The sequence below is a fragment of the Curcuma longa genome, chromosome 17 (genome assembly GCF_044706935.1).
Source record: "Curcuma longa cultivar G26 ecotype Majalengka, Jawa Barat chromosome 17, ITB_CL_G26_1.1, whole genome shotgun sequence".
Taxonomy (NCBI): Eukaryota; Viridiplantae; Streptophyta; class Magnoliopsida; order Zingiberales; family Zingiberaceae; genus Curcuma; species Curcuma longa.
In genome coordinates, this window is record NC_133877.1 from 7999226 (window position 1) to 8071314 (window position 72089).

Consider the following 72089-nt stretch of genomic DNA (forward strand, 5'->3'; position numbering starts at 1 on the left):
TTTATATTTATTTTAGGCTTAGTCGTAAATAGCCCCAAAGGCTATTTATATGCCTCTGCGTAGCAGAGGTACTTATCTTATATTATATACAGTTAGTCTACGCCTTTGGGGCTATTTCTCTCCTTTAGTCGTAAATAGCCCCTTTGGCTATTTCTTCTACTCAGCATAGCTGAGGTCTTTATATTATAGTAAGAGGGATTAGAACTTAATTATAGTAAGTAGGGCCTTTGGGGCTATTTATCTCCTTTCGTAAATAGCCCCTTTGGCTATTTATCTGCCCAATATATATACAGGGGTAGCAGAGGAACTTATATTATATACAGGCGGATTAGAACTTATATTATGAATGCAGGGCCAAAGGGGCTATTTATCTCCTTTGGGAATTTATTATAGCTAGAGGATTAGTCGTAAATAGCCCCAAAGGCTATTTATCTGCCTCTGCGTAGCAGAGGTACTTATCTTATAGTAAGGCGGATTAGTCTACGCCTTTTGGGCTATTTATCTCCTTTACAGTAAATTCGGCCCTGTATATATATTTGAACTTATATTATAGTATGGCGGCCCTTACTATATATTTGAACTTATATTATAGTATGGCGGCCCTTACTATATATTTGAACTTATATTATAGTAAGGCTTAGTCGTAAATAGCCCCAAAGGCTATTTATCTGCCCAATATATATACAGGGGTAGCAGAGGAACTTATATTATATACAGGCGGATTAGAACTTAATATTATGAATGTAGGGCCAAAGGGGCTATTTATCTCCTTTATATTGATTTTAGGCTTAGTCGTAAATAGCCCCTTTGGCTATTTATATGCCTCTGCGTAGCAGAGGTACTTATCTTATATTATATACAGTTAGTCTACGCCAAAGGGGCTATTTCTCTCCTTTAGTCGTAAAGACTTTGGCTATTAACTTACTTTTATATTGGGCCCCAAAAATATAGTAAGTTGTAGCAGAGGTACTTATCTTATCTTATATACAGTTAGTCTACGCCAAAGGGGCTATTTCTCTCCTTTCGTAAATAGCCCCAAAGGCTATTTATCTGCCCAATATATATACAGGGTAGCAGAGGAACTTATATTATATACAGGCGGATTAGAACTTATATTATGAATGCAGGGCCAAAGGGGCTATTTATCTCCTTTGGCGTAAATTGCGTAGCAGAGGAGATAAATAGCCCCAAAGGGGCTATTTACGACTAATCCGCCATACTATATAAGTTCTCAATTGTATATATTAGGGCCCTGTATATATATTGGGGAGATAAATAGCCCCAAAGGCTATTGTAGACTAATCCAATCGCCAAATATATATACAGGGGCGTAGCAGAGGAGATAAATAGCCCCAAAGGCTATTTACGACTAAACTATAATATAAGTTCCTCCCCAAAAATCTAGTAAATTATGCAGAGGAGATAAATAGCCCCAAAGGCCCTGCATTCATAATATAAGTTCTAATCCTTATGTATATAATATAAGTACCTCTGCTACAATTTACTAGTTTGGGGCCTAATATAAAAGTCAATTATAGCCTTTGGGGCTATTTACGACTAATCCAAATCTCCTCAATTTACTACTATATTAGGGCAATTTCACTCCCCAAAAATATAGTAAATGTAGCAATTTAACTCCTCTGCTACGCAGAGGAGATAAATAGCCCCAAAGGCTATTTACGACTAATCCAATCGACTCTGCTACGCAATTTCACTCCTCTGCTACGCAATTGTAGCAATTTAACTTAATATGAATGCCCTAAAAGAAAGTCAATTCCGCCATACTATAATATAAATTCCCAATATATGTTAGGTACTACAATATAAGTTCGCTATTCAAAACTACGAAAGATCTAGTGAATGGTATTTCCTTCTTTTCCTTCTTAACGATTGTCATATTCTTCCAATTGATCTTGGCTGAGGTTCTGATCACTTTGGTTGAGGAACGATCGGCTAATACCTGATCGAACCATTCCTTTGTCACAAACCTTTTCCCTGCCCCCTTGTATTTGATGACATCGTCATCGTCTTCGATCTCTATAAGGTAGCTCTTCGGGGCGAGGAAGAGACCGCGCCATACTATATAAGTTCCAAGTTTAAACTCCGTCGATGAGACCGGGAAGAGGACTAGTCAATACAACGGAGTCCGTGTCGGTATAGAGACAGTGATCGCTGGAAATAGAAAAGGATACATGAATATTCGAGCGCACGCGGCCGCTGAGATCTGAACCGCTGTCAAACCAGGCGCTTTCCACTCCTCCTCACTCACACTATGTCTCTTGCTCAAGTATTTCACTAAGTCAGACTCTTGGCTCAGCTTTTCCGCCGACACAAAACAATCTAACCCAATCACATCATTGTATTGGGTCGCAGACCTAATAAATGGTACTGTCGGGGCGTCAATACAGTGCATTGGATATTCATTTATATAAATATGCCAAAGCCTCATTCCCAGAAGCCCTAGCTTATTGTCGGCACTGGTAGAGGTCAGAAATGAAGTCCATCCTTTGCCCCGGAGTGGTTTCATGACGTATCCGAGGCGCATATTTCAGCTCTTCGCTGTAGTATGTCCCGATCCACTTTCCCGTAGGAAAGAGCAAAATGCCTTGTTCGTTCTTGTATGGCAAGAATGGGCGGCTGATGTGACTATATAAGCCTCAAATAATCCGAAGAGGCTGTCTAATTCTACCCCATCCAACTTCTTCCTCCACACCGGAAGACCACCTGGCATTGGATTCGACTTAATAATATATTCATAGAGGCCGTCGAAAAGTAGGAGGTCCTTCCCGACTGGCTTATAACCGTCTGTGTGACCCTGGGCTCGCCTGACGTTGGTTCCGATTCGGAATGTAGATTGGCGTACGAGTATCGTCGTCATACTCCGTTCGGAAGATTATGATTGCAAGCGAAGAGACCATCGATACGGATCCAATAAAGATCTTTCGCCCTCTGCAGAATACCGGCTAGCAGAAGGATATCTTGTCGTCCATAAGTTCTGTCCTTTGGCTCGTCAAGTTAGAGACAGTCACTTCATCATGCTTGACCGATCCTTTCGAACCCAGATGCGGACAAAATGTAAGGGCCAAGGAAGCGATAGAGCCGGGCACCAACATACATGAGTCGCGAAGTCTATACCGCAGGATTAGCTTCCCCCATGCTTTTCTCACCCTTAGCTCGTAAAGTTGATCATTCCGAATAATCGTTTTCACCCGACCCGCTTCCGTGAAGTATCGAAGAAGAAGAATCCCATCGAACCCGCGGTTCAAATGGTTCTAACAAATCTTCCCAATCAAATCGGATAAGATCTGAGAGCTCCGCTCCTGAATGGTGGGGAGGCTCTTGTCCTCACTCAAATCTCGATGTATCGAACGGTAATGGATCTTTGTCTCCCGGCTTTACCACAAAGAAACCGGAACATTAACATCTGAGTTATAATTAGAGTTTGGCCTTTCTGAGACTCTTCTACAAGCATGTGTCTCACATACCACTGTTCCAATCTTTTCTCTTCCTTACGGTTGAGACTATAAATCCGAGAATATGAGTCTCTCTCCCTCTCCCTTAGGGTCGAGCCTATCCTTACTTATTATAGTCTGCCCTTATGGTCGAGCCCTAGTCGTGCCCAAAAATATAAGCCAATATATAGTAAGGGGGGATTAGAACTTATATGTATGGCGGCCCTGTATATATATTGAACTTATATTATATACAGAACTTAACTATATGTTGACTTTCTTTTAGGGCCTTAGTCGTAAATAGCCCCAAAGGCTATTTATCTGCTCTGCATAGCAGAGGAACTTATATTATATACAGGCGGATTAGTCTACGCCTTTGGGGCTATTTATCTCCTTCGGGAACTTATATTATATACAGCCCTTACTATAATTTATTTAGATTGATTTTAGGGCCGCCATACTATATAAGTTTTAGTCGTAAATAGCCCCAAAGGAGATAAATAGCCCCAAGAAGATAAATAGCCCCAAAGGCGTAGACTAACTGTATATAATATAAGAGTTGTACCTCTGCTATGCAGAGGTACTTATCTTATATTATATACAGTTAGTCTACTTAGTCGTAAATAGCCCCTTTGGCTATTTATATGCCTCTGCGTAGCCGAGGTACTTATCTTATATTATATACAGGCTGATTAGAACTTATATTATATACAGGTAGGGCCAAAGGGGCTATTTATCTTCTTGGGGCTATTTATCTTCTTGGGGCTATTTATCTCCTTTGGGGCTATTTACGACTAATCTGAATCCCAATATATATACAGGGTTGAATAGAATTATAGTAAGCACGACTAGGAATATTCCATAAAGTATATAATGAAAAGCATCTTCAGATAAAGTATCTTCATACAATAGATGTATCGGGAACCGGATTCGGAGAGCTAGATATTCAATTACCACCATTGTATGAGGAAGCTCGAGCTCGCTCCACCATTGTAGCCAGAGAGAATATGAGTAGCATCCTTTTTGAACTCGGATAGTATTACCAACTTAGAACTGGTCCAGGAGAGAGTATTACCAAAGGCTATTTGAATATGAATACCAATGGCTAGACCAGATTTGTTAGATTCAAAAGAATAGGACCGGTACATCTGAGCAAGAAACGATGACAGGGAAGGAGTGACAGTGACTCACTCCGGCTAGCCCCTAGCACCAGGTCTGCAGGCATTTACTCTTTGGTCGTAAATGTGACCACCGCACCAAGTCGTAAATATATTGACTCCTAGCTCCAAGTCGTGAATGATTCACTTCCTTCCTTTCCAGGTCGTTATGAACTCCTTTGGTGCTAGAGTAGGAGTAGATTCTAAAGTGAGAAACCGGGCTATTGATATACGAAAAAAGGAGTCCAGCTTGGCCAAAATAAATATAAATTAAGCCGTCCACCTGGTGCAAAACCAATTCAATCTATGACTGAGAATCTCAGCCCAAAAATATAAGTAAATAGAGAAGAGTGAACACTATGAATATTCATCTGACTGGGACTCTTCATACTAATAGCATAAGGAATATTAATCCAAATAGCAATAGGAATTGCGAATACCAATGGTGTCTGTGCTATTTAGCTCCTCTTAAGAAGACTTCCTACGCGAGCTAATAAAGTCAACACTTATATCTTCTCTCACCACTAGAAGTAGCACCCGAAAGTGTTAGCTACCCCCCTCTTGAAATAGCGAATGCATTACGAGGTATGATCAACAACAGATGGGAAGGCGCAGAGGGCTAAAGCAACTTATAAAGATAATGAAATTGGTGCGTATCTGAGATAGAACTATATTGAAGTTCAGAAGCTCTATTAACTGAAGTTCTTTATCTAGACCTTACTTGAATATTTGTTAGATCTAGGACTCTGCAAAGCGGAGCCTTCTATACGTGTTAAAGTTGACGAAACCCTGGTGAAAAAACACTCAGTATACCAATGTGGGAATATTCATACCAAGGGCAATTAAGTATAAGAAAGAAGTTCTGTTTAAGAAGTTATGTTAAGAAGTTATGTTTGGTCCACAAAGAAAGTCTATGAATAGAAAGTCTATGAATGAATGGTATATTAAAGTCTCTTCATACAAAGTGTATTCGATAGCAGGAGTTAATGAACCTCTGGTGCCAGAGTCTCATAAAGGAGGACACCATTTACGACTTTCAAGCTAGTAAATTCAATCTGGTGATAGGTACCTGTTAGGAATATGAAGTATCTTAATTTTGGGTAGATGAATATCTTCGATAGCCGGAAGCCAGAGTTAACGACTGGTGCCGAAAAAAAGAGTGAATTAACAAAAAGATGAAAGACTTGGTGCTGGCTAGTAAATTCAATCTGGTGCTATGTCCCAGGTACCAGCTAGAATAAAGTCTCTTCATAGAAAGTATATGAACATCAGAGCACGATGACAGGGAGTTATGACCTATAGGTATAGGAGTCGACTCAAAAGTTGGCTCATCAAATTAACCTGTATATAATATAAGTTCCTGACTCAACTCACTTTCTATACGTAAAAGTACGCTTGGACTCCACCCTAGTGCAAAACCAGTCATTTTGACTGCACCCATGGGGACTCTGACTTTTCGAATTCATCTAACCCCAAGCTGATACTGCACCTCGTCTACCCACTCAGCCCTGTTCTCATTATTCCTAGCACCAAAGGAGTTCATAAGCACTTGGTGCCGGAGTGAATACATGAACTCCTTCCTATGCTCATTTCCAACCACTTTCTTCATTATTCCTACTAGGCAGTTCATACAAATCTCATTCTTTCTCCTAGGCAAGATTCAATACACTTTCTTCATTCTTCCTCTCCTTAAATAGTCGAGCTATTTCATATCCTCAGCTAGCTGGGAGTGAATGGATACATCTTAGACTGGTTCTGGGAGCGACCGGAAGCAAAGAAACACGAGGAGAGAGGGACGGAAGTTGCTCGACCATTAGGGTCAGAGTTCATTCCTTGAATTCACGACTGTTGCTAAAGACCCTGATAGGGCTCGAAATACCATAAGGGAATTTGAGGGACGTAAAAGAAAGAGTGCTCAAAAAAGAAGGGGAGAGGGACGACTGTTTAGATTTATATACTTATATCTTTATATAGTTCAGTGAATATGTGTATTTATCTTTCTAGAGCTCTTATGGTGAATAAGTAATACAATTGTTAAGATTGATATAGACTTTCAGTTATAATATTCTTTTTTAATAAAAAACTACGAAAGAGCTTCCCTCCTTGTAATGGGCTCTCCCCTTAATTAGAAGTTCTCTTAGATACAATTTAAATTATAGTTCTAACTCGTACCTCAGTCGTGAATGAAAAACGTAGACAGATCCACCCTTATCAGTCTCACCATTTGGGACTCTCCCCCTTTAGGTCGAACCCCTTGGAAAAGAAGAACTAGGAAGACTCATATATTAAATTATCATTCGCCCTTCTTTTGATTGAAATTTTATCACTCGAAGAATGAAAATGATTTTGGGAGGATGAATTAGTGAGGGAGGAAGATTAGTAATCTTAGCCTAGAGTAGAGTTTCAATTATCTGTATATTCAAATTTAGCCGCGATGTACTATAAGTGCAACGTACACGTACGCCTCATACACTTTATTTCACTCTGGATTCTTTCACTCTGGAGTCTGGAGTATACGAGTGCAATATAAAATCAGTCTTATCTCTATGCTTTACACATTCAAAACGAGAGCATTTTTATTCTATCTAATTTCGTGATTAGTAATCCCATTTGTAAGATAAGAGAGGTAAGGACGCCAATCATTCTAATGATAAGGAGATGGGAAGATAATGAGGAATGTAATAAGTTACGAGCAGATCTAAAGTAGTGTTTCAATTCATATATTAGAAGCCGGTCAATTTAACTTAGCCTAAGATAGGAAAGCTCTGCAGTAGACTGGGTGATCCTTCATAGAGATAATCTTATACGTTATGTGCGTAAGAGATGCTACTCGGACTGGATAGAATGATTTTTTAATGGGTGATAATGATAATTAGGGGATCCAATTACATTAGTAAGAAGTTACTAGGGTAAGTTGGGGCCAACTATAGAAAGGGGTCTACCATAAGCCGATAGTATGAAGTATGTAAGAGCTCGTAAGCGAGCGGATACGCGCCAGAGGAAGGGTAGAGTGAATGGCCGATAGCCATTCACGTAATACCAGTAATTTGCTGGGATAGCGACGTGTGTGTTCTTAGCGTTGATTCCATTCACTACTCTTGCTGAGGGTAGAAAGAAAGTTAGGGATCTTGTATCTGACGATAGCTCCCTTTAAAGTTGGGGAAGGGAGAGGGTTAAAGAGCTCGACCTATGGGGGGAGGGCCGCAATCTAACTATAATTTGCCTACTCATCTTATATAATATGCGGAAGTCAAAACTAGCCTGGACCAAGCTCACTCTCAGAGTGAATATAACCGAATCCTCGATTTCGAGAGTCGTGATCTCCAGATTCGGGAGAAGAAACATTTTGTTTTCGTGATTTATCAGCACATGCTGATGGAGCACCCTGCCTTAGCCGAAAGGGTCCATTATAATCCCTTAGAAGCCTTAACATCTTTCTTTGATGAGAGACGGAACGCACTCGATAGCAACCGAGGGTTGAGCCCGGCGGAAAGGGACATAAGGGAAATCCTATTTTTGGAAGATGTGGAGAAAGATTTGAGAGAGCGAGGGCCCAACTCTCAATATATAAAGAAAATTCTGGGCTAGACATTGCTCTACATGGTACTTATTATGTGGTTGCACATTTCCATTATTACGGGACGTCCAAGTTCATTTTCGAACTCTACGGGGGTCATTGACTCCTTTTTTGTTTAGGATCCCCTTTTTACATTCAATTCTTTATTGAGCCCAGTGTGGAATCACCATCATTACACATTAATTCTTGGTCTGGCTGTTGGTCTAGCGAGCCTTCCTAGCCGCCTAGAGTGCAGCCTACCTGCTGAAGACCGTTTAGTAAGTAACTCCGTGCTCCATACAGGGGAAATGAAAGCAGAATTCGTTCGGAATTTATATTCATTTTAGGCCACATGTTCAATCTTTTTTTAGCGCCAGAGATTTTTATCATTAATGCAACCTTCATTTTGCTCATTCATGGAGTTGTATTTAGTACCTCTAAGAAAGATTCTTATCCGCCGTTAGTCAGTAATGTGGGTTGGCTTGGATTACTTAGTGTTGCGCGCCTAGGAGGGCAGCGCGCTTTGGGATGCGGAGGAGCTATTATCGTCCAGCTCCCTAACCTAATGCGGCACCGGGTTTGGACCGCAGGGAACCATAGCATGGGGGGACGTCTAATCCTTTTGCCTTAGCAAGGCTGGCTAATCGTACGCAGCAGGCTCGAAGACCCCTGGTTCTGGAAGGCACATGAGTCCGAACGCTATGTTGAATGTGCGACCGACACTACACTACGTAGGTACCTGTGCTGGTGAGGCGTCGGTCGGTCCTAGAAAGGGCGGCAGCGGCGCGAGGAGTTAACGACCGGACGTGCTGCAACCTAGGGATCACCAGGCAGCTCTTTCGCTCTATAGGGATCGGGGGGGCATAGCACAATGATTCTTGGAGGAGGGTTGTTTGCCCGGGTGACTGATCCTGCCATAATGTACTCCTACCTATACACCGGCAACCGAAGTCGAGCATACATACGACAATCTTCATGCGTGAATAGCCGGGAGGAAGGCGGTAGATGATAATGAGAAAAGGCACCGCATCTGGCCGGGCGGGCGGAATGGATGAGCGAAAGGTGTCATGCCATGTAGTGGGGAATATCCCGAGTCTCATGTAAGACAACTAAATACACCTCGAGGTGCTGCCGAGGAACTGAGGGACCTTCTCGAGCACAGGATAGGTAATTGAAAGATAGAGGTAGCCCGGGGAATCAATGCTCCGGACCGAATAGAGCTTACCTACGGCACCTGGCTTTGCTTGATCCGGTGCATATGAGTTTTGCTGCGCTTACGCGGCCGGTTTGGCTTCCTCTCTGGCACTTTCCTTACCTTACCTTACCCCCGCTACACTCTCACTCCAAGCTACGTCTGCTGAGCAAGATGCATTGCTCTTTCCTCAATTTACTATATTAGGGGGACGCACCGGAGTATGACCCGGGACGGGAAGAGAAAGACCTCCGGCGAGCTTTCTCTCGTAAAGCCAAAGACGCCCCAAGACAAGGTCAAACTGTTGGGAAGAGGACATGGTCAATAGAACCTGGCTGGATCCGGGCTGGGATAGTGGCGCCCATTCAACATCAGTTCCGAAAGGGTTCGCTCATGCTGGAGGGAGCATCCCCACTTAGTGATCGGTCCGCTAGTTCACGCAAATCCGAAGAAGTTATCACGGACGAGCCACATGCAGGGAAACTTGCACGTGTGGTTCTGGCCTTGCAAAAAAACAAGGAAGTGTGTTCAATGAACGAGCAGAGCGACGTGGAGAGATCCGATGCTTTCAATCAGTCGAAGTAAAGTTGCTCGCCGCTGGATCAGACTCTTGCTCCTTGGGTCTAACATGGCATAACGCTGTGAACTCCCATCCGAGTCCAGAGATAGGGATTATGAAGGCACTAATGACATTACAAAGCTGCCTCTTATGTGACATTAATTATTAATTTCTTTCCCCTCTTATGAACGCTGGTGCCTGTCTTAAGTAGCTACTAATCTTTCTGAGTTTATGCATGTGTTAAGCATATAGCAGATACGGATCTTTTCCCGGAACAAAAAAAACTTTATCATTCAAAATGACAAAAGGTCGTTTCAGTGGTTTGTAATTTGCCCCTCATTATGATTCTATTCAACTCTCGTTCGCTCTTGTTGATGCATTATAAAGAGGGCATGTGTTACGCATATTGCAGATAATGATCTTTTCCCGGACTTGAGTTAACGCCCCTATAATAAGTCGCTTGAATTCCAGATCTTAGGCTGCCGGTGACCGGCTAGGCAGGGACCGCAGTCCACAGCGAAGCTTTATTGGGCGGAGCTTTCTCGTTGCAATTCAAGAACCTCGTCTTCTCATCTAGAGGATTGATCTATTCATTATATACCATCTCAAAATGGAAGATTTTACCCAATATAATGGTAGGGCCGATGGTAGATCTTTCGTAGTTTTGAATAGCGTCGGCCCTAGAGGTTCGGATTAGTCGTAAATAGCCCCAAAGGCTACTTATTTCCTCTGCGTAGCAGAGGTACTTATCTTATATTATATACAGTTAGAACTTAACTTAATATTATAGGGGGCCTTTGGGGCTATTTATCTCCTTGGGAATTTATTATAGCCCAATATAAAAGTAAATTCGGAATTTATATTTATTTTAGGCCATATATTTGAACTTATATTATAGTATGGCGGCCCTACCTTATATTGGGAATTTATTATAGAAGATTAGTCGTAAATAGCCCCAAAGGCTATTTCTCTCCCCAAACTAGTAAATTGTAGCAGAGGTACTTATATTATATACAGGCGGATTAGTCTACTTAGTCGTAAATAGCCCCTTTGGCTATTTATATGCCTCTGCGTAGCAGAGGTACTTATCTTATATTATATACAGTTAGTCTACGCCAAAGGGGCTATTTATCTTCTTGGGGCTATTTATCTCCTTTGGCGGAATTTATATTTATTTTAGGCCATATATTTGAACTTATATTATAGTATGGCGGCCCTACCATATATTGGGAATTTATTGTAGTATGGCGGCCCCACCATATATTTGGCGGTCGGCCCTTACTATATATTTGGCGTAAATTGCGTAGCAGAGTCGATCGGATTAGTCTACAATAGCCTTTGGGGCTATTTATCTCCTCTGCTACGCAATTTACGCCAATATATAGTAAGGGCCGCCTTACTATAATATAAGTTCCTCTGCGTAGCAATTTCACTCCTCAATTTACTATATATTAGGGGCAATTTCACTCCTATGCGTAGCAATTTCACTCCTCAATTTACTATATATTAGGGGCAATTTCACTCCTATGCGTAGCAATTTCACTCCCCAAAAATCTAGTAAAGGAGATAAATAGCCCCAAAGGCGTAGACTAATCCTTATGTATATAATATAAGTACCTCTGCTATGCAGAGCAGATAAATAGCCTTTGGGGCTATTTACGACTAATCAGGGGTCGCAGAGGAGATAAATAGCCCCTTTGGCCCTGCATTCATAATATAAGTTCTAATCCGCCTGTATATAATATAACTCTGCTACCCCTGTATATATATTGGGGAGAGAAATAGCCTTTGGGGCTATTTACGACTAATCCAAATCTCCCCAAAATATAGTCAATTACGCAGAGGAGATAAATAGCCCCAAAGGCTATTTACGACTAATCCGATCGCCAAATATATAGTAAGGGGCTACGCAATTGTAGACTAATCCCCCTTACTATATATTGGCTTATATTTTTGGGCCTAATATAAAAGTAAGTTTCCTGCGGTAGCGACGTGAAGATCTATTCTCTATATACCCAACTCACTCGGCCCTCGTCCCTCTCCAGAACTCTACCACTCAGCTGCTTTCCGAACCTCTCTCAACAACTGAGCGTCAGAGGGCTTTCCCGTACGATAACTCAAAGGACAGCGTTCCTATCACACACAAGAGGTGCTACGCCTCGAACAACTAGAACTCTTACTTCTTTATGTGGGGGCGGCACCAGCTTTAATATGAGATTAGTTTAGTGCCGAGTCCGAACCTGTTGTTTTAGTCTGTTAGTTTTTGAGATATTCTGCCTTAGTGCTCGAGCGACAGCGAGAGAGACTTTGACAAAACACTTAAATGAAGCTGAGGGCTCGACCAGTGGGTACGGAGAGGGACTCAGTATAACGAGTGTAGCTATCGGTACAGAATAACACCAAACATATGCAGGCTCCTGTTGATTAAGAGAGTCTGTCATAGGGTGAGAGTTATGAGTAGCACGGCTGCTGTTGAGTTGAATCTTTCTTCCCGGTAGAGGTAGGAGCTAAGGAAAAAGCTGCACCTAATCAAAAGGAGAGCTTACCAACAGCAGCTAACATTAATAACGCTCCGAACAGCAGCTGTGCATATTATATCTGATTACTCCAGAATTTATATTGAAGGAGATAAATAGCCCCAAGAAGATAAATAGCCCCTTTGGCCCTACCTGTATATAATATAAGTTCTAATCAGCCTGTATATAATATAAGATAAGTACCTCGGCTACGCAGAGGCATATAAATAGCCAAAGGGGCTATTTACGACTAAGTAGACTAATCCGCCTGTATATAATATAAGTACCTCTGCTATGCAGAGTAGAGAAATAGCCTTTGGGGCTATTTACGACTAATCCGGCGGAAAAAGCAGCTACGGAGATGCCTGGACAGCTAACATTTGAATGGGAACGAAGACTCTTTGATAAAGAGCTGACTTCCCACTGTCTGTGTCGATACCAGAAAACTACGACTGAAACCTAGACCGCTAACGGAGGGAAGGAAAGTGATTGCCTACTTTCTATGTCCGGAGACACTTACTGCACTCTTTCTTCTCTTCCTTTTTTGTTATTGGCTTCAGCTTACTCTCCTTCATGACTGCCACTTTCTTCGACCGAGATGCCTTTATGTCGAGCATCGGATCTGACTAGCCTTCCCTTCGTTAGCGCTTTCTCGGTCTCCTTCCTGTGATCCGCTATCGATCGCTTAGAGGAGCTGTTAGAGTAACTGCTGCAATTGAATCTGTTGTCGGAAGGGCTCATCGATCCCACACCCGGTCTGCTTATATTAGCAGTATTCAAAAAATGTGAATATGACGGAGTAGGTAAGAGCTTAAGTGAGAGAAAAGGATTGAATGCGAGATTCGAAGAGCATATTTTTTCCCTTTTGTACGATCCGGAGATCTCAGCAAGGTTGCCTTAGAGAGTAGCAAAGAAGGACTTTTTTTTCAATTTACCAGATTGCCAGAACTTATTATATTTGAGCCCAAAAGCGCTTACTCATCAAATCTATAACCCATTCGCCACCCCGCCGGAAAGTCCCATGCGTCCGGGCACGAGTACGTTCGATCTTTTCTTGCCATGATACACGAACAACAGCTTTGTTGCCAGTCAAAGTAGCGAAAACTTTGTTCATTGAACTAATATTAAAAACTCTGATCACGGCGGTGATACTAAGGGGAACAGCACAAGGGGCAAATAGGGTTTACCACAAAAATACATGGGATTAGATAGCGAGAGAAGGGAATAATATCACATTATCTCAAGATAAGCAAATGAAAGGAAAGAGAAGAGTCGGCATTAGTCCCGTTGGTGGAGGAAGAAGCCCTTCTATTGAATCTCTGTGATGACGACACTACCGAAGTTACGTAAGTAGTAGTGAGTCTTCTTAGTCTTCGTCTGCTTTCAATGAGTAAATGCCCGGACCAGGCTCAAAGTAAATTAATTCTGTTAAAAAAACGTGACCGAACCCGGTATTCATAAGGAAGTGTCAAACCTAGGGCGCCTGTGCTATGAACTCATGCGTTCGAAGAGAGCGCTTTTCCGGGAAAGCAACCGAGTGACGGCATGCCAGATTTTTTTTTTATGTGTTCCGTATAAGTCTCAATTTAGAATAGGGATTAAGTCCCGGGAGGAAACCATTTTCATCAAACAGTATAAGTATAGATTAGAGTGGCGGGCCCTGTGCAAGCATCTTACTTAGGCTATGAGATAAGTGGTTGGAATAAAGCCCGACGTGCATTCTCTACGGAACACCCGGCTCTTAGTCATCGCTCCGTGAAAGAGTAGGCGAATAAGCACACGGCCAGGCTCTCGGCGATCCCGGTTAACGCCTGCGTATTGTACCTGGATTAGATCTTCCGACTCTCGCTTAAATATGGACCGCAAGCTTTTATTCTTGTTTGATCCATAGCATAGAACGTAAACTTTGACTCTGGGAAGCCCAATATATATAGTAAGGGCCGCATAAGAGAGAAATTGGGGAGGACACGCTTTTAGGATGCCTAAGAAGGACCTTTCCGGAGAACGACGCAGTCTGATCAGCGCGCATCGCTTTTTGGTACCTATCAGTCTAAGGTTGGCTCGCTCGTCGCTCGCTGGGTTCGAATCCTAACCATGGAGGAATTAAGAAACTCGAGCTTTACTCTTTTCGCTTTACTGTTCTAGTTATAGGGCGATCTAAAGTAGCCGAACCTCCTACACTGCACTGTTCTAGCGACCGGCATCTCTCGCTAAGCTATACTATTGGTCATCGTCTCATAGTGGGAAGCGCCGCAAGCCAGTCAGCAAACCATAAGCCACGCTTGCAGAAATAGGTAGTTATAGGACTAATAAAGTAATCCATCCCAATTTTCTTTCTCTTTCTTCTATACATACGAATCAGAAGTCATATTTCAATCCTTATTCTTCCGTCGATAGTCACTATCCCCTTCGATAACTATCACCTCCGTGAAGGAGGGAGTCCGACCTGGCCTATATTCGGATGACTAGAAAGAGTCTTCGTTGTAACTTGTCTTATGTCCATTGGCTGTCCTACGGAATGCGGAATGAAAGACTTCGGGCCTTCCATTGTTACTGCCCTTTCCCGGCCAGCCAAGTTATATAGTTAAAGTCCTAGTTCGCAGTCATTCATTTCTAGTGCTAAGTCAAGGAGAAATGCAGTAATCTATCCAGTGAGCACGACAGTGAAAAAGCCAGCTGAAGTAACGGATTCTTAGGCACAAAAGAAATAGCCTAGCCTAGACCAGCAAGTGAGTTTTCAATCCAGATAGCAAGTATAGCAAGTCAGCCAGTAGGGTAAGCTCTTTGAGTTGCATTTGAAAGCTAAGCTCATAGAGTGGATGTGCTAGTTTATACCATTGATCCAGTTTCAGTCCCAGTGGTGTAAGAGAGTAAACAAACCGGGCCAAAAGCAAGAGCAAGAATACCAAAGTTTTCTTTCCCCTGGTGGGAATAGGATAGTCGATAATAGCCTTTTCCTTTATATGCTTCTTCATATAATATCAGAAAGATGATACGCCAAATGGGGTGAATAAAGAAAGTCTAAAGGAATCGTCGACCCTGTTTATCCGTAGTCGCCAATATAGAAGTAATTTATCAGCAGTATTATTATCAGCCAATATATAAGTCATTTTCGTCGACTTACTAGAAGTAGTATGTGTGGCATGAAGCTGGAGACCTGTGAGTGGCGTGTTATCTGATTGATAGTGGGGCAATCAGTCAACTTGCTCTGCACCTGCTGAACCGAGTGGAGCTGGCCCATACATAGTTAAATTCTCGGTCGAGCGCTTCAGTCGCCACTCCTTCTTACCATTGGTATGAATGGACTCCGCGGATATAACTTGAAGGCTTCGCGGAATTTACTTGATTTTTAGGGCCTCTACTCTACCTGTACGAGTCCCGATGAAGTAAGTGCTCTAGCTCTATCTAATTGAACCGGCCCTATCCACTTTAAGTTCTGAATGCCCGAGAGTCGCTCTCTCTTTCCATTCTTTACTCAATCTTTATATAAGATGACACTATGACCTTGGCCCATAGTCGAAGTCGAAGAAGAACTTAATGAACTCGGACGTAGGTTAGGTCTACTTCCTGGCTCTGGTTCTGATGTCCAAACCTAGCTAGCTACCGAAGCCCTTTGAACATTTGCCCCTACTAGATTAACTTTTCTCTCGTCTACCTCTGAACTATATAACTTGGCCCCTCTGAACTACCTATATTCTTTAATGCCCTTGAGCCCTCTTCCCCCACGAACTTCTAGTAGGCAAGTAGGCAGTTGCCAACCTTTAGGGGAAAAAGCAAAAAGGAAGGCCACTTCCCAAGATGGCGGATAGGCTTTATGCTTCGGCGCAGCTAAACTATATGAATAGCGGGGACCACCAGGGTTCTATAGCACTCTTTTAATATATCCTTACTCCTGAGCCCCTCACTTGAAACTTGGAAGGGCACACCGCTAGGCTATTGAGGATCCGCATACATAGTCTCTTTCATACTTCATTTTAAATGTTTTCAAGAGATATTCAATATCACTCTTTCTTTCGAATGATAAAGATTAGGGAAGCCCTCTGATAATGATTATGCTTACCGTCCAGTACACGAATCCTTTTCCGTCTAGTTCCTTGCGCCTTACTGGTGGTTGAGAGACTCAATGCTCTGCTTCCATTATTCTTTCTCACTGGCTTTTAGGCATAACTTAGAAGGCATCTGCTCTGCTTCGGTATCGTAACCTTTATCTCTGCTATCTGCTACTTTGCTTTGGGACCTTGACTACATAGTTCACAAGTAATGTTTTCAAAATCAAAGGAAGAGTCGACTAAGTGAACGATCTGCTCGAACGAGACTCATTCTATATAGCTGCGCTTTCCTCCCATCAATATGATGACCTTGAGGGTGAAACCGATCTCTCCTCTCTATTTGTGCTTGCCCTCCTCCTTCTCTTTGCTCGCCCTGTTGGCAGCCTTTCTCTTTCCAGTGCACTAGATCTGATTCTTGCCGAATGAAGTGAAGATAGCATGAGCTGGAGAGGATTCTTGTGTCGGTATCAAATAGCATGCTTTCTTTGAAGATACTCTGGGTGGCCAGACTGCTGGGACTTGACAATGAGACGGACTAGCTCTTACTGGACCTTGGTCTTGCTATGGATATGGATCGAACCTCGCGTCAAGTGGCTAAACTCTTATTCTCAATCTGCAGCTTCGTGAGAAGGCCTCTCCGGGCGATCTGCTGTCAAGCTACTCCCTCGATCTGACTGACTTCTCTTACCTGTCTAGCGTGCGCCTTATATCAAACTCTTTATAGACAGAACCCTCCAGAGCTAAAGAAGAATGAAGCACAAAGATCAGACGGAATATCATGCATGATGACTCCGCACCAAGTAACCATAGAGAGATGGGATCCGCGTCTAATATAGCTGGGAATCCAGAAGGGGGGATGGAAGAATGCGAAGATCCCTATTCATAACACCCTCATAAGTTCTATGGCGCTTGGGTCGCTAAGCTTGATTTAAGAGGTGCAATCGCTATCGCTAATCTATCTTCAATTCGGCAGGATAGGAGGGCTTAGAAGTGGAAGGGTATTTATAACTTCCTAAAGAAATGGGAGTGTGAGAAGCCTATAAAGTCAAGTTGACAGAGCGAAGGGCAGTGACTCGGTTCACTGCGTTCCTAAATTGATCTAAAAAACGAAATGAGACTCATATAGAAGACAGAAATCCTACTCATCTACTTTTGATACGACTTATGAACTTGATCAAAGCTCAGTGGACCGGTCTCTCAAATAGTTCACTTTTGCTCTGACTTCGGCGTCTTTCTTTCTTACCTAGACCTGTGGGCTCCTCTGCCTAAGCCTTTCTTTAGCAGGAGCCTGACCGTAGGCGTCGTTTCACTCGCTCCTTCTCCTTTTTTATATAGTTAACATTCTCAGCTAGCTGCCAACTAGGGCACTTTTATTATTTCATAGTTCGAGACCTAGTAAAGTGAGAGAAAGAGTATGCACTGCTCAATTTCTTATTAGATGGGCTGGAGCAACTTCTATGCATGCATGTGGTAAGAACTATCGGATTAGCACATCCTCTGCTGCGCCTAATTCTGATGATCGATTCAATCTCTGCCAGCGGACCAAAACCTATCGATGCTGCCCTCTGTGGGGATCCTCAACTAGGAAGTTTGACTACCTGCCCCCCTTTCTCAAATAGAACTCTTCGCTCTGGGAGTAGTCTTATAAAAAAGAATGCCATCTCCCGTACCGAAATTGACTATATTAGGGCCCCAACTACTGATTCGTTAGAGCTATAATATAAGGCAATCAATAGAAAGTAATATAGCCGCCCATGGAGCGGGTTGCGATAATCTTTTCTTTTCTTTGACTCTTTCTGTCTTTTCATTCGCTCTTGGAATTTGTTTATTGAAAAGAGTGGTCCTACTTTCTCTAGTCTCGCACCTCGGTCATTCAATCTTTCTTTCTGGGCGTCCCATGGAATCTTTCTTTTTCTTTGAATTGCGTTGTGATTGGTCGATCGGAACTGATCTGGTCCAAGCGCTCCTTGCAGTCGCAACTCCTCACTTATCTTATATATATATATATAAGTAGTTGAACGAGCCCCTACTGACTGCTTGAACTCTGATCGTACAGCTTTCCTTCCTTTTGGATTCTTACATGTGGATTCGTCCTCGTCCCCGACTACTTCGCACCTAATTAACTGCGATCTGTTCTTTTATTCGTTCATTGGCTTATAAACCATGAACTTTGCATAGGACCTAAGGAAGATCGAAGCGATTTCGACTTTCGAATTCTTCATTTGACACTACTTGATCATTCTGAATGCGGCTTCGTTTCATTCCTGCTTCTCATCCTACTCCTTTTAGCCATGTCTCTTCCGCTACGCGCCTAATTAATTGAGAGAAAGCGCTTCTCTATTCGGATGCTTTGGATGCTCTACTCAACTCTGACACGGGACATACAAATAAAGGCGGTGGTCTCACACCAGGGCAGCATTTGTAACCGGGTTGCTTAGAAAGCCGCACTTGAAGTTTATTCAGCCCCAACAGGCAAGAAGAGCTAGAAGAGAGGTCTAGCCCGAAGCCCAGATACTCATATAAAGAGTAGAATGACTAAGGAGGAGGAGGTCCCGTCTCTTTCACCGGCTACGAGGTAATCTTCATATTGAGGATTCTGCTACGAGTTAGACTGAAAGGCATGCATCATCCCCAGTCGCATGAGATTAGGTCGAGCAGAATGTGGATCTGATCTACAATTTACTATATTTTAGGCAACTCATCTTATAATACTTAATAAAGCATCCGACTCAGAAGAAGATTCAATGATCAAGCTGGGCGTGTCTGCTTTCAAAAGCGATTATATATCAATTAGGTTCGTGCATCCGGTTGGAGTCTTGCCCAATTGCATTCGCAGGAGAAAGGATAAGAAAGAGGCTTTAGCGGGGCTTGGAGGCAAGTCTCAGCCAGGATCCGTGAGAGAAGCCCAAAGCTAAGGTCGGGTAAAATCAACTATATAGCCAGCAGATAGGAGCCTCACTAGATTAAATCAGCAAGAGGAGCTTCGACATCAGATTCCAGAGTGATTGAAAGGGAAGATAATAAGAAAGAGGTGGAGTGCATGACTCTTCTTACTAAGAGCCTCTATCTCCTTATCTTAAAGATGGGGACTTCTTGATGAGCCCAATATATCATATCAGACAGGAGCCAATGCGAAAGTGCACTAGAGGCCTTAGCTCAAGAGCTGCTTCGAGGTCTGACCCAGTACATTAACTAGTCCCAGATCTAACTTTAGCTAGTTCCTGTAAGCTAGAATCTTCTTACGTCAACCCGGGCAAGGGGCATTTGTCGAGCCTCTCTTTCTCCCCAAGACAAGACCATCAGTCGAGGGCTAGCAGGGCTCCATGTAGTGCTTATGCTCTTATAGCACCTATCGAGAAGGCAGATATTGGCAGTGGACACTGAGCTATGCAGTCAGCATATCCCCTTTATAAGTTGGAGTCGCACTCATTTCCCAGGGAGCTTCACTAAGAGCCTTCCAGAGCACCGTACTAGCAGTTATCCGTGAAGTCTACTTCTATCGTGTCAACTTTCAGTAGTCACCCTCCTTGATCCGCTATTTCAGTAGCAAGGGCAGGAATCCTCTTCCCCGCTCCACCCCTACCCCTCTCGCTCAGGCTTAGCACTATGCTTCCTATTCAAGATAAGAAAACTATGGTAGTCTAAGCTCACATTAGTAAATTGGCCTGCTTTCAGACTCTGTGGATGAGGAACTCTCTTTCTTTCTATTTCTGCTCTACCAACCTTTGAGTCTTATATAGATATGGAGGCGATCGGGACGGCAGGATAAATATGCTCCGGGATTTCAGCTCTGGCCAGGTTCTGATCCGGATGAATGGAAAGGCTCAGGCTCAGTTGAGGAATCTGACCTCGCCCCCCATCATACCTAGGATGATCCCTCCCCGGCTGATGAGATTTAAAATCCTGTCTATACACCTGGAAAGAGTGTTTTTTCCATATATACGTAGTGAGAAGCCTGCCAAGAAGACCGCTTGCTCTCAAGGAAGTTCTGCCCCGCACGCCCGGACCTACTTCTGACGAGTGACACTTTCTGCTTGGTTCAGTTGAAAGAATGGCTCCTTATGCAAAAGCAAAAGAGACCACATCTACGGAAGAATTTCGAATTATGAGGTCCCAATCCACTAGCCGCTCAGTGTATCAGCAAGAGAGGAGCAGGTTCCTTATCTTCTCCATCGCCAGAGCATGAATCTTTGTACTGAATCATCTGCTGATTCATTTCATTCCAATTGGAGCTCTAAAAAAAGCTCAAGCTTTGAGAGATTTGCCTTTCCTGTACAGAACCAAAGACAACTTGAATTGCTACGTGGTGGGTAAAGGTGACACTCATTTAGGTACCTTTGGTACTAGGGGAGGGTGCGATGGTTCTTGCTTTTGAGTTACGATTCCCCCTTTTCCCTTTCTTATGCCATTTATCACACAGCGTCTGGAACGTAGTGAATCGATCCTTGCTTCATAGCTCTGGTTGAAGAGAGAGAACCTAGGAAAGAACTAAGGAAGGAGCGAACGGGTGAGGTCGTGGGGTGGGTATAGAGATACGCGGAGCCTTCTCATTATATAAATGACTTTCCAAAGGCAGCGTGGTGTGCCAGCCCCCTTAGATATGGAAGACGTCCCATAGTTTATTATAAGTCGACTTCTTTCTCCTCTACTGCCCAATCAATAAAACCTAGTTGGTCCATCAGATAGAGAATCGAATATAGGGTACGAATGGCTTTACATCAGGATGGCACTCTTTCTTTAAGGAGTGCCCTGGTTCTGAGCAGGGAAGTTCCCTACCGTAGCGTGAGATTATGAATGTCGGTGCCAGGGATACTTGAATAAGCAAATGCTCCACTTCAAGGAATAGTTGCTGGCGAAGCAGAATCCTTAGAGAGTGAGTTCTGAGCTCCGCTCTTATGTGTCCGAGAGGAATCTATAATAATTTACCTAGCTCTGCCTTTGAGATCCTCGGAATCAACTGATTCGGTTTGCAATATACTTGGTTGAAGGATACTCTAATGAGCCGCTCTCTCCAGCCTACCTCGCGGGATAAAACATTACTTGCCTTCGATCCAGAGAAGTCAGAGCTGAAAGCAGACAGTAGTAGTTATATATGTTGTTGAACAAGCTCTCCCATATCAGAGGGGGACCCCTTTAGGAAGTAGATTGAAAAGAACTCTTTGCTACCGCCGCTTATTGAAGCATTCTTTATCTATGATCAAACTCTAACATAGCGGCCAGGGAGTCTTGACCCGCTTTTACCCAATTGCATTCGGGATCGGAATCCCCTTTCAAAGAGGACAGGTATGAGCTAGAGCGGTCAAACACTACTACTGAGTTCGCCCTTTTCTGACTTTGATTAAGATGAGAAACAAAATCAGTAGGTAGGCGCTCTCTTCTGTGTGCGAGCCGGTGGAATCTTCCTCTCATTAGGAGCTCCACTTAATCATAACCATCTCCTTAGCCATCACTAACAATCGGAACCCTGAACGAAAGCCTTTCCACGGGCCGTTCTCATTGGCGGATTGGCACCCGTGTCTTTCCTCTTAAGAGAAGATGGGATTGAAATCGGTTTGACTCTGAAGTCCAAGCTCTATCTCGATCGTAAGCACTTCTGAGCCTAAATAAGAAAGTCAGTCCAGGCTTCAGTCTCCCCCATTCTATCTTATCCACCTCGAGTCTACTTTCGCATGAGAGAGGTGGGCCAGGAAAAGGGCATGCCTTCTTATTCAGGATCTGAGTACTTCAACCTAACATATATAAAGAAAGGGGCCTTTGATTAACAGTCTCGACGTGCACCACGAATATCTAGACAGAGCAATCAATTGCTTGCTCAATTGCACTATAGGAGTCTTGCATGAGATACATTCCTAAAGAGCAGCATTTATGAGACTGATCCTACTACCCCAAAAAGCTCACACGTAACTCGGTAGAAAGGTAGAAGCCAGCTAGGAGAAAATAGCCAACACATCCCTATATGCTAGAGAGGCAAGTGACAATAAGGATAACTTGTACTCTACCCATGGCTGGCAAAAACACTGATTCTTCTTTCAAGGTCTCTGCCCCAGCTTCTTCTACAGTAGGGGAGTGGTCAAGTTCCTCCACTGGGAAAGGAGTACGAGTACGAGCTTCAATCTCCTTGCATGCCCCAGCTAGCTTGTTCGACTTGAATGATGCTCTTTCATTTAGTAGATGGCAAAGAGAAAGGATTGACTTATACTAGTTAGGCAGATAGATCAGTGGCACTAATCCAGAAGGGGGCTCAACAGATTGAGGCAGTCTATACACCAGTAGTCCTTTACTTTTGAGTTCGAGATGCCTGGACGTCGTTCGGACTCTAAGGATCGGGAGCAGGGCAAGTCTTAAACAGAATGGGCCAAACCTATATGGCAGGAGGGCTCCAGTTTATATTGGTAAGACCCTTGAAGGGCGGCTCCCTTAAAGGGAATTTACTATATTTTTTGGCCCACAGGAAGATCTATCGTCCCTATTCAAAACTACGAAAGATCCTCTCTTATCCGACTGACGACCACTTGAATGGCCTTCTCCGCACGCCTTTGACTTTGACTTAAACCATTGGACTTACGAGTGCTCAAAATAGGGAGCTGAAGACCATTTTTCATTTCAATAGTCTTGGCTACTTCTCATAAGTAGACCAGTACGCTATGCTCCTCTACTCGGAGTCTTCACGTCACTTTTCCTTTACGTCACTAGCGTCGATAAAATGCCTTTACGTCGCTATCGCTCTTCCTTAATTGCTCTGCGACACGGCACGGGTCAAAATCAAGATCCTCCAACATGTCGGCTTTTGGAACGAAGTTCATCGGCTTTCCTATCACCATAGCAGTGAGATCATATCCCGGCTCATGCTGCTCATTCCGTCGGGTCCACGCTCCTTGTTACGAGAACAGAAATTGATCGTTATTGAAGTTCTTTCTCATCCAAGAGAACACTTATAAGAAAGAGTATTTGCCCCACCCATAGCAGATCCGCTTCCACAAGTAGCCATGAAGGATCCGATATCACTATCTTATCTTATTAGCTCTCTTCGGTCGTCCCCGTCCCGTCTCTGCCAGTGTCCGCTTGCTCTCTTTCTTTAGCGCTCCCTACCGGTCTTTACGTCGTTATCACTCGTACCTTGGTCAAGCCTTTCTTTCGTTGAACTACTAGGGCCCTTCTTTCGTTGAACTACTTATGTCCGGGTAGTGGGGAAAGGTGTTAGAGGCATTTCATGAGGCGCCCATTCTTTGAAAGATCTTCTTCCAAGAGGTAGGTATTACTGAACTGCTGAAGTGCTTAGCCATTCTCCAGCCCTCAGATTATTGAAGGTAGTAGGGACGTGACAGAAGCACTAGTTAATTAGCCAGCCCTAAGGCCGTGTACGTGGAAGAGTGCGAGTTATAGGAAGGAGGCGACCAACGGGAGGAGAAGCGAAGATGCGGAACTTTATTTAGGAGCTTGATTATTGGAACGAGGAACGAGTGCAGCCGATTCACTCGCTCCAGCAGTTGGAGTATCCGAGTTTTTTTTCACTTTATTGGCTTTTTTAAGCTAAGTCCACTTTCGAATTTACGAACTTTTTTTGAAGCCAAGTCCACTTTATCTACAACTTGATTTTGGAGCCCATACGAGGTAAGACCCGACCAGTAGGAGGGTGGGTCAAGGTCAGTGAGCTAAGAATTGAAGAACTACGTTAAAGCAGAAAGGGGCCCAAATTGAGTAACTGCGTGAGCGAGAGCTCCCGGCTTGGCTTACTTGACATTCCATCGCTTCACTCGTAACAAAAGAAAGTTCTTCGTTCCAAGGAAAGGTGCGCAGCGAACTGAGATTGATTATATAAAAATATAAGGTAAGGAAGAGAAGGAAGAGAGACCAGAAGCTGAGGACAAGTGGAACCAGATTCATTCAAGAACAGAGTCCGAGAAGACTGAAAGGACATAATCATACGCAAGAGAAGTTCAGAGTTGCGACTGTATACTGTATGAGTGAAGAGTTCTCGGCAAGATCAGTTCCTAGAAATATATAGTAAGGGCCGATTCTCATACCTCTTTATACTCGATTCATTCTCGGAGTTCAGCATGAGGGAGATCACATACTGCTGCTTCCTATACTGTCAAGTGCTTCTCAGTTTCTTTCATTGTTCATGTGATGCTTTCAAGCACTGTCAGGCTACTATTTCTTTCTGTGACTGCAGTTGCTATGGTTCTTTCTTCGTGGGTGAAATTCCTAGGTGGGATCCATCCTTTGTGGGATGAGGGCTACGTCCAGGGTTGGACCGAGCCAGCATCAGAGACGGAGCTAGGGCTTTGATGAGTCTAAGGTTCTTTATTAGGTGGGTTAGGACCCGGTTTAGCTGAGGTCCATTATCTTCGGGAGTCTCAGGCAAGCTACCAACAAAAGAGAGGAATGAAAAGGGGGGAACAGAGAAAGGAGATGGCGCTTTGAACGGGACCGTACTCCACTTTCGTATCCAGGTCCTCTTATAAGCACAGATGGTGTGCTGGAGTAGGCGATGCAATTGTGCTATGCCCCACCTAAGCCTAAGTGGGCAGGAAGGATATATGGGAAGGAGCTTAAGCTTAGATGGCAGCACTCTCAGTCAGAAGCGGAATATGGTATGGATAGAGTAGTTCAAGGTAGGGTTATGGATGCTACGCGTACGGGATTCCACTTGCAGAAAGTATATATATATACTATATTCGAGAAGTAGGGCCAGGTGTACATATTCGCGAAGTCGGGCCAAAGAAGGGGACAGGGGCCCATGACAAGCTAACTAAGCTAAGGGACAGGGGCGTGTGACAAGACTAGGATCTCTGTCAGGTGTACGTGAGCTAGGCGCATAGTGTGAGGACCAAGCCAGTCTCCGCTCCGTCAAGGAATCTATTTATAGCTCAGCCTACCATGGCACTCAGAATGGTGCGGTGCTATTATTTCTCAGCACGAAATCTAAACCGCGTCACTGTCGTTCGCTCCTCCACTATGAAGAAGGAAACTGAGTTCGGTAATAAGGGGTGCGATCTCTTAGTCAATATAGGCTTGAAAGCACGGACAGTACATTCTAGCAGAGTTTGGGACTACGCAAAAATCTTTGAGGCATATCAGCACATACCAATGCAGATATGTAGAGCACTATGCGCCCCTTTAGGGTAAAACGTTTACTCAAAATGCATCATATAGAACGCAGACCCAATATATATACAGGGCCGTACGCTCGTAGGTATAGAGCTAGTACTTCTAAGAAACTTACTTTTATATTAGGCCCAAAAATATAGTCAATTCTTTCCTATAGAAATAAGATACGAATGAATAGGAAGAGAAAGAGATTAACGAAACATAGCTATTCTTCGCACCGAGAAAACATTTAGGTAATCTCGTTATCTCCACGGGCGCTGGGTTAAGGGCCTGGAACCAGAATCACACCTTGGGGAACCGGTACGAAAGATCGTCTGTAGGTTTCTTCCTCCCGCACCCATACTCTAGTCAGGTAAGATTACGCTTTCTTAAGAGGAAGAGCACAGATAAGCCAACCTTTTCTTCATCAGCCGATGATTTCCCGTCAGGATAGCCATTTAAGAGCGACAGCTGCTTTGTAGTCAAGAGGAGGACGAGTTATGTTGAGTTGTCTTGCTTGTCTAAGTCATGTCTGTTATGCTAGTTCCTCTATAGAGCGGCAAGAGCAATCCTTGGTCCAGGCTTTTTCCGTAAGCTAGATACCAAAAAGAGCCGAGCTGGTAGAAAGCGGTTAGCACCTGTCGTAAATTTAGGTTCTGAAAGAAGAAACTCTTGGAGGAAATGCCTTCTTAGCAATTGAATCAACTCCTGGTGATGAAGAAGTTGGAAGGGTATGATTGCACTAGTTCCACACCCACGGACCGAAGGAATGAGTCACAAGGTTAATTTTGATCCCCAACGACAAAGGAATGAGCTTTTTCGGGGACTAGCTCACACTAATATGTGGCTCAGTAACTAAAGCTATAGGAATAAATTCTTATTCTCTATCGCTTTCATTACTCAAAGATATGGAATCGAGGCGCGCGTCCCATAGAGATCTATACTTTTGACATGATCAAAGTACGTATTATGGGACAGAACAGTCCCCCTTGGAAAAAAAGCCCCGGACTTTGTGCCGGTTCTCCAAAAGCGAATTGGGATGGAACCCATCCGCTACTAAAGGATTTTGTAGTTCCGGAATGAGGGGAATTACAGGATCACCCCCGGGTGCAGGTGCATCTGGATTCATTTGGAGAATGACGGGATAATCTGTTTCCAAACAGATCTGTACTCAGATGTATTCTACAAAGGCGCTCCTCCGTTTCCATAATGGAGAGGTTCCTCCACACTTTCGGAACTGGTGAAGGGCAGGCTGTGGAGGTGAGAGGGACCCGCTCCCCCCGAGCAAGGGAAGGACTGATTTGATGGCGCTTTGCCTTACGCAGAAGGGTTCTCAACGAGAGAAGGCTTCTTAGTTGAGAAGGGTACAGTAGCTCGTATCGAATAGTATTCACGAGATGTGAATCTCACTAAAGCATTTCGAATCAAGATCTTCATCAACTCGTGGTCTTGCTAATTTTCGTAGAAAACCCTGGAACTAGAACTGATTCCGTCTCGTTCCGCCTACCCTTCTTTCATGAGTTTAGGAGTGAATGAGCTAAGCCAGATCCTTCTCTCCCACAGGGATAGGAAGATTAATAAGGCTATTTGTTGCCCTAAAGCTACCTCTTATGCCTTGTTGTTCCTTTTATCTGCGTAACATCTTCCTTCAGCTAGCCCTCCTGATCTAATAAGAAGATGTCTGATCGCTTACCCTCTCCTCTTCTTCTGCTAGACATCATTGAGCACTCCCGGATGTAACACATATGCCTTCTCGTAGAGCACTCCCAGAAGCTACACGATCAGACTTCAGGGTAGCATCAGGGTAACGAAGTAGCTCGACTCTCTGAGTAGAAGGCTAAAATGGCTCGCAACTATACTGGTAATAATTTAAGGAGAGGAAAGGAAAAAAGGAAGCATATTCATATTAAATGAAATAATAAAGACGCAAAGACGAAGACGATAGTTGATCTTGCAGCTGCGTTTTCGTCTGCTAACCCTTGAGAAAACGAACTCTCCACTCCCTATTATGGGGACTTTTTAAGAGGCCTTCGGGTTACATAAAAATAGTCATATAATGAGCTCATGGGATATATGCTTAATGCCAGTCGATGGTTGTTTTCGGCGATGTTATGACTATAGCTTCCGTCCCGTCTGGGTGGTGCCTTTTCTCACGAAGAAAGGAGAATGAAATTTCTTACCACCCCTCGATCAGCTACATAGGGGGCACGGATCGTTAGCTCCTGCACACACACGTGGTACTGACTTGGCCTAACCCGAAAAACCGAGAAAAAATTCTATTTAAAGAAATTTAAAATTTTTTTTCTGATAGTCGAATAAAATGTATGGTGCCTTTGGGGCAATTTATACAATTTACTATATTTTAGGAACTACTACTTTTGCAGGCACGCAACTATACTGGTAATAATCCGCCCCCTAAAATAAATATAAATTCAGCACTTACTATAATATACGTTTTTCATAGTTTCGGATTAGTCGTAAATAGCCCCAAAGGCTATTTATCTGCTCTGCATAGCAGAGGTACTTATATTATATACAGGCGGATTAGTCTACTTAGTCGTAAATAGCCCCTTTGGCTATTTATATGCCTCTGCGTAGCAGAGGTACTTATCTTATATTATATACAGTTAGTCTACGCCAAAGGGGCTATTTATCTTCTTGGGGCTATTTATCTCCTTTTGCAGGCACGCAATTATACTGGTAATAATCTGCTGCGGTACGAGCATTATTCTCATTCACGCGACGTGATAACGACGGCTTTCAAATCCCACTTAGAGATCGCAACTATAGTCAGAGTAGGAGTTCCCATCGGTCCAGAACTAGAAGAGGCCTCATTTTACCTGCAAATTACGGTTGATCCGTCGGATTGAAACCTCCATTAGATTCGGCAACTAAGGACGAGATTACCATAGGCTTTGATGTCCGTTCTCTTTCTTTAAGAAGGTCGCCGGGCTCTTCACCGTATAACCTTTACCCGAAAAACTGGAGCACAGCTATACTTTCATCGCTTTCACTAGAACCAGGGTCATAGGGGCAAGGTTCGTTTTGCCTTAATCGGCGAGAGTATATAAAATCTATGCCACTGGCAAGAGCATGATTGAGGGCTTGAGACTTGAGTCTGTAACTCTTCAATTGGTCATTGGTCCTACCTCCAGCCCCTTCTCAACCGAGTTGAGTTGACCGCTTTTTTGTGACTTCTTTTTATCGACAGCAAGCTGCCTGTGCTTAGCAAAGAGGTAGTAGCATTTGGGGAATTGAATCATTTTCGGGATAAGCCGGAACCTGAAAAGGTTTCCAATGAACCACAATTTACTGTATATTAGGCACCAGAAAGATAGCCTGGGGTTGCTGCTTACAGTGATGTGGCCTACTTGTATACTAGTGTTCTATGGGGTTACCCAGAATCTATAGTGGCATGTGATATATGGCATCACAGTCGCAGCAGTGGCATTGAGGATGCTGAAGCTCTGCCACTTGTTCACACAGGGCGATTGCGGGGGCCTTTGCTTCGCAAGGGGCGTAGCGGAAAGAAGTTAAGGTCCGAGTGAGAACGACGGGGCGACTTGCCACACACCAGGTGACTTGTCGCTTAGGCGGATCTCACTCTTTTGACAAATGCCCCGTCTGTCTACTAGTGAAGTTGAGAACAAGGTGTCGAACTAGACTGATAACTGAAAGTCTATCGAATCGCCTCGGCTGGAAGGACGGACTCTCTCTATCTACGAAGAGCAGGCATGTGTGGCACTTTAGGACAAGGCTCTGCAAGACCTTTCGTTTAATATAATATGCCTTCTGTATAACCGGTCTTGGCAAGAACGCCTTCTTCTATTCTATAAGAAGCTGCGATGAGAAGTAAGATAGCTATGGCTCGCAATACCGTAATTTAGGGGTAGAGTGAATGGCGAACTTACTTAAGGAGGGCACGCAACTATACTGGTAATAATCTGCTGCGATAGCGAACTTACTATAAGAATATAAGAAGCAATCCCTTGGGTTTAAGCCTTTAGGATTGGGAGCTCTCCGAGTGTAACGACGGGATCGTTTTATAGTAAGGGCCGACTAGTTGGAGGGATCGTTTTATAGTAAGGGAGATAGTAGACCTGATAGGCTCGAGCGCATGCGAGAGGGTATCTAAGATAGCTCGTTTTAAAGTAAGGGTATACAAGATAGGCTCGCAATACCGTAATTTAGGGAGCCTAATATAGTAAAGTAAATTTATTCTTTTGCAGACGTGTTGTTAAGGATGGCTCGCAATACCGTAATTCAGGGAGAGGGTATAATAGATAGGCTCGCTTTACTTGAATTTAGGGAGAGGGCAGACTGTTTTAGCACATTGATGTGATTAAAGAAAGTATATCCAAGTGTAAAGTATCTTCATATAATAAGTTCATGTGGCAGTTGTACCACTGTAGAGGGGCAGGCTAGACCTTATGAGATGATCCGAGAGGGTCGGTAAGTGAAGTGCGTGACTATGACTACCGCATCCTTAACGGATAGCCGTGCACATCCAATTTCAGCAAATTTCTCCCCAAAATGTTAATTTCGATTTTGAGATAAAAATGAAGAGCAAAATGGACGAAGGCCAATCTAATTAATCAAATTCAAATTCAAGTAAGATCAAATGCAATTTTAACTTAAATTACGCAGACATTGAAAATGAAAATATCACAATCTGTTTGAGGCAATTTATACCATTTGAACTGGAAAACGAAGTTTAAATGCAATTTTATTAAAGAACAAGGACCTGTGTGAACCCGACATGGATCAATTTTAAGCCCAGGCAGCCCAGCAAATGGGAAGAGAATCTTCAAAGCCAATGGCTAGCCCGATCATTTAGTCTATTCAGTGAGTATATTGATTTGACGTCATTTTTGTTTGGGATCTTTTTCTACCTAAGGATCAAATTACAATCCTAGTCGTGAACTTCCTTCCCGCTAATGTATTTCGAAATATCTTAGTAGAAGATCTTTCTACGTTTTTAATAGAGATGAAACCAGTTTACTCATTTTATAATTTGCCTCAGCAGTTCATGCAATTAGAGTAGAGTTAGTTGTACGCTTTCTCGTCCCTCTGAAAGAGCCAATTGAACCGTGAAGTTGCAGATAGAATTTGCTTAACACATGCAACTATTCCACTCTCGGATAGTTCGCTCATCACTATGTTCGGGAATCCCCAGGACTCTCGATATCCGCTGCTCCAATTACTCTTTTCACTCTCCTGAACTCCGGCTCATTTGGGTAAGGTCACTCTTAAGATCTTTCCCGGCTGCTCTTGTGGACTACTTTATTATTATAGTCCATTCAGTACAGCAGCTTGGGCCAAGTGATAACGATGCGCGAAGACAAAGAAGTTCGTTCCTCTCACGTCGCGATGCAGCAACAGGTCGTGCCTGCAAAAGTAGTAGTTCCTAAAATATATACAATTGTATAAATTGCGTAATTTACTATATTTTTGGGGAGATAAATAGCCCCAAGGGCTATTTACGACTAATCCGATCGCCAAATATATATACAGGGCCGCCAAAGGAGATAAATAGCCCCTTTGGCCCTGCATTCATAATATAAGTTCTAATCCGCCTGTATATAATATAACTCTGCTACCCCTGATTAGTCGTAAATAGCCCCAAAGGAGATAAATAGCCCCAAGAAGATAAATAGCCCCAAAGGCGTAGACTAACTGTATATAATATAAGATAAGTACCTCTGCTACGCCTCTTTGAGTCGAAAATAGACCCTTTGGCTAAGGAGATAAATAGCCCCAAAGGCGTAGACTAACTGTATATAATATAAGATAAGTACCTCTGCCACGCAGAGGCATATAAATAGCCTTTGGGTCTATTTTCGACTCACAAAGAGGCATAGCAGAGATATTTCTATTTTAGTAAGATGGTTTATTCTACTTAGTCGTAAATAGCCCCAAAGGCTATTTCTTCTACTCAGCATAGCTGAGGTCTTTATATTATATACAGGCAGATTAGTCTACGCCTTTGGGGCTATTTATCTTCTCGGGGCTATTTATCTCCTTAGCCAAAGGGGCTATTTACGACTAAGTAGACTAATCCGCCTGTATATAATATAAGTTCCTCTGCTATAACTTACTATATTTTTGGGCTGGAGTCGAAAATAGACCCAAAGGCTATGCAGAGCAGATAAATAGCCTTTGGGGCTATTTACGACTAAAGGAGAGAAATAGCCCCTTTGGCGTAGACTAACTGTATATAATATAAGATAAGTACCTCTGCTATGCAGAGCATATAAATAGCCAAAGGGGCTATTTACGAAAGGAGATAAATAGCCCCAAAGGCCCTACTTACTATAATTAAGTTCTAATCCCTCTTACTATAATATAAAGACCTCAGCTATGCTGAGTAGAAGAAATAGCCTTTGGGGCTATTTACGACTAAAGGAGAGAAATTGCCCCAAAGGCGTAGACTAACTGTATATAATATAAGATAAGTACCTCTGCTACGCAGAGGCATATAAATAGCCTTTGGGGCTATTTACGACTAAGCCTAAAATCAATATAAAGGAGATATTTACCTAAAATCAATATAAAGGAGATATTGACCTAAAATAAATATAAAGAAATTGCCCAAAAATCTAGTAAAGGAGATAAATAGCCCCAAGAAGATAAATAGCCCCAAGAAGATAAATAGCCCCTTTGGCGTAGACTAACTGTATATAATATAAGATAAGTACCTCTGCTACAACTTACTATATTTTTGGGGCATATAAATAGCCAAAGGGGCTATTTATCTTCTTGGGGCTATTTATCTTCTTGGGGCTATTTATCTCCTTTGGGGCTATTTACGACTAATCAGGGGTAGCAGAGTTATATTATATACAGGCGGATTAGAACTTAATTATAGTAAGTAGGGCCTTTGGGGCTATTTATCTCCTTTACTAGATTTTTGGGGCCTAATATAAAAGTCAATTATAGCCTTTGGGGCTATTTACGACTAATCCGAATTATCCGAATTTATTTTATATTGGGCTATAATAAATTCCCAAGGAGATAAATTGCCCCAAAGGCCCTACATTCATAATATTAAGTTCTAATCCGCCTGTATATAATATAAGATATAAGTTCCTCTGCTACCCTGTATATATATTGGGGAGAGAAATAGCCTTTGGGGCTATTTACGACTAATCCGAACCTCCCTAAAATCAAGTAAATTCCGCCATACTATATAAGTTCAAATATATAGTAAGGGCCGCCAAAGGAGATAAATAGCCCCAAAGGCCCTACTTACTATAATTAAGTTCTAATCCGCCTGTATATAATATAAGTACCTCTGCTACCCCTGTATATATATTGGGGAGAGAAATAGCCTTTGGGGCTATTTACGACTAAAGGAGATAAATAGCCCCTTTGGCGTAGACTAATCCGCCTTACTATAATATAAGTTCCTCTGCTATGCAGAGTAGAGAAATAGCCTTTGGGGCTATTTACGACTAAGCCTAAAATAAATAGAAATTCCGCCCTAAAGAAAGATAAATTCTATAATAAATTCCCAATATATAGTAAGGGCCGCCATACTATATAAGTTCAAATATATAGTAAGGGCCGACCGCCAAATATATGGTGGGGCCGCCATACTACAATAAATTCCCAATATATGGTAAGGGCCGACCGCCAAATATATGGTAGGGCCGCCATACATATAAGTTCTAATCCGACGTACTTATATTTTTGGGCACGACTGGTGCTAGGGCGGTGATAACGACGGGGCAGAGACACATTCACAAGAGAGGAATGAAAGGGCTAAACGACCGAACGATAGGTTGGGCATATCGCATGGGATCGCCTGACAGAACTGAACGAAGAAAGGTTAGAGGCAGCCATCCGACTTCATTACTCGAAGCCACCGGGCAATCCAATGGATAGAGAAAAGGGAAGCGATAGGCAGCGGAGTGAAAGTAGCACTTAACTAAACTAGGATAGGGGGACTGAGGCTTGTACGTGAGCTAAGTCTCAATCAGCCGTGCGGGATACCAAAGGAATTCCGCTCGAGGAGCGAAGGAAGCGGCCATCTTACTTTCTATATAGTCAGTCAGGAATAAATTAGCCAGCCCTTCCTTCTGTGTACTCAAAGAAATGAAGAAATAGGTTTAGGTTCGCTAGTTTATGCTATTCGGGCTTTGGTAATCGAACCCCTTAGCTAGCGATAAGAAGAAGATTAGGCCGGGCCCTTGAGCTGGATTCAACGAGCCTAGACCGACTATAGTGAATTGAATGATCTACCACGGAGAATGAGGAAATGACAAGTATAAGCCCGGACCCCTTGATTGAACTGTACTGACTTATCGCCCGTGAGACCTATACCGTTCTACCTTAGACCTTTGACGAGAGACACTATGCTATCAATTCTACGATGTAGAAGTGCTTACATTCAGTCATCTATGCATTTGACTATATAGTGCTCCTCGCTACGCACCTTGAATCTGTCCTTTCTGTGCATTCCCCATTATGCAAGAAGTTCTGAGACAATCAGTGGTGGAGCCCGAAAGAATGCCGCCGGGTTCCTGGAGGTTCAAACACAGGGTAGATGCTTAACACATCCATGCATGGGCAAGTCTTCAAGGACAGTGAAAGGAAGGCGCATAAGAGTGGAAGTGAGAGCCAGTCAAGGAGTGTGAGGAAAGGACCTCGGCATGTCCCATCCACAGTAGAAAGCAGAACAGGCTGAGAGAGAAAGATAGCATCAAGCTAGCTCAGAAGTAGGGGCATGCGCATCAACTAAACTCTTTTTAGATTAGATAAGTCAGAGTGGGGCCTAGATGCTATGGCCAGGAATGAGTGTCATAGGCTCTACTGCGCTAAGTCATAATCAAACTGCTACTTTGGGTAGAGGGCCGAATGAGGAGCAGCTAAGCAACTATTATGCAGGAGGCATACGTGAGAGAAAGAAGGGAAGGCACTCTCTTGCTTGGTCTAATGTATGGGATTCTATCCTCAACTTTCAGCACGGCATTCATTCGCGGAATTTCTATTCCCAACGGCTCTTACTATAATAAGAGAAAAAAAGCGGTCTCTTTATCATCTTTGTAGCTCTTCTACCTACACTCACTGCTGCGGGGGCGGGGGATGATTCTTGCCTTCTAACAAGGGAGAAAGGGCCTCTTTGATTCAATAGTGAATAGGTGTCCTTATTCCTCGTAAGCGGGCTTCTTGGTCTCGGCGTCACTGTTCCGCGTCACTTGAGTTCGCTCCTGATAAATTGCTTTGCTGAGACATATTTTTCTTCCACACAGCTGATCTCTCTTATTAAGATATTCTACTCTCCCAACCCTACATTATATGTAATGAGAAAGAGAGATGAGAAAGCCACTTTAAAGCGGATCTCTCAGATAATTTGATTATCCTCTCCCAACCGAAAGTTAGGTTTTCTCTCAAGCGTCAATAGCAGTTAGAGACTCCAGCATTCCCAAGCATGAGAAGACGGTAGAGTCAAGAACTTCCAGAGGTCTCGCGTCACTCTCGCGACACTACTTTGATTTCTGCCGCATTCTTCCTTGCCTGCCTGCTGGCTCCGCTCAAGTCACTGGTGTCAGGTCGTTCCTGGCCTCCCACTTATTTGACCTCTCTCTCCGCTCCACTTGTCCGCTTTGCTTCATCCTCTTTTCTTTTCTAGAACTGAAACAGAGAAGAGAGACTATTGAGAAGAGAAGAGAGATTCTATCTTTATTCGACTTCGCTTAGATCACGCTTACGAAGACACCAAGAAAGAGATCAGTCCAAGAGGAAGAGCGAAGGAGACGACGTCTCACTCAACTAAAGAAAGATCATTCATCCGATCGGTATAGGCGGTTCCATGCCTACTTCGGATAGAACGAAAGTTTAAAAATACATTAAACAAAGATGACACACTTTAGGGGTCCTTTTTTTATTGGGTGCTCAAACTCTACCATAATTAGTTCGCTACCGCTCGGACTTGAGCCCGCCGGGAGATGCCTCGCCGACTAGGCTCACAGGATAGAAAGGAGCCTTACCGGACCTACCCTACCGGTGCCTCTTGGAGAACTCTTCAAAAGGAAAGTGTAGGAGACACCTCTTGAAAGCGAAGAGACTTCCTTCCTAGCGTCTCCTTTCCCGAACCCACTCACGGGAATTGAGTTCTTCCTATCCTTCTGGCTCCGTACTTGATGAGTGAATGTAAAGAAAGCCGAACTCCTTCTCGCACCATAAGTTCATGACTATAGGCCTCAAAGAACATTTCAAGCAATGAAGAGGCAAATTCATTGTTATTGGCACAAGCGTTCATTCCTTCTTATTTTCATGGTTTTTCCTGGTTTCGCCACTGGGACTCTATTCAAATCCTAAATAAATGTCAACCGAACCGATGGAGGAATCCAATTCTGCGGTCAACCGTTCCGATGCTACCTGCCAAGCAATGTGATCTGCGCCCTTATGTGATCTGCCCAATGTGATCTACCGAAGCTCATCCCTTGTTGTAAGCACTGACCTGACGTGTGGAAGAGTAATTGAGCGATTCACAGCGTTCCAAGGAAGCGGTACGAATCGTTCTGAGAATCGTTCTGTGAGAGTCTTTTCTTTATAGAAAAATGGAATCACATCTCTTTCTCTCTAAGTGATAAGTGGAGTAATCACAATTGTATTCGAGGTGTGGTGCGAGGCGACCAACGGGAGGAGGACTGAGTAGTAGCAAGGCAAAGCGCGCCTAAAGGTCCGGAGTGAAGATTGCCACGGGAGCGGTATGTGGAGGAGCGACTAAGAGGTATTGGTATGCGACTGCTAAGTAGCGATAGTAAGCGGAACTGTACTGTAGTGGCTTGACGTAGGTGGGAAGTATATATTCAATTCAAGAGTCTAGCTTGACTTTGACTTCTGCCATTGTGATGTCCGGGATGCCCTGGATACTTGCTATGAAAGAGGAGTGAGATGTATATGGGAGTGTGATCTCCCGATTGCGGAGCTCTACTCTAGCCTCACTTGCCCCTTTTGTTCCTAACTGAGAGGAGATGGAATTCAATCAGCGCTGTACAATAGTACTTTAGCAAGGGACAGCACGACCCGTGTGTGTGGTTCGAAGCTCTTAACTTAACCAGATGTGTTAACCAGAGACATGGAAGAGGGCAAGCAGAAGGCATTTATAATAATAAAATAATAGTGATAACTTTTTAGAGCAGTACTTGTTCGTCGCTGCCTTGGAACGCTGTGAATCGCTCCATTCCTAATCTAGTCATATTGGTCCTTGCTATGGCTCGTACCTATTTGTTCGTACCTATCTGTTTTGTCGAGCTTGGGATCATGAACTGAATTCTTTTGTTTGCCTGTGAAAGCAAAGTAAGGAGGTGGAATTGGACCTAAGCCCTTACCGAAGGGATGGAGAGTGTCGAGCAGTGGCCGTAGCTGCGTATCCTTCCTTCTCACTTGTGTGTGAATCTTTGCTGATGCCATTGAAGTCAGGTGTGTGAACTACGGGGGTGTGTGATTGCTTAATGGTACTTCTGCCTGGAGTGGCTCTCTCTCTTCCTTTAGTTTGTTTTGTAGATAGGCTTTGTCCGGGATGCTGGGCTGGTAAAGGTAGCTAGGCCAGAACAGAGCTAAGGTGGTGCTATCCTGGGGTGTGGGGTACGGAACTGACAATTCGAAGAAAATGCGATGCGAGGGAATTGTATGAATGGCTTGACTTCACTTTTTTTCATAGTAGAGGGAAAGAGATGAGAGTTCGGTTTTGGTCCCTTTACTTGAGAGTAGGCCTACTTGTACTTGCAATCTCTCTCTCTTCTCTGCCTAGGTGCCTTATTTTCTTTCGTGGGTACCGTACGAAAGCGGTAGAAAGCGAAAGCTCGGAGGTCTCAAGTTCTCAAGTGTCTCAATCTCTCTTTCACGGTCGGACAGTTTTTGCTACGTGTGCGAACCGAAGGTGCGGAGCGAAGGAGCGAAGCGAAAGTGGGCCAATCCCGGAGCATTGGTGGGTCATGCGATTGACGTCTGAAGTTATGCAGCGCTCAGTATTCAGTGCGAGTTATAAAGATAGGATCGAAGGCACGAAGGCGGTGAGGAGCAATGTACCCTGATGGATTATCTCCTAGTATTGAAGCAAAGACTAGACCGAGAAGGCATGGTAGGCAGGATGTGGAATAAGAATAAGGGTCGGAAGTCTCAGCTTGGAAGTCAAGGAGCCCCGTAGTGTTTTTGGAAGTTTGCTATCTCCTTTAGCAGATCTAAATAGGTGGGAGTAGTGGGGGTATAAGTGTTCTTTATAGCTTCTGTCTGCGGGTCTTCAGTTTAGGTCTATGTCCAGCGAGTGGAACTTGCTATTTATTCTGTGGTGTGCGATGCTGATTATTCATTGGCTTGAAGTTCTTCCTATTGGTTTAGTTCTGGCATTCCCTACCTATGCTAAGCGGAAGATGTCGAAGTTACGACCTGACCTCTACTATGTTCTTGTTCAGTCCTTCTTTTTCTGAATGGTAGAAGGTCTGAAGCTAGGGGAAGTAGCGAGAAGTGCGTGCCTAGGATTGTATGTGGAGCTCAGCTTTCTCGGCCTTGATTTTTCCTATGAGTTGGCAAGACAGACGACGATAGAGTGCGTGCTCTTTCTATACTATGTATGTCTGTTCTTGGTGACTATAGGGATAAGGAAGTGAAAGCAGCGTACATGTCAGAATCTGAGTTGTGATTGGATCTTAGACCTCTTATTATTTCTACCATTGATTCTTGTCAGTCGAAGCAAGCAAGGGGTAATGATGCGAGCTGCAGTTCTTTATCAGAAAGCGGAGAGAGAAGGGCTTAGGAGCAGCATCTACCTAGCTGTCTATGCCTTCCTACCGAAGTGAAGAGTGCAAGTATATGAGATGGGAATGAGTAGTAGTGGCAATTATGATAAATGTTTTGAACGATGTTGCGGTAGTGGAATGAGGCTCGCTGAAGAGAGGACAGTTTCAGTAGTGGAATAAGGAAGAGGATGCTATGCTAGTGTAGTCTAAAAGGAAGGTGCCATAGCTATGCGGGATTATAGGTACGAGTGCGTGCTTATACGAAGTTGGAGCATCTTAAGCTTTTTCAGGGCGGCTACCCCCTTGCGGGTGACCCAGGGCGGGGGGTCTCTAAGATAAAGCGCCCGACCAGATTGAATTTTTGGGCTAAGTAAAGAGGGCGGTCAGGCCCTGTATATATATTTGGCACAGCGACGTAAAGGCAGCGTCGTAAGCAAGATCCTAGGGGGTAGGGCGGTGGAGGTCAACGGGGGTAATAAGAAGGTGAACCGACAAGATATAGTCTAGTGGGCTCAGAACGATAGCACGCTACGGTGAGAGGGGATCCGGGAACTCAGTCCGGGCGGAGAGTCTGGATTCAACATCAGGAGATAGCAGTCTGATCTCGGGATATGAGCTTGGGGTGTGGGGTACGAGCCTCTGGTCTGAGTCTGAGCTCGGGAATTTATCCGGCAAGGAAATCCAATTGCATAGCATTCAAATAGCACATGAGAATAGCAGGCACATAGGACGGACTCAGTGAATTAACCGAACCGGCAACTCCTCTGATTGGCTGATTGAGCCTTCAAATAGTCACTTCTCCTCTGGCTCCTTTTAGTCGCTCCTCCGATCTCGTATTTGTGCGACAATAACTTTCGCTCCGATTCCGATCTCACTCTTCCACCGGAGGAAAGGGCTCTAGACCAATAAGCGGGAAGGACTGGGCAGAGAAGCTTGATTATTAATTAAGATCCGGAATGAAGTGACAAGTTGAGAAGAGAAGGGGCGAAGTGAGCCCGGGAGCCGAGCGGTTAGTCGAAAGGTCTAGAGATGTTAGAAGGCAACGAGCGAGTTATAATTAGAAAGTAACTACTTAGTCTCTTTTATGCTTTTGCTGTGTAAAGAAATGAAGTGAAAGGAGCATTGTCAGTGTGAGTGCGGTGCGAATCATCAGTTCTTTTATAATAAGCTCACGAACCCGCAAGAGAAGCACAGCTAGAATCTGACCTCTTAGCTTGCCTAACTCCTACAAGAATCAGAGGAATGATTCCGCCAGCCTACCCTGCACGCACTGTTCTTGAGCTTGAAAGGGGGGAGATCTCCCTCGTACTCTAGATCTTCAAGTGCCCGGACACCTTTTTGTACGCTTTCCTCTCCCGTATCGGAGAACGACTGATCCTTCCCTACCTCCTTCAGATGCTAATCGTATCTTATAGTACGCTCCTGTATCTCCGCAGGAATGGTCGACGCAATTCTACTCTTATAGTACGCTAAATAGTCTCTTATAGTACGCTCATCTTATAGTAATCCCTATTCGTATCTTATAGTACGCTCCTGTATCTCCGCAGGTCTTACTATATATTTGGCGACGCTATTCTAGTATGGCTTAGTCGTAAATAGCCCCAAAGGCTATTTCTCTGCCCAATATATATACAGGGGTAGCAGAGGAACTTATATTATATACAGGCGGATTAGAACTTATATTATGAATGCAGGGCCAAAGGGGCTATTTATCTCCTTTCTATTTATTTTAGGTAAATTCGGATTAGTCGTAAATAGCCCCAAAGGCTATTTTTCTACTCAGCATAGCTGAGGCCTTTATATTATAGTAAGGCGGATTAGTCTACGCCAAAGGGGCTATTTATCTCCTTTCGTAAATAGCCCCTTTGGCTATTTATATGCCTCTGCGTAGCAGAGGTACTTATCTTATATTATATACAGTTAGTCTACGCCTTTGGGGCTATTTCTCTCCTTTAGTCGTAAATAGCCCCAAAGGCTATTTCTCTACTCTGCATAGCAGAGGTACTTATATTATAGTAAGGCGGATTAGTTTACTTAGTCGTAAATAGCCCCTTTGGCTAAGGAGATAAATAGCCCCGAGAAGATAAATAGCCCCAAAGGCGTAGACTAATCTGCCTTACTATAATATAAAGACCTCAGCTATGCTGAGTAGAAGAAATAGCCTTTGGGGCTATTTACGACTAAGTAGAATAAACCATCTTACTAAAATAGAAATATCTCTGCTATGCCTCTTTGTGAGTCGAAAATAGACCCTTTGGCTATTTATATGCCTCTGCGTGGCAGAGGTACTTATCTTATATTATATACAGTTAGTCTACGCCTTTGGGGCTATTTATCTCCTTAGCCTTTGGGTCTATTTTCGACTCAAAGAGGCGTAGCAGAGGTACTTATCTTATATTATATACAGTTAGTCTACGCCAAAGGGGCTATTTATCTTCTTGGGGCTATTTATCTCCTTTCGTAAATAGCCCCAAAGGCTATAATTTACTTTTATATTAGGCCCCAAAAAATCTAGTAAGTTGTAGCAGAGGTACTTATATTATATACAGGCGGATTAGAACTTAATATTATGAATGCAGGGCCAAAGGGGCTATTTATCTCCTTTGATTTTAGGTCGACGCAATTCGTATCTTATAGTACGCTCCTGTATATCCGCAGGTCTTACTATATATTTGGCGACGCTATTCGTATCTTATAGTACGCTCCTGTATCTCCGCAGGTATGGTCGACTATTGCTAATAGCTGTATCCGCAGGTCTGACTATATATTTGGCGACTATTGCTAATAGCTGTATCCGCAGGTCTGACTATATATTTGGCGACGCTAAAAGTAGATTATAGATCCCTAAAAGTAGATTATAGTACGCTCATCTATATTAGACTCTTATAGTACGCAATTCTACTCTATTAGTCTTATAGTACGCAAAATAGTCTCTTATAGTACGCTCATCTATATTAGACGTATTATAGGTAAGGCTCCACTATTAACTGGCAAGGGTCCAAGTCCAATAGCACTTCCTGTTTTTTTTAAATAGGTTGCTAGGGGCCATTCACTCTAACCCTAGGGCAAATGAACTTTAGGCGAAACGGGAAGTGAAACTTGAAAGTTGAAAAACCCGTCTTTTTCGCCTAAACGGACTTTCCCCTAGGTATGCAATGCAATAATATATTCGAAATACATTTGCGGAAGTGAACGACTGCAGCTTCTAGGCGCAAGTCCATTCACGCAATACTATAATTCCATTCAAAAATAACTATGAAAGATCTGCCCCTCTTGAACCGGAATTGAAGCAGCAGCAGCTGTTCCAGTTCGCAGTTTAAACAGGATCGGCACTTCAAACAAATATGTGAGGGTTCTTAAGAGGTTGCGACTTCACACTCAGCCAATCTATCAAATGAACATGAACATATAATCTTTCCTATATCACTTGTACTGTAAATTATTGCTTAGATAGAAGTTTCATGTCATCTCTGACGTTCTTCCTCCTTTACACGGAGACAGAAGACGGATACCATTCTCACCGCATACCGTTAACAGCTGCTTACTGACTATTCCTTGTACTCACTAACTACCGACTACTAGACCGATAAAGAAAGAGAGACTGGAACCACTTATGATAGTACAGCCCGCTTCCTGCTTAAGATTGACTGCTTGACTTCTTCACATCAACTGACCTCAAACTATCTACCCGAACAGATGAACATGAACTGAAGGAATGAACGCTATGCTATGGGCCTACGTGTGCGTTAAGTTCAGAATTCCGGTTAGGTACATTAACCTAAAGTACGCGAAAGGCACTTAAGACTTTTTCTTGAAAGCTTGAGGAAGATTTGATCCTCGTACGCCACTATCGCATTGTAAATATGATAAGTGAATCACAGCAGCTATCCAGTACGACTCATGAGTTAAGTGAAACGAAAGCAGTGAAATTCTTTCAGTCTTGCTCGTCGGTTCGAATCCTGCCTCTCCCTAGGGCTAGGAGGGAGGGCTCTCCGTTCTGATGCCCATCCCTTACTCTCTCACTGGCCGTCCCGCATCCAGACCAGCGGAAGAATCCAATCCGCGAAGGACAAGTGGATCATTCGGTTAAGGAAGCATGGGCATGAATCAGAGGGCGACGAAGCGAAGTCGAATCTGCGAGCGAATGAGCGAGCCAGCCGACCGTCTCATTGATCATTGAGAGAATCTATTATTAGATAAGCGTAGAAGACACATGTAATTATAATTACTCTCACTTGAATCTCGTAAAGGAAGAGCGAGCGCAAAGAAGGAACAGACGCGAAGAGCAAAGAGTGAATGTTTGTTGCGTAGTCGACTGAAGTAGATCAATACAATAGTTGTCAAAAAGGTAGAGGAGCGAAGGATAGTTTAGCGTACTCGACCGGGAACCACTGACTCGACCTGGAACCACTGTCACACATTAAGATGGGAAGACAGGTTAGGCCAGCTAAGGAAAGGTGCTACGCGTTGGGCTAACGGATGGATATGTGATAGCACAAAAAAAAAGGAAAAGTACACGACGGAGAGCCATCCCATTCCGGATATCAAGTGTTGTAATCTACTCCACGAATGAAGTGGTTCAATGAGTATAGTAGATGCGAGGGCGAGGCGGGAAAGACAAGACCAATACAAAAAATAGAGTCCCACTACGCGGTGTGGGAGTGCTAAAAACTCCAACCAAGGCCGCTAGAATGATCGGCGCCGCTCTCGACTGAGAGAGACTTGAAGGCATGCGGGGGGCTCAATCTGCTTTTCCACAAGAATTTATATTTATTTTAGGGATCCGCTCTCTTCGGTCGGTGCAAAACTCCCTCTCCTTTGACTACTTGTCAATCGAACCCTTCTTATCACTGCGCTCTCGTTCGCTCCTTACATGAACCTTATCGAGATCACTGGTGAGACGCTACACTTCTCCTCGTCGGTTCCGCTAAACTATAGTTTGCTCCTCGACTTCGCTTCTTCAGTCATCTTTCTTGGATCGAATTGGATCGAATGTATAGAGGACTTGGCAGTAGTAGTTGAATGAGTGGAAACGATCAAAGTAGCCACTCGACATCAGAGGGCAAAGGAACATGAAAGAAGAGGGATGGTAGATCTTTCGGACTTACTAATATCTTGCCATGTTAGACTGTTGCTGCGATAGCGACGTGGCGATTCAAGAAGGTTCGGTGAGGAATAGGCCGAAGTAGAGAGGCAGAAGCTCCCGTCAGGGGCTTAGTCGATTCAAGAAGGTTCGGTGAGGCAGAGGAACTTATATTATATACAGGCGGATATTCAAGTAGTCTGAGCAGATCGCCTGTATATAATATAAGTTCCGCATTCCCTATTGCAGTGGCATGGAAAGACCGATAGTGGAGTGGGCTGCCCGAGCTCTCTTCCAACCAGTGCTTGGGTCCTGTCCTTATAATGGCAGTGCTTGGATTAGGGACTCGGACTAGGTAGGACCCGGACTTGCCCTACTTTTAGATAAGAGAAGAGCCGGATATCTATATCAGATTCTAAAATAGTCAGATCCTATGCCAATCAGAAGTCGGGAATAGTCAGATCCTATGCCAATCATCTTATATATTTTGAGTAAGATCCTATCCCCACATAGTCCGAGATTCTTCGCGGAAATTCTTTATTCGTTCTATGTGGGAGATGAACACGAAGTAGTCTTTTCTACTCAACGATTAGATGCTTTGTCGAAGAACCAAGAACCAACCGACTCAACGATTAGATGAAATGCTTTGTCGAAGAACCAGATCGGCTTCACTCCCACTCCCGATCACTGTCCAGGGCTTCGGCTGCTCGGGAGACCTCCTCTTCTTATCACTGCGCTTCAGGTGTCGCTCAGCTTATTAAATATTATAATATCTCCGCACAGTTCTTGATCATGGGCTGCTGGCTCGCTCATTCCAGTAGGAGCCGGCTCGCTTTCTTAGTTCATTTACTGGCTGGCTATCTTATAAACTGACTACTTCCTAGTGAAAGTAGTGCAAGGGGACCGGAGTCAGGGGTCTCGCACCTTGAATTAAAATATGGTTCACTCCTCCCAGCAGATTACAGTATATAGTGAATGGCGCCATGAAAAACTATGAAAGATCTTCTGGTTCTGGTCGCCTTGACCTCTTTCAGACCTGCTACTTATCCATCCCTGATCCTACTCTTGCTGGGATGTTTTCTTCTCTGCTAAACTTCTCGTTCGGTACTCGGCACCATTCGACATCTCTGAGATTTTCATGTTTTGGTTTTTTGCGTGTTGACCTATGCTATATAAACATTTATTCAATTCTCTTTGCTTTGCATCGCGACCATTCCTTTCTCTTTTCGACTTCGCTGTTGCATCGCTTGCCCTCTCATACCCTCCAATCTCGAGATCCCACACGTACTTTACTCCTGCTGCTGATGCAGCTCCAGACTTATCACTATCACTCCTTGCACCGAAGCCACGGACCACCGACCGTATTTTCTTTCGCACATCCATCTTTCTCTGAGCATTATTGCTGAATTCTTCTCGACTTCTTGTTCTTCACTTGCTGCTTCACACGGGACAGACACTTCATTACTATTAGATGAAGGAAGAGGGGGATCAGATGCATGGTTCAGTTCAGCAGATGCCGGGGATGATGAGGATGATATGGCCCCATCATCATTCGTTTGAACTGAACCCGAATCGGGATATATTTCAGATCTTTCGACTTCGCTTCGCTTGATAACTGTTCGAGGATTTCTTACTTCGCTTGCTGCTCGCTCGTATGAGATGAGTCTTGTGCTCATAATAGGACTCTAGCTTAGCTGAGTGCCGTTGCTAAGTCGTCCCATTCCATGCCACTATTATAATAGTCCTCATAGGAGGGTGAGCGAGTACCGAAGCTTCTTTGCCATTCATGCCCTCACTCTATATTCATGAGTCTTGTGCTCTTATGAGTCCTCGACAAAGCTAGCTGAGTGCATTTGCTAATTTGCCATTCATGCCAGAACCAGGCCTCTGAACTTCGGTTGCGTATCTATGTCAGTGCTCTCGACTTCGCGACTTCGCTGTTTCGTTATAATGAGTCGATCTTCTCCAACTTAAGTAGGAATGGCTGCTGAGATAGAGTAGCTACGGGAGCCAATGTGCTGGGCAACTATGGGTCACGGAGCTTAGCGCTCGACCCGCCAAGCCGGTCATCCAACGGGCGAATCACAGCGAAAGAATTTGATTGGCGAAGGTCTGCACTAAAGGTGGGGGAGATAGCTAAATAGTTCAAAAGTCAAGATTCTAGTGGTCTATTGCTAGATGCTTAACACTCCCTAGTCTAACGCATTTCTCTTGCCTCGTGATCGCTCCTCTGCTCTAATAAATCATATTAATGATTCCTTACTGAAAGCACTTCAAAAGAGCCTTCAAATCGAGCTTGAAATCGGGCTTGAAAAGCCCTAGCTTTCACTAGCGAAGCAAGATTAATGAAGAGGTGCGAACGAGAAAAGAATGAAGTCGTGAATGGCCAGTATATATATCTGGGTCAATGGCGCCAATAAGAAACTTATACTGATGTAATCTTCAAATTTAGACTGATGTTTTTTTGGGGTGCTGCCATTCAAAACTACGAAAGAGCTTACGTTCGGGTCGCCGAATTAGGGGTCTTTCTGTGCAAGTCAGCTGAACACCTGATGAGTGGGTAGGTGGCTTAGGTGCACCTCATAAGTTAAAATATATAGTAAGGGCCGCCATACATATAAGTCTTAGTCGATCGGATTAGTCGTAAATAGCCCCTTTGGGGCTATTTATCTCCTCTGCTACGCAGAGGAGTATAAATTGCCCATATATAGTGTAGTGCATTGAAGAGTATACTCTTCAAATCAATCTAAATTCCGCCTGTATATAATATAAGTTCCCGAAGGAGATAAATAGCCCCGCGGATTAGTCTACGCCAAAGGGGCTATTTATCTCCTTTACTAGATTTTTGGGGCCTAATATAAAAGTAAATTATAGCCTTTGGGGCTATTTACGACTAAAACTTATATAGAATTTATCTTTCTTTGAGGGCTTACAGTAAATTCGGCCCTAAAGAAACTATAAGAAATTATCTATGGAATTTACTTTTTTTTTAGGCCTTATCAGCAATCAGCACATCAGTAGGATCCACTACAAATCTTTATCAGCGCATCAGTAGGATCCACTACAAATTAAAGATATGCTTGAACCAAGTGTGGTACTAGAGGCATTCGTGAGCTCTTAAGCAAAGCAGGAACACGTACTTTGAGTGAATCGTCGGGCAGTTTGAATTCAGGAATTGGTCGTGCCAGGGCGGTGCGAAGTGGATGTGGGGGAAAGGAAGAGAGGAAAGTGGGTAGGGCAGGGTGCTAGCTCCTAATTCTTGGCTAAGCGAGGAGACATGTGATCTGCTGATTCAAGTGCTCAAGTAAGAGAATGAATGATGACCAGGGCTCAGAGATCAGAGAAAGCAAAGAGAAAGAAGGGCCTCACATTAGATATTAGAAAGATTCTCGGCGAACTCCAAAGTTCAATGTTTGCTCACTTCGGAACTCAAGACAAGAATAGAATACCGGGATTCACAACCCTTTACCCATCGACTGGCACTACTTGAATGAGCTTGATTGGCAGGCACGCCTCACGGCTCCTGTCTTAGTCGCTCCTGGACGTCTTTCGTTATCCCCTTCTTCGGGTAAGGGCTGAAAGGGGGGCGGAGTTAGCCTTTCAAGCATGTGGTGGACGGTCGAGTACGCTAAACTTGAGTTTGCTTCGGTGCTTCGCTTCGGTCCGAGGCTATCTACCAACTACTCTACTCTCACTCTGCTCTACCAACTCTTGCCCATGGACTCACTCTTGTCAAGATAGAGATTTAATGATCACACACTTCCTTCTTTCTTTCTTAAATTCACGTCTCTTCTTTATTAAATAATAAGTGGCATGCTTGCTTGTAAATTCTATTCTCTATATATAAGATAAGATAATTCCCGAAGTGAGGACCTACTTAACTCAGTGGTGAGAGTACTGCTTTCATACGGCAGTAGTCATTGGTTCAAATCCAATAGTAGGTATGTTCGACCCGGGGTGTGGGGACGCAAGCAAGGGAGGACAGCTGCACGCTACCACGGGAGTTCAGTTCTAGTTCTAAGTTCAGTTAAACTAAGCTAGAGTTCGGGGCCGATAGAAAGAAAGAGGAATGAAAGAAGCCGCAGTGAATTCCAAAGTCTCTTCAACCCGTGACGCGTGTGAATCTTCTATAGCTAATAGCGCGGGTTCAATTCCCGCTCGTCAAGGCGTCGTTTCACTCGCTCGTCACTGTTCTATCTTCTTTCCACGCGCAACTTTGCAAATTAAAGATTGATTGATGGGACGGGATGAGTGCGGGAAGGAAAGCAACTTGGATTGGACTCCACGGAATGGGAATATAACAGGGGAGACTGAGGATAACTTCGGACGGGGGAGACAACTATCTACACTACAGCGGAAGCAGATAGAGAGAGGTCAGGAGAGGACTTTACACGACTTTGTTTGTTATTGAGGAGCGGAGACGCAGATTGCCAAGAATAGCAGATGTCAAGAATAGCAGAGGCGAGCTACCATCTACCATACCAGATCGGAACCAGGACGATGAGTATAATTGTAGGAATTACCCAGACGATGAGTGAGATATAAGCCGGAATGCCAGAACCCTTGTTGGAATGCCATTAAATGTGGAGCTCTGGACATATAGTTAGTTAAATAAAAGAGAGTAGGAGCTGGTTCAGGTTCACTTTAGGACAGTATAGTAGTGAAATGAAGTGAGGAGTAAGCAGCGAGGAAACGACGCATTTGAGCGAAGACAGTTTAGCAAAGGGAAGGTGGACTTCAGTGCCAAGCCCAAGCCAAGACATTGTGGTAGACTTTCGGTGCCAAGACTTTGATTGTGGGATAGCATTTACACTTGTTGCTTGTTGGTGTAGGAAGCTCCTTATAGGGTTGTGTTGTATTTGACAGGTCGTGCGTGGTGATACTTGGCAGGGATTAGACTCACTTGTCGAATAGCCCGGGTCAGCGCTGGTCTTTCCCATGCCTTTTGTCGTGTCAGTCTCTCATGCCGGCCTTGTCAGTCGGGATCTCATGCCATTCAATCAGTTGGGAGCTAGCGCGTGGTAGTGCATTCGGCTCGGGTAAAAGGAATAGAATAAGAAAGAAAGGAAAGAGGGAAGGCAGATTCATGGGATCAAAGCAAAGGAACTGGAAAGAAGACTCGAGCTCAAAGCAAAAAGTCTAAGTGAAAGAGATGCGCTCATACTTAGAAGCAAGTAAACCAATGAGATGGAGAGCAAGAGCAGTAGAGTCCGCTAACGAAGACTACTTCACGGTTGGAGAGCCCACTGAGCGGTAGATCCAGTTGGGAAAGTAAGGACAGCGGGCGCAGACAGACGGTGCGCCAGTAGGTAGAGCCTGGTCAATCTCGATGTCGATGTGGCGGTGCACCGGTAGAAGGAGGTGCTTTAGTAAAACAAGACGTGGCGGCGGTGAACGATCAAAACGAAACGACTGGGATGGCATTTTCCACCTACTATGGGAGTTCAGTATAATGGATGGGATGTGGGGACGATTGCTTATGCTTGCTTGCTGACAATACTCTTATATAGATACGATACGCTATCAAAGAAAGGGCAGCAGAGGCCTGTATATATATTTCCTGCCCGAGCATCGAGCTTAGATGCAAGGCAAATGAGATCAGTTCGACCTACCTCCCCATAGTTAATCCACTTCCTATCTAACCTATGGATTAATCTCTTGAATGGGTTTCATGGGATAGGTTTTGTGGCTGTACTGTAGGGGCCCCAATCACTGAACTTGGGACGAGGAATCAGAGATGAGCACCCACAATTAAGTAGGTGACTCTGGCACCCTTCTTAAGGTAAAGAGCAGAGCAGAAGTCAAGACACATTCTTAGGAATGCGCTTAGGAGCCCCCCACTTCTTCCTCTCTAGGATTAGGGTAGGGTAGGGAAGCATCACACGGGTTCGACTGATTCTTGTTCTGCTAGGGTCCCTCCGCAAGGAATACTTGACTTATAGTGGAAAGATCGCACAGATAGCCTCCTTCCATACTTGACTTAGGTGCTGGTCCGGACGACCAGGCCACGCGTACAGTTCATGTCGCAATGCTAGGCCCCCTCTTTTCCGACTAGGATACGAGGGTCTCAAAGTAGTGCAAGTAAGGCTTTGACAGTGAGTATACATGACAGGCGTTTAGGAATGCTTTCTCGGAAGTTCCGGGTTCGCTTGCTTACCTCCATTCTTTTGAGCTCTCCTTCTTCTCTACCTGGCAGATAAAATAGCACTCAGGGAGCGGGTGCGAGGTCATATGTGGACAATTAGCTCAAGCAGTGTGCGCGTATGAGACTTTTTCAAGTATAAGTCTGGGGCACAGCACTTAATTTATTTGATAATGCCACTTAGATAAGCTAGGAGGACGGATCTAATGCTAGGCACCACTTTTATATTTGATCTTGCCATGGCTCTTTTCTGACATATTGAAGCCAGGGTGGGGGAACTCTCCTAAATAGGATTGGTCACCGAACTACCAGCCCTCAAAGGTGCAGGGATCCGCTTTCACATCCTCATCCGTAAGAGCTGGGACAGGACTCAACTCCTTCACTCGTAAGGCTAAAATGGAGCAAAAGAAGTTCATGATCTATTAGAAGAGCTATTCCAACTTACGGGAGTTATCCTTCCTCCTTTAGCTTACTCTCTTAAGAAGGGAGAGGTAGACTTTACATTAAATGCTCTCTTGCTCTGGACAAGCACTAAGGGGGAACGTGCGGAGGGTCTGGGCGGTCCCACAGGAGAGGTAATTAAATGAAACCCAGTTCACGGGTCAAAATAAAGTGAGGAGGAACGAGCGGTTCACTTCGTTCCATTCCAAGAGCTGCTCTTCTAAATAGTGGAGGCCCTATCAAGCCAATTCCGAGAAAGCATAGAAAGGTGTGGAGTCTTTACATAGCAAATTGCAAGGTTGTGGGGAAGCACAGGCAAAGCATTTATCCTATTCACGGAAACTTTCTTAGATCGCACTGGGAAGTCTGATACTCAAAAGAAAGCAGCTGCTACGGAGGATGTGGAGAAGGTAAGGTTCTGTGGAGGGGCGGATCCAGAGGTTCCAGCATCCAGACAGAGTTGACTTATGGGACCTTGGAGATGGGCACCTGTGGATCGGTTAGCTTTTCTTTTAGAGGTGGAGAATAAGGTAGTTCGGGATTCATTCAGCACCTACTGAATCTTTGAAATGGGACCCCTTTCTATAAGCTAATAATGGATTTCCTAACTCTCGGATAAGCAAGCAAAAGTGATCCCGGTGCCAGCACTCATTCCCTTGTGCCCGACCTTAGCGTCAAAGACCGCTTTCAAGAGACCAAGAGGAATTCAGACTTGTTTGAGAAATACAATACTCATCTCGAATGGGCCAGCTACAATTCTCACACCTCTTGCGTACGAGGAATGAATTGGATCTTTCTTTTATACTCTTACTCGTCCCAAGAGCGCTGCCCAGCACTACAATTTAAGGGCTCAGACCAGTTCTAGCCACCTAAGAGTAAGAGACCTATAAGTCATCACTTTCTCCATCGCAACTAGACCTAGAAGCATATAAAGAAGAGTCCCCCCGCTGAGATTCCCCCCCCCAGATAGTCTATGTGCAAATAGCAAGTCTAAAGAGAGGCAAGAACGCACGTGAACTAGCGCCTTACTCAGGTCAAACTCGAGCTCCAGCTCTTTCCTTACATGCTATGTCCTCATCGGGCATTTGTCTTCAATGGTGTCCTCGGTAGCAGGGATCAAAAAGGGGCCCTGGTCTATTCTCACGGGTAAGTGTGCAGTCAATCAACTGGGAATGCGGATAGCTTAGCCCCTTTGGCCCTGCATTCATAATATAAGTTCTAATCCGCCTGTATATAATATAAGTTCCTCTGCTACAACTTACTAGATTTTTGGGGAGATAAATAGCCTTTGGGGCTATTTACGACTAAGGAGATAAATAGCCCCAAAGGCCCTACATTCATAATATTAAGTTCTAATCCGCCTGTATATAATATAAGTACCTCTGCTACCCCTTACTATAATATTGGGCAGATAAATAGCCAAAGGGGCTATTTACGAAAGGAGATAAATAGCCCCAAAGGCGTAAACTAATCCGTCTTACTATAATATAAGTACCTCTGCTATGCAGAGTAGAGAAATAGCCAAAGGGGCTATTTACGACTAAAGGAGAGAAATAGCCCCAAAGGCGTAGACTAACTGTATATAATATAAGATAAGTACCTCTGCTACGCAGAGGCATATAAATAGCCAAAGGGGCTATTTACGAAAGGAGATAAATAGCCCCAAAGGCGTAGACTAATCCCTCTTACTATAATATAAAGACCTCAGCTATGCTGAGTAGAAGAAATAGCCTTTGGGGCTATTTACGACTAAAGGAGAGAAATAGCCCCAAAGGCGTAGACTAACTGTATATAATATAAGATAAGTACCTCTGCTACGCAGAGGCATATAAATAGCCTTTGGGGCTATTTACGACTAAGCCTAAAATAAATATAAAGGAGATATTTACCTAAAATCAATCTAAATAAATTATAGCTCTGTTGGTGAAGGAGATAAATAGCCCCAAAGGCGTAGACTAATCCGCCTGTATATAATATAAGTTCCTCTGCTACCCCTTACTATAATATTGGGCAGATAAATAGCCTTTGGGGCTATTTACGACTAAAGGAGAGAAATAGCCCCGAGAAGATAAATTGCCCCTTTGGCGTAGACTAATCAGCCTGTATATAATATAAGATAAGTACCTCGGCTACGCAGAGGCATATAAATAGCCAAAGGGGCTATTTACGACTATGTAGACTAACTGTATATAATATAAGAGTTGTACCTCTGCTACGCCTCTTTGAGTCGAAAATAGACCCTTTGGCTAAGGAGATAAATAGCCCCAAGAAGATAAATAGCCCCTTTGGCGTAGACTAACTGTATATAATATAAGAGTTGTACCTCGGCTACGCAGAGGCATATAAATAGCCAAAGGGGCTATTTACGACTAAGTAGACTAACTGTATATAATATAAGATAAGTACCTCTGCCACGCCTCCTTAGAGTCGAAAATAGACCCAAAGGCTATTTATCTTCTCTGCATAGCAGAGGTATTTCCTTTTTAGTAAGATGGTTTATTCTACGCCTTTGGGGCTATTTATCTCCTTAGCCTTTGGGTCTATTTTCGACTCACAAAGAGGCATAGCAGAGGTCTTTCTATTTTAGTAAGATGGTTTATTCTACTTAGTCTACAATAGCCCCTTTGGCTAAGGAGATAAATAGCCCCAAGAAGTAAATAGCACCAAAGGCCCCCCATAACATTAAGTTAAGTTCTAATCTGCCTGTATATAATATAAAGACCTCAGCTATGCTGAGTAGAAGAAATAGCCTTTGGGGCTATTTACGACTAAGTAGACTAATCCTACTAAATATAAGATAAGTACCTCTGCCACAACTTACTATATTTTTGGGGCATATAAATAGCCTTTGGGTCTATTTTCGACTCAAAGAGGCATAGCAGAGGTACAACTCTTATATTATATACAGTTAGAACTTAACTTAATATTATGGTAAATTCGGATTAGTCGTAAATAGCCCCAAAGGCTATTTATATGCCTCTGCGTAGCCGAGGTACTTATCTTATATTATATACAGTTAGTCTACGCCTTTGGGGCTATTTATCTCCTTGGGGCTATTTATCTTCTTGGGGCTATTTATCTCCTTGAGGCAGAGAAATAGCCAAAGGGGCTATTTACGACTAATCCGAATTGACCTAAAATAAATATAAAGAAATTGCCCAAAAATCTAGTAAAGGAGATAAATTAAGCCCAAAAATCTAGTAAAGGAGATAAATAGCCCCAAAGGCCCTGCATTCATAATATAAGTTCTAATCCGCCTGTATATAATATAAGTTCCTCTGCTACCCTGTATATATATTGGGCAGATAAATAGCCTTTGGGGCTATTTACGACTAAGCCTAAAAACTTATATTTATTTTAGGCTAAATTCCGCCATACATATAAGTTCTAACTATAATATTTGGGGCCCTCAACTATTCAAAACTACGAAAGACCTTGGAATTCACGATTTTGCAGCGGATAGCCATTCACTCTCTCCATGAACGACTGCTTCGAAAAGAGAATCTGGAAAGAATAATCTCAAACTACTGCTGTTCTAGGCGCCAAGAGAGCAGCTACGTAAATCAAGAGAATAGTCAGAAGGCCCCGGTACAGCTGCAGAATCTCTTTCCTCAGACTGCTGCTGATCGCTTTCCCGTACTAATTAATGCCTTTGAGCCTAACTCCAATCATTTGTCTTCGTGCCACTCCAATTGCATGAACAGCTGCTTCATATCCTTTGCATGAGGGTTCTTTTGATGATCCCATCTGGTCGGGGGTGGATGGTACGCCTCTGACAAGAAGGACTGCCGCACCGCCAAAGCTCTATCATACTCTGGAGGTCCCTTTTGAGTTCATATGAGGGATAGGTTGAAAGGGAGTCTTCGGGTCCGCAGCAGTTCATTCAAAGATTGAGTTCTACTCGTTAGCGAAAGGTACTTCTTACTATAATACGCTGGTAGCCTTCTTTTGGTGCCCTGAGCTCTCCTCTGAGTCGCCCCTATTGTTTACAGTACGAGTGAAAGCGGTAAAAGAAATGTGTCTTCAATTCACCTAACTTAGATTATCGTATTGTCTTAGCTCTCCCACATACGCAAGTGATGAGCTATTGAATGGAAAGAGATTAATAGCTATCTTCTGTCCATACTATAGAAGAAAGATGTTGAAGTGCCAGGCGGAGCTCAGTAAGAAAGACTCTATCAGATAGAAGTAGCCCAGTAGCGGAACCAACGGTAGCTATTTAGGTACGATAGAAAGGACGTGGCAAGGGCAAGGCAGCGACGAGAGAAGGTTCAGAGTGGCACGCTCTGCCTCGTTCTCATTACATTGTTCAGCTTGTGCTGGTGCGGTATATGAATGAGACTTCTGCTCTTACGCTTTTTGTCTTTCCCCCAAAAGCAAATCATGTGCGAGATGGACGTCGTAAAGGGCTTGGGAGCGCCATTCACCCGTCGACCCGTCCTCATTCTATCGTTCGAGCCAGGACAACGTGCTTTTTTTCGTCCCAACCGCGTCGTGGGGTCGCTGCCTACCAGTCGCCCGCTGCCCCCCTATCCTCACTCGGGCCTTATCGAGCCCGTCTATTATCTTCCAACCGCTGCGGGCCTTATCGAGCCCGTCGTTAACACACAACGTCTTCGCTCCTTACCGGGTATGAGTGAACCTGCCCATACGAGTTCAGGTTGCGCTGGTGCCCGTGACTGAGATGCCCTATAAGCTCAATGAAAGAGAATGTAAGTAGCAAAGAACTCTTTCACTGGCCCACTCCTTTCCGTCGTCCCTCTAGCTCTCGTTCGAGCCCATCTTTCCTGGTCTTTCCCTTCCTTTTATCCGGTATAGGGGGACATGATTCATAACTCTTGAAGCTGGGAGAGGGTTTGAAGACGTGCGAGCGGCTCCTAGTTCAGTGAATTCCGGAAGTAAGCACCGGCGTCATGCCATCACTCTTTATTCATTATAATATGAAATGCTAAGGTAAAATGCCATGAAGGAGAGCTGAAAGAAAAGCAGCGTGGGAGCTCAGCAGCAGTGGCATTCGACTTTGACATCCAAGGAGCGCCATCTCTTTTCCTAGAACAACAACCATGGAATCTGTTTCAACATCTCAGAACTTTGGCTCGTACGTTGGTGGAGCTACTTTCGCGTATTTGAGTTCTTCCTCCTTCACTCGGACCCATCATTCAGTCTCTTGGGGACCTGGTCTTATTAGTTGAAACTCCCGAGCCCGAGTTAGTATAAGCAGTTGGATCCCGTGCCCTTATGAGAACTTCTGGTGCTACGCCTCAAACTGCCTAAGCTGCTGAATAATAGGTGTGAATGGGTCTTTCTACGTCCCGAACGTTAAGAGTACAAATAGGTGCTCCGCCTCCTCTATCCTCCCCCTAACGGGGCAGCCCGTCAACGTCGCTTTGCAGCAAGAGCAAGAGAAAGAAAGAGTCTGTATCCGGTATACTTTTTTGGATCTTCCAAATGATCTCTGACAAGAATAGTCGAGCTCTCTTCAACCTTGCCTGAAAAGTGTGAAAAGAGCTCAGTCGCATCCGTCTGACGATCCAAGCCTGAAAAGTTTAAAAAGAGCTCAGTCGCATCCGCTTAAGAGACAGCGATCAAGCAGAGTGCCTCAGTCAAAGTAAAGAAGACAAGACACTTTTCACCGGCATAGGACTGACCACCAGCTCTAATCGAAGAGTCTACCAGCATATCCATGGTATCAGCAGCTAGCTTGAGTAAGGATCTTCCCATGAAAAGAAAATCAATCAAATCAATAGTTGCATCAACAAATAAAGATTATTGTTGCATTTTTTAAGCGGAGCAGGGGTCTCATGGGCTCGGTGAAGATGTAGTGGTTCATTCCTGGCATTGCGCAATCCTATGTTTTCTTATCGAAAAGATTCGGTTTGCTATCTTGCCCAGTTCGACCTCTGCCCCTATGATTATCCCATCTCTCAGATCAGAATCTAAGCACTTGTGAAGAGGTTACCTGTCCAGCGCGGAACTCACGAATCCCATTTATCATTTTATAGAAAGATATAATTTTGAGTTTGAGTGAACTCTCTTTTCGAGACCGAATCTCCTTTTTCATGTTATAGAAAGTGGAGTGAACTCTCTTTTCGAGACCGATACGGGATTCACTATTCACTCTAGCTAGAGTGCGATGGTTCGTTCGAGCGAGTGCGCTCAATTACCTTATTTGATAAATTGGATATTACTTGAGTAAGTAGTCGACTTAGACTAGCATATTGGATGGAAGTGGAGTAGTGACTCGAGGAGCAGGTGAAGAATGAACCAGAAAGCGCTTTCACGCTATAGTGATTGTCCTTAAGGCTATATTCGAGTCTCTTGTGTTCGTGCCATCAGTTCATTATAAAAGGAAGCAGACATCAGATTAAGTGAATGGTGATAAGTACTCGAAAGCCGGAGTACGCCTTAAGAAGGGAGCTTGATCTGCACTAATTACTAACTGTTGCTTATCCACGTTCAAGCAGGGACGGTAGATCTTTCGTAGTTTTGAATAGCGTCGGCCCTAGAGGTTCGGATTAGTCGTAAATAGCCCCAAAGGCTACTTATTTCCTCTGCGTAGCAGAGGTACTTATCTTATATTATATACAGTTAGAACTTAACTTAATATTATAGGGGGCCTTTGGGGCTATTTATCTCCTTGGGAATTTATTATAGAATTTATCTTTCTTTAGGGAAATATCTCCTTTATATTTATTTTAGGTAAATATCTCCTTTATATTGATTTTAGGCTTAGTCGTAAATAGCCCCTTTGGCATATAAATAGCCTTTGGGGCTATTTACGACTAATCCGAATTGACCTAAAATAAATATAAAGAAATTGCCCTAAAATCAATCTAAAGGAGATAAATAGCCCCTTTGGCGTAGACTAATCCGCCTGTATATAATATAAGTTCCTCTGCTACGCAGAGCAGATAAATAGCCTTTGGGGCTATTTACGACTAAGCCATACTATAATATAAGTTCAAATATATGGCCTAAAATAAATATAAATTCCGAATTTACTTTTATATTGGGCTATAATAAATTCCCAAGGAGATAAATAGCCCCAAAGGCCCCCTATAATATTAAGTTAAGTTCTAACTGTATATAATATAAGATAAGTACCTCTGCTACGCAGAGGAAATAAGTAGCCTTTGGGGCTATTTACGACTAATCCGAACCTCTAGGGCCGACGCTATTCAAAACTACGAAAGATCCACTTAACTGTATGGCCCTTTCACCATTCCCCTACCTGGGCACCTTCGCTAGTGGGCACCCTCTCTCCTCTGATTCAATGGAGGGGTCCCATAGTGAGGAGGTCAGAGGAAGGGAGAGAATGCGAGGGGAAGAGAAGACGGAAAGTCAGCAGATGAAGTATAGATGAAAGAAAGGGCTGAGGACCGGAAGAGTCACTAGGGCTGAGGTGAATCATGCAAGGACAGACAGGACAGTTCCTCGTCGGGTCGAGCAAGAAGTTCATCATGCACAAGGACAGAAAGAAAGGTAGGATGGCCAACCAAGAGATTGTGATTCCGAAGAGGCCGGGGAAAGAGAGAAACGAAAGGGTACAACGTGATAGTGATCTTAGTGACCTGGGAGAAGAAAGAAGGAAGATTCATGGGCCGAGGATAGTTGAAGAGCTTCGTTGCGCTCGTTGGTCGGGGCCGACCTTCTATATTTTCATGCCTTTTGATCGAGTTCTCATCCCTGGCTTTGGCTGCTCGTTCAGGTGTAGTAGACGTGCTCGCCTGCTCTGCTCCTTCCACCTATTCCATTCATGAGCGACGATTGCTACTAGCGACCTCCTTTCTATTATAATAGAGATTCTTGCAACTCTTCTTTCTTATAGATAGAGATAGAGAAGATCTCTCAAGTGTGCCAGCGAGGGATTAGTTCTTTTTCTATTCTTTATTCTTATGGTCCACAAGAAAGATCAGTACTGTTTGATACAATTTATACGTCTACTATCTATGTGTAGTCGAGAAGCCCACCATGGGAACAGGTCATGAGCTCTTGATCCATTACTCTACTCTAGCTTGATCCCCCTGACCCATGACTCTAGCTTTATCCCCTTGATCAGTCCATCTTCTATCAGTCCTTCAACCATCAAATCCATTTTCCTTCTTTTATGTAAGAGAAGAGGAAAGAAAGAGGTCTTATTCAGTCTTATGAAAAGTCTCCCCTAATAAGGTACGAGAGGCCTTCCCCGCCTGTTGAGCCGAAATGCTTTGGTCTTTTTCGGGAGCGAGACATGAACTCCGGGAGCGCTCTCTAATCTAGAATGGACTCCAAGACCGTAGGGAGGGAGCACTAGTGGCCGTATAGATAGATAGAACTGAGAACCTAGATGAGAGAACCCATGCTATGAGCAGGGACATCAACGGTAGACAGACAATGGATCTCGCGAGGTTCTTTCTGGCGCGTTCCGCTCTGCTTCACGTCTGGTGGGCTAGCGAACGAAGAATCATGAGCTAGCGGCCTCGCTCTTTCGTTACTTTCTAAGTAAGGCAGCGCCACGCCTCGCTGACTTGCCACGCCTTCTAATGAGACATTCATCCTCGCCGGGCCCAGTAGGACAATTGCTCTATAGGATAGAAGGGCAGAGGCCAGGACGAGTAAGATCAGTCGCTATCGAGAGCCCCTTTCTCTTCATTTTCCTCCCTTTCTTTCCTTTATACTGTAGCGCGGAAAGAGTGAGATCAGCCCACAGAGAGCAGAACTTAGATTCAATGATCAGGAGATAGGAGAGTCGGAGAGGAGAGTTCAGATAGCTGCGCATAATTGGGACCCGAACAAGCGTAGTTACAATTAGATATTGTAAGGAGAGCCCTCCGCTTCATTATGCCTACCTTAAGCCTACCTTAAAGGTAAAGGAAGTGAAGCTTCGCAATCATCATCTCCAGGGCCAATACTACCCTTACTTATATTGACTTACTAGGAGCCTCGCGATAGTGTAGGAGCCTGCGATAGTGTGTCTCGCGTAGAGAGAGCCGTTGAATGAGATCTCTCAGAGCGGATTGCTTCATACGACGAATGAGAACCATGTATGACGAGCGAGAAAGATAGCGGGAGAGATTCAGTGCTCTACGAGAGCGACCGACATATGTGACGAAGAGCGATAGCGACTATGAAGTGGAGTGGAGGGGCGAGTGAAATGACTATGAGAACAACTTCTGAGCAATTATTGAAAACGAATTCGCTCCTTTCCAATGGAAAAGAAGATAGCGAAGAATTTGGACCTGGAAGGCTCACTACTTTAGTACACTGTCAGATCGTGGGAGTTCTTCTCCTCTTTAAAGAAAAGAAGGGATAGTTCAACAAGCATTGCCTCCCCTTCCTACTACTCTTTTCAGATGGGTTCGTGCTCTTTCCATTCCTAAGTGTGAGATTGGCTAAGTCTATGAAAAAGAACTTAATGGATGGGCTTTCAGAAGGCTTCTACTGTTAGATATAATTCCTCAGCCTTTGATTGAGTTCCTGGTCAGATTCTCCTCTATGGTTCCAGGCGAGATCTCTATCCTACAGGCTGATTCGCACTCTAGATCTGAGCCTTTCTAATGGTTCGAGGTCTAGAAAAGAATGAGACAAGAGGGCTCCTGGCGCAGAACATTCAGATCAATCAGGGGTGCCCTACTTCTGATGGATAAGATGAAAGACTAGTAGGTAAGGTCGGGACTAGATTCTTATCTAAAGAGGTAGGAGCCGGTCTGCCGGGAGGAAGGAAAAGGAGATATGAGAACTTCTCTTTCGTTATCTCATGGCCGAGAGTTTCTTTTCCAAGGGCAGCAGTCGGGAATAGGTATTACCACTATATGAATCAGATCTCTGCTCGAGCTACCTAAGAGCAAGAGTGGTGAAGTACTCCTTTCCTTATGGATGGTGCCCGGTTGGAGGAATTCAAGTTCGTATGGATGAGACAAGGACACAAGAACCTTAATGCTCTACTCTACGTCAACGGATTTTTTTGATTCTACTTATTAAGTGGGAGTAGACCTTCAATCTCTGACTCTAGTTTATGCTCGAGAGCAGACTCTCTCTATCTCTTTTCATTCACTCTAACTTAAGTGGTGCTTTGAGACTTGATAGTAGCCATCCCAGTTAGTTAACGTAAGAGTTTAGTGGAAAGAGCATCTGCTTGGGAGAGTAAATTAAAAGTTGCATAAGAACTACTATTGTGAAAGGTGAGATTTAGTAAACGGATGTATGGGCCTTCAACTACTCTGGAGAGGGACGCCCTTACTATATATTTGGCAAGGAAATTTAGATAAAAATGTGACGTGGCCCGTGACGGACGCGAAGTCCAATGACGTGGAGCTTCTTCCGAGTCTCCGTGTCGTCACACACATAAAGCGCTTGCTGCCCCCTTGCTATCATGCATGGGCTCAGCTCACAGTCCATCGCGGGAACTTTAGTTGAGGCGGTCCGAGACGTCGAATGCCCTAGCCCGTGCAAGTGTCATTATAGTTACCATAGGCAAGAAATCAAAAGAACTCAACCCCAATTCCCATCTGAGTCACTCTTGATCCTGCCTTTAAAAGGATTATTCCATCTATCAAAATAGACTCTGCCATGAGAGGAAAGCCCGAAGAGAGGTCTCTTTACAGAGAAGGAGTCGACCGAATAAAAGAAGTAGAAAGAACTCTTTCTCACCAAGCCCAGGGGCTAGACCTTAGTAAGGACTAGGTTTCCACGGCCTTTGTAGCATTTGAACGCGTAGACGCCCGAAAGCCCTGTCATTTAATTTGGTCTTGATGGTTGAATGTGACCAGAGCCGCTCCTTTCAGTCGCCCCTTAAATTATAAAAAAAAGTAGTAATCCGGGTAAGGAAAGATCTTTCGGAATTGTCCGCTAAGAGCACCCATATTGCAGTAGCTAGAGCATAGCCACCTCGCAGTGGGGAATCTAAATTGAATGGTAAGGGGAGAGAGGATCAACTATCTTCTCGGATTCGTAGGCCCAACTACTGGAGGGAGAGGGGAGAAAGCCAAGAAGATGCGGACCGGGCCCATTCACTCTACTGAACTCACTAGCTGTACAGTCCCACCCTTCTCTATTCAGGGATAGAAGTCCAGATCATCTCTTGCCCCCGGGAATGGAAAGAGTAGGGAATAGAGGCGCTTTCTTGAACTCCTTTCTACTCCCGTACATAAAAGGCTCTTCCTTACTATAGAATAGAAAGAACCTTGGCAGCAAGACTTAGCGAACCTAAACCATTAATGGCATAGAAAGTGCGGAGCGTATAAGACAGGTGAAGGTAGGAAGCCTCCTATGCCGCACCGTCCAAGGAGATGGTCTATCTTCTCGCATTCATTCATTATAAAATAAAGACTGGATCTCGCACCTCCTCGTCTGTCTTTCTCTTCTTGAATCGACTTTGCCCGGAACAGAGTCTCGTAACTGCGTAGTGGGGTTTGCCTGATCTTAATTTAACCCACGCCCTCACTTAGTGCTTTCTCTGGTCGATGAGGCCGTACCCCAAACTCCGCTCTCGCACTCATTGATTTGATGACCTATTAGGACCTATTAGATAGAAATGCTCTCGGCCTGGGTGGAATGGGGACTTTGTGATGCCTCTGCTCTCCTTCCTTTGACTGACCATTGCCCTTTGCTGAGTTCAGTTATCGAAGGATCATTCCATCTCATTGATTAGGCGGGGACCGATGAGAACCGAGGAACTTACATTATAGCTCTTCGAGGGTCGACGGAGCCTAGGGTCAGTTCTAGCTCCTCTGACTCTCCTCTTTGATCTCTTGTATGATTGTAGATCTCCGTGCCCTACCAAAAGCCCTTACTCGACAGGGGTCAAAATAGATCTCGATCTCTGATTGATAAATTAGGATAAGATCGGCGAGACCTAAAAAGAAAGTAAATTCCGCACTTCGCCTATTGGTTTGGTCGGATCGCTGCACTTTCTTTCTCTCGCTCTGCCTCACTGCACCTTCATTCATCGACTGTGCCCTCCCTCATGGAAAGCCCTCGTGAACAACTCAACCATGAGGCAGCTCGCTGACACATATCCCTGCCGCTCGTCTGGCCACTTGGATGCTCACCGGGAAGTCCCACGCCACGCCCTCAACCGTCCACCTGAGAGATGAAGAACTACTACGCTCGCACCTTTCTTACACACCAAACCAAGTAAGCAAATCCCTTGCAAGCACTGTCAAGAAACTCTTTAGCACCTGAGCCCTCCTTGAAGGCCAAGATCGCACTGTCAAGAAACTCTTTAGCACAGAGCTGACCAGGTCCAAATCAAGCATAGCGGCCTCCCTCACCCTTTGAAAGAAAGAATTAAAAGAATAAAGAATGAATGGAAAGAAAGAATGAAAGAATGAGAAGAATGAAAGCAGCACTCGTAGCCATAGTGAAAGTAGATATGAGTAGAAGCAGTGAAGAAAACAGTAGATATGAATTGAATAATGAGTAGAAGCAGTAGAAGAAGAGCTCGGAGTAGAAGCAGTGAAGCGCATGAAATGAATAAGGCGGCCTCCCTTGGTCCCCATCCCATAGGCAGTACAATAAGAGCAGTGAAAGGAGCAGTGAAGCAGTAGTAGAGGAGCAGTGAAAGGAGCAGTGAAGCAGTAGTAGAGGAGCAGTGAAAGGAGCAGTGAAGCCGGTTGCAGCCCCGTCTACACGTCGCTAGCGCAGGAAACTGACTTTTATATTAGGCCCAAAAATATAAGCCAATATATATACAGGGGGATTAGAACTTAATATTATGCCCTTACTATAATTTTTAGTCGTAAATAGCCCCTTTGGGGCTATTTACGACTAATCCGCCATACTATAATAAATTCCCAATATATAGTAAGGGCCCTAATATATACAATTGAGGAGTGAAATTGCGTAATTTACTATATTTTTGGGGAGTGAAATTGCCCTAATATAGTAGTAAATTGAGGAGTGAAATTGCATAGCCCCTTACTATATATTTGGCGATTGGATTAGTCTACAATAGCCTTTGGGGCTATTTATCTCCTCTGCTACGCAATTTACGCCAAAGGAGATAAATAGCCCCAAAGGCGTAGACTAATCCGCCTGTATATAATATAAGTTCCTCTGCTACCCTGTATATATATTGGGCAGATAAATAGCCTTTGGGGCTATTTACGACTAAGCCTAAAATAAATATAAATTCCGCCATACTATAATATAAGTTCAAATATATGGCCTAAAATAAATATAAATTCCGCCATACTATAATATAAGTTCAAATATATAGTAAGGGCCGCCATACTATAATATAAGTTCAAATATATAGTAAGGGCCGCCATACTATAATATAAGTTCAAATATATAGTAAGGGCCGCCATACTATAATATAAGTTCCTCTGCGTAGCAATTTATACTCCTCTGCTATGCAATTTAACTCCCCAAAATATAGTAAATGTAGCAATTGTAGCAATTTAACTATATTAGGGCCGCCATACTATAATAAATTCCCAATATATGTAGGGCCGCCATACTATAATAAATTCCCGATATATTAGGGCCGCCATACTATAATAAATTCCCAATATATGGCCCTAAAAGAAATTAAATTCCGCCTTACTATAATATAAGTTCAAATATATGGCCTAAAATCAATCTAAATTCCGCCTGTATATAATATAAGTTCCCAATATATGGCCCTAAAATCAATCTAAATTCCGCCTGTATATAATATAAGTTCTAGACTATATTAAGTTCGGGCCATTCACTCTACAGCAACAGGTCGTCAATGGTGAAATATATAGTAAGGTGACTCTTTCCTAACTATAAAACGTACTGACTCACTCGGCCCTATCGGAATTTATATTTATTTAGGCGCGTAAATACCATTTCATTCGCAGCAACAGGTCGTCAATGGTGTACCATTGACTCTTTCCTATCGGAATTTATATTTATAGGGCCCGTCGAGTTCTCACTCGGACCTAAGCAGATTATTACCAGTATAGTTGCGTGAATGGCATTCTTCACTACGAAAGATCTACTGGTCGGCTTAAGCCCTAGCTATATATAAGTGCGATCGCGTAAATACCATTATCATTCGCAGCAAATTACTGGTATTACGAACTTAATATATATACGGGGTGTACCTGATATGATAGTTCTCTTTCCTCGGCCCTATCGGTCGAGCCAAGCAACAGGTCTAACATGGCCTAAAATAAATATAAATTGTCTCAATTGCCCCAAAGGAAATACCATTTACGCCAAATATATAGTAAGGGCCGACGCTATTCAAAACTTCCCACCAAAAGATCAGTCCAATAATGCCACTCACTGGTAAATAGCGCAATACTTCTTCGTGAATCTCCGCTATTTGAATATTGAACATCATAACCACGAATAGGAATGAAACGGCAATAGCTCCTATATGAACTACTGGGGAGATCATAGCGGAGAAGTCGAGACCTAACAAAATGAGTAAACCAGAAGTGTCGCGAAAGACTGGGATGGGAAACGAAACGGAATGTACCGGATTTTTTGCACGTACAACCATCAAACCAGAGACCAAAGCAGGGCTCGACGAAACAGAAAGTATCATGGTACGTCGTCCTTCCTTGAAATGGAACTTTCATGCTGGAGCAAGAAGACGCATTCAAGTCGATCTATTACGACCAGCGCGGTTGTTCGTATTTCATTTTCTTCTTCCTGCGCCCCTCTTATAATATAAAAGAAAGCACTCAAAGAATTACTTACGGACAGGTCTGAGGAAGGCAAGTAGTCGTAAGCGACTCTCGATCTCTGTCGGCCGTCCGGGAACGGTTGACTTTGATAATGCAAGCAGTAATAGTTAAACTGGTATTGGTATTCTTTTAGCATTGATTGGAACTTAACCAACCTAAATAAATGATCATTCCAATAAGAAGAAGTTTTATTGAAAGACCCGCCGCATATAGCACGAACATAGGCATCGTAAGCAGTAAGGTCAGTCTTACCCGGATCCCTTTCTCCCAAGTAGCCTTCTCATTCTTACTTATTTACTTTGGTATAAAAATCCTTAATATAGATTCCAGTTGTTTTAGTGGAATTGGGTCGAGTACAGAGTGATGGCCCTCGGTGAATGTATAGGATGACCACACTGCACTGCTAATGGATATATGGGTTTCCCCTTCTTCGACATCCGGTTGGATTGGCTTAATGAGGTTAATATAGATTAGCTTGTTTATGAGAAAGAGTGGAGAATTGAGTTCCATAAAGACCTTGCTATAGATTATAGGGAGATTTTTGGCATGAGTAGCTGTTGTAATTTGTCGTGGACAGTGTAGACAGGCACATTAAGATCTAAATCAGACGATAACCATTATCATTGCTATATAGGCATCCTTCTGATGGATGAAGTTGACGAAGGTCCTCAGTCTTCCTACGATCCCGATTTAGCGTGGGAATGGCGTCGTTATCACTCGCACCTTACGTCTCTTCTTGTGCAAACGATCATAGATCCAGATATTCACTGGTTTTGTACACATGTAATCCAGCACAGTTGTATAGAATGGGACGCTATAAGAAAGGGGTCTGGCTGATGAGCACCATCCTATATTGCTTAACTTTAACTACTTTCTCAGATTTACAATGTTTGGATATCTCTGGTTCCAGAACAGATAGCAGAGAGAGGCTTGTAGCATTCCTTATGGGTTAGGAAGGAAGAGAGAGCATCCATCATATCTCCTGCCATGCTAATCACAGTCTTACCATAGATAATAGGCAAGAAGATCGCTTTGACTAGCTTACGATTAATGCGAGAGCAAATGACCGTTGAGATAGTAGGATCCAAGTGTTCTTGCAAGAACGGCTTGAGCTCTTCTAGGATATAGGAGTCAATATCATGGATCGTACCGTCGGATTAAATTGGTGTTGATTGCCATCTTAATCAATAAGTAACTCATTATTTGATATGCACTTGAGGAGGCATGAAGGGTTACTGGAATGGTATCTGGATCCCTTTCACCTTTGATAGAAAGCACATTCGCTATGAACTGAAATGGATTCTGAGCATCCTTAGCAAACTGGATGAGACTCTCATCCGAAGGCGTCATTATCATTCGCTCCTTCATTGCTGAAATACCACTACCATGAATCGGAGATAGAAACGAAGGACTTGTAATGAAAGGCAGTTGCGGGGTACATTCTCTTCTCCACGTCGCTATCGCACCGCAGCAGATTATTACCAGTATAATTGCGTGCCTGCAAAAGGAGATAAATAGCCCCAAGAAGATAAATAGCCCCTTTGGCGTAGACTAACTGTATATAATATAAGATAAGTACCTCTGCTACGCAGAGGCATATAAATAGCCTTTGGGGCTATTTACGACTAAGTAGACTAATCCGCCTGTATATAATATAAGTACCTCTGCTACCCCTTACTATTATATTGGGTAGAGAAATAGCCAAAGGGGCTATTTACGACTAATCCGAAACTATTCAAAACGTATACTGATCTGATATCAGCAAAGTCGTGCCCAAAAATTATAGTACATTCTTCACTACGAGTAGAAAGATCTGCAGCAAATTATAGTATTACGAACTTAATATATATACGGGGTGAAATATATAGTAAGGGCCAAAAATCTAGTAAAAGGAGATAAATAGCCCCAAAGGCCCTACTTACTATAATTAAGTTCTAATCCGCCTGTATATAATATAAGTACCTCTGCTACGCAGAGGAGAGAAATAGCCTTTGGGGCTATTTACGACTAATCCGAAATTGACATAATTACTTACTAGGTTTTTTGGGCCTAACTTTAAAACGATGTTATATTATATACAGGCGAGTATTTTCTCACTCGGACCTTCAGCAGATTATTACCAGTATAATTGCGTGCCTGCAAGAGTAGTTCATTCAAAACGTAGATACGAAAGATCTGCAGCAAATTACTGGTATTACTAACATGGTGTACCATTGACATAATTACTTACTAGGTTTTTGGGCCTAACTTTAAAACGATAGGGTTATATTATATACAGGCGAAGATTTTATACTCGGAATTTCTATTTATTTTAGGGGGCTCGGAAGTAATCTGCTGCCATTCTATTAGACTCTCTTTTTATCTCGTAAGGTCGTGCATAACGAGTGGTTAACTCCTCTCCGTAGCATCTCTCACACATGGAATTCAGTCCTGATTTTTCCATATGCCCTTTACGAATCAAGATCAATAATTGGAAGAGAAAGAGCAAAGCAGAACCTTCACTCTAGAGTAATGGGGCAGAGGAGCAGGGCTGCTGAAGAAGGGCCCTAGCTTCTATTTGAATGTTGATTGTCCGGTCGGGACTCTTGGACTTCCGCTCAACCTCACTCGGACGGTTATATAAGGCATATAGCTCACCTTTCCGAATCAAGATCAAGAGTTGGACGGAAAGCACTCATTTCTAATGGAGCGTAGCCTCATGTCTCTGTCTCCCCGGACTTGCATACCGTAGTCTCTTATCTGAATGGCATAGTTTACCGTAGTCGTGAATTGGCGCTTGCGGGACCTAAACCGAAGAGCCTATGGAAAGCTTCAAGCCCGTATCTGAACCTCTTCATAGTCTGCTGCAGCTTAATTGGTCTTTTCCCGGTAGAGTCTGCAATAACCTTGTCCCCCGGCATATGAGCTAACTCATAAGGAATCCGGGCGGTCTGGGGGGATCGCGAGGGCGTTGGGGAAGGTCCTTCGCCTGGGCCTGACCGCTGAGTTCGGCTAAAGAGTAGAAATTGGACTCTCGCACCATCAGTGCTTTTTTTCTTCCTCGCTCTTGCGCAAAGAGCATTGCCTTGGTGTTGGGTTAAGACACAAGTACGCCCCCACGCTCAGAGAGTGACCCGACCTTCCTTCACTCAGACGCAAAAGGAGGATCATCGGCTTATTCTGGCATTCAAATCCAATGGCAAAAGTGGGAGTATTCGGACTGGTGCGAAAGAGAAGGAAAGAAGCTGCTCTTTGAGCTCCTGGAATGTAGGGTGCTGAGCTAACTCGTTAGGGATCCGGGCAGTCTGGGGTTGTGGATGGCTCCGCTATCTTTTGAAGTGCATCCCGAGTCCTCCGCTGCTCTCTCTTCACGTCGCTGCCGCAGGAAACTTACTTTTATATTAGGCCCAAAAATATAAGCCAATATATATACAGGGGGATTAGAACTTAATATTATGAAATACACCACCTAAAATAAATATAAGTTGCTATAATTTTTAGTCGTAAATAGCCCCTTTGGGGCTATTTCTCTCCTCTGCTACGCAGAGGAACTTATATTATAGTAAGGCGGCCCTTACTATATATTTGAACTTATATTATAGTATGGCGGCCCTTACTATATATTTGGCGATCGGCCCTTACTATATATTTGGCGATCGGATTAGTCGTAAATAGCCCCAAAGGCTATTTCTCTCCTCTGCGTAGCAGAGGTACTTATATTATAGTAAGACGGATTAGTCTACGCCTTTGGGGCTATTTATCTCCTCTGCGTAATTTACTAGATTTTTGGGGAGAGAAATAGCCCCAAAGGCTATTGTAGACTAATCCAATCGCCAAATATATAGTAAGGGGCGTAGCAATTTCACTCCTCAATTGTATATATTAGGGCCCTGTATATATATTGGGGAACTTATATTATATACAGGCGGATTAGTCTACAATAGCCTTTGGGGCTATTTCTCTCCTCTGCTACGCAATTTATACAATTTACTATATTTTAGGCCATGTTAGCCAAATATATAGTAAGGGCCGATGCATACCTACGTCGTTCATGGTAAGAAAAGAGGACTGATATAGATGAGGCCAAGAGTGAATGGCCCACGACTACTTACTTGAGATAGAATTTGCAAGTCCTAAAAGAAAAGAGAGCTATAATACCGTAGTTCTGACGAGGAATCAAAGAAGAGTAGTTGCAACAAGCGAAGTCGAATAAAAATGCACGAATTCAGAAAGCGAAGGAGAATGCGAAGTCGGAGAAAAGATGCGAATGAAAAAGCACGATTGCACGATGCAGCGAGTGGAATGAACGAGCCGACTTTATAATAATTCATCCCCCTGCTTTGTCGAATTCATCCCCCTGCCATGGCAAGAAAAGCGAAATCGAAATCAATGATAAAATGCGGTAGAGAGCGGCAGGAAGAAAGGAATCCTGAATCTCCATCTCCATCTCCATCGCAAGAGTGGATCACTTCCTTCTAATAAAGGAAAGGAAAGGAGGTGTGACTAGATGAGATGTACGATCTCTTACATTTAAGCGGCTGTGAACCCCTTCTTCCTGCGTGGGGGAAAGTCCAAGATCCGGGAGTGGATCCTGTATGATATTAGACACGTGGCAGGTCGCTCCATTCGCTAAACTCTTTTCATTGTCTGAATTGAAGCGAATTCGGGTTGAATAATTGCCATATTCGAGGCGAGGGTTCAAACGAACGATGGGCTATCTCCTCTAGCCTAATCCCCCCTGTCTCCGCTTCACCATGCACCCATTATCCGATCCGCTTCACCATGCGTCTCAAGTAATGAGGATGTGATGTACTAAACGTAGTGCGCCGAAGAACTGCCCACCTAGTAGCAAAGCAGGGATCATAGAGAGCACTACTGGATCCTGGATAAAGAAATTGATCTTTCTAAGCTAATGTTTTGAGTAGTAGGTTCTTTAATCTCTTCTAAGCGCAGCAGACAACTTCGTGTTCATCCAAGTCCAGAGACTACATCTCGGCATCATCTATAAAGCATTACCCTTCGCCATTCACTAATTGGAGCAGAAAAAGTCCCTTGCAGCGATAAAGCTCAAGAGGCACTAGCATAGCCCCTCCTGGTGGTTGCCTTCCTATCAAAGCAAGTCGTGGCAGCCTTCCCGGACTCCTTCCCACGTGCTTAAGTAAAGTAGAAGGCTTTGATCCAGTCTTCAAAAGCACTTTGAGTTCGGTGCCGCGTCACGGGTCTGTCTGTCAATAGCTCACTGAGTTCCACTCGCTGGATCGGCATTCAGTGGTGGGGAAAGTAGTTTCTATCAGATCGAAGTGAGAAAAGGGCGAGCCGGGATAAAGGAGCTCGTGAGTGGAAACTCCTTATACTGGCCCTTATACTCAGTACAGACAGACTGATTGGGTGCTAAGCTCAAGCCCATAGACTGAACACTGAGATGAGAAACTCTGAGAGTAGAATAATTGTTCTCTCGCTTACGCTCCATAGTGGAATGTTCTCATACTTTCTCCATCTAAGCGATCGGTCGACTCCTTGCCCGCCCTTCCTCCAGATACTCACCTAATCCCATTCTCGACAGGCACCAGACCCACTACTCCACTCTCCAAACATGAGCCTTACACTTATACTCTGAACTACCACATGAACTTTTATCTACTATACTCCTTGCTATCTTGATAACTCATCGTAGGCTAGCGCTCCGCTCGGTGGCAGCTTCATTTTATAACTCTCGCCATTGCCTAGTTAGCAAGACCAGGACCCTTAGCACTCTCCTCTCCTCGCTAGCCTATCGCCGCCTCCTTCACGTCGTTGCACTGCTTCGCACCTTGCCCTCTTAGTCATTCCCGTGAGCTCGGGACCAGCGAGCGGAGCTTGCCTAACTGACATGAATTAGCCATCGGCAAATGGTATGAGAAAGCAAGAAAGAGACGCTTTCCAGTTAATGTCTCACCCATCGTTCCCTACCCGCAGTCCACTCACTCGTTTACACCGAGTACATTAGCTTATTCATCCAATTGGGACTTGACCTCTCAACCATAGCTTCTTCCACCACACCCACTGAAGAAAAAACTCCACTCTTGAATAAGACAGCTACTGAATAAGAAATAATAAATAGACTTAGAAAGCACGAGCCCACCATAATCACCCCTCAGAGTCACACACAGATCCTAAAGAACTAGAGCATTAGTACAACAGCAGTCACTTCGCTACCTTCTTTGATACGCCATACTATAATATAAGTTCAAATATATATACAGGGGTCGAAGATTTGATCACTTATTATTATTATTATTATTATTATTATTACTCGCAGCAAATTATAGTATTACGAACTTAATATATATACGGGGTGAAATATATAGTAAGGGCCAAAAATCTAGTAAAAGGAGATAAATAGCCCCAAAGGCCCTACTTACTATAATTAAGTTCTAATCCGCCTGTATATAATATAAGTTCCTCTGCTACGCAGAGGAGAGAAATAGCCTTTGGGGCTATTTACGACTAATCCGAATCTTTCCTAACTTGAAAACGATAGGGTTATATTATATACAGGCGAAGATTTTATACTCGGAATTTATATAGGGGGCGTCGTTCATGGCTACGAAACTACGAAAGATCTTGGCCTCATCTATATCAGTCCTCTTTGGGTAGCTGCTTAGAAATATTACATTAATGCCTCCCGGACGAGAGAAGAAGTTTGAGGTCCCCTGCCTCTGCAGAACCAATAGGGAAGTCCAGAACAAGCTATCCAAGAATCAATCTTTTTAGAGACGACTGACAAGGACAGGTATCCAAGGGGCTTCCTTCATCCCCTCCTTCCTTTGCTTGCCTCTGGAAACCTCAAACGCAAGAGATGGACGGGCTTGAGCCTTCTTCATTCACTGATCAACCTGGCCTGCGTCATTATCACTCGCACCTTCTACTGATCATCGCCTTGGTAAGCTATTGAACGAAGATATGAGTAACAGTAGGTAAGAGAAGCGATCGGATCAATGAGACTCTTGGATGCCTAAAATAAATATAAATTCCGGAGCCAAAAATCTAGTAAGGGGAATAAAAAAAACTTTCTTCGTGGTCGAACGTCCAATCCGGACCGAAGTGATCTATTAATCAGCTAATAAGTCGTTTAATGACGCAGATGATTGGAACCTGTGAGGACATGAGAGGAACCATCGCCCCTTTTTGAACGCGCGGACTATCGACAGCAGGCACTATCGCCTCACAACCTAGACTGGCTGTATTGGATTAGTAACCGCTACTGTAGCACGCACGCGATAAGTGAGCCCCCTCTCAACGGATGGATCTGGGTCCAATCCCAGGTCGTTGAAACGTGGATGATGATGAAGTGACCCTCTTGGAATAAATGAGAAGAAGATCAGATGGTTAAGCTATCTTTTCTCCCGCGGATAGTTGACTACGTGAAGCTAGTAATGCAGGTCCATTCGGGGCCGACCACCTGTCTTTGACCGACTCATTCCGGGATAGAATACATTTGAA

At 43.7% G+C, this 72089-nt stretch overlaps 1 non-coding gene across 1 annotated transcript; it reads left to right on the top strand.

Annotated features, from left to right (window-relative positions):
- The first annotated feature begins 47271 nt into the window (after positions 1–47271).
- On the top strand, positions 47272–47344 carry TRNAM-CAU (transfer RNA methionine (anticodon CAU)). The gene has a single exon. It is a non-coding gene; the product is annotated as a tRNA-Met (tRNA).
- The last annotated feature ends 24745 nt before the right edge of the window (positions 47345–72089 follow it).